The following is a 72,089-nucleotide window of genomic DNA, read 5'->3' as shown; positions in this document are numbered from 1 at the left end:
GAAAAAAAGGAGTCACTTTTTATTTTAGTTTTTCTTTATTTTATTCCAATACCAAATTTACACATAAGTTTTCCATAGTTACATGATTCATGTTGTCTCCCCCTCCCCTTATTCCCTCTCCCTTTTCAGAGCTGACAAGCAATCTCAGTGGGTTATACATATTTTATCACTCAAAACCCATTTCCATATTATTAATTTTTGTAATAGAGTAATCTTTTAAAAGTCAAAACTCCAAATCATATACCCAAATAAACAAATGATAAATCCTATGTTTTCTTCTGTATTTCTACTCCAAGGTATTGATGTTAGTAGCAAAGTCTATAATACATTTGATCATCCCACAATGTTTCAGTTACTGTGTATAATGTTCTCCTGGTTCAGCTTATTTTACTCTGCATCAGTTCCTGTAGGTCTTCCGAATTCTTTCTGAAATCACCTATTTCATCATTCCTTATAGCATAATAGTATTCCATCACCTTCATGTGCCACAATTTGTTTTATCCATTCCCTAACTGAGGGACATCCCTTCAGTTTCCAAATTTTTGCCACCACAAAAAGCACAGCTATACATATTTTTGTGTAAATAGATCTATCCCCATTTTTTTTTATCTCTTTGGGATACAAACCTAGTAGTGGTATTTCTGGATCAAAGGACATGCATTTTTTAAAAGTCCTTTGGGCATAATTCCAAATTGCCTTCCAGAATGGCTGGATCAATTCACAACTCAACCAGCAATACATTAGTGTTCCAATTTTGCCACATCCCCTCCAACGTTTATTATTTTCCTTTACTGCCATATTGGCCAATCTGCTAAGTGTAAGGTGGTACCTCAGAGTGCTGAATTTCATCTTTCCATGACCATTATATACCACAATTTGTTCAGCCATTTCCCAATTGAGGGACACCATTTCCAGTTTTTGCCACCACAAAGTGTGTGGCTATGAGTATTTTTGTACAAACATTTTTCATTATTATCTCTTTGGGATGCCAATCCAAAAGTGGTATTGCTGGATCAAAGGGCATGCAAACTAAACTTTTAAAGGCCTTTGGACGTAATTAATGCAATTTTTTTCTTAGTGATATATGAAGCATCTACCTAAAACCATCATCAAGTATTATCTAAAATGAAGAGAATCTAGAAACCTTCCCAATAAGATCAAGAATGAAACAAGGATATCCATTATCACCAATACTATTTAACATAAATATTGGAAACAATAGTATTAGCAATAAGAGAAGAAAAAATTGAAGGAATCAGGTTGGGCAAAGGGGTAATGAAACTATCTCTTTGTGGATGACATGATGGTGTATGTGGAAAATCCTAGAACTCTAATTAAAAAATTAATTATAACTATCAACAATTTTAGTAAAGTAGCAAGATATAAGATAAATCTACACAAATCATCATTTTTTCTATATTATTGGAAAAGTCCTAGAAGATGAGATAGAAAGACATACCCCATTTAAAATAATCACAGATAGAATAAAATACCTGGGAGCATATCTGCTAAAACAAACCCAGGAACTACATGAACATAATTATAAATACTTTTACCACAGATAAAGTCAGATCTAAATAAATAGATAAATAGTCATTGTTCATGAATGGGCAGAGTCAATATAATTAAAACTTCAAGTCTACTTAAACAAATCTACTTATTCAATGCCATCCCAATCAAATTATGAAAAAATTATTCTACTGAGTAAAAAAAAAATAAAATTCATTTGGAAGCACAAAAGATCAAGACTATCAAAGGAATTAATAAAAAATAAAAGAAGGATGTCTAGCAGTCAAATTTTAAATTGTATTACAAAGTGGTAATTATTAAAACTAACTGTCACTGGCTAAGAAATAGAAAGGTAGGTCAGTGGAACAGAACAGACATAAAAGAAATAGTAGTAAAAGATTATAATAATCTTGTATTTCACAAAATCATAGATCCAGGTTTTTGGGATAAAAAATCAATGTTTGGTAAAAATTGCCAGAATAGGTATAGACCAATATCTTCCATCATTCTTCAAAACAAGGTAAAAATAAATACATGATCTAGACATAAAGGGGATACCATTAAATTAGAAGGACAGGGAACATACTACCTATTGTATTTATGGATAGGAGAGGAATTATGATTCAGTAAGAGAGAGCATTGTGAAATGTAAAATGCATAATTTTGAGTACATTAAACTGAAAAGGTTTTGCACAAATAAAATGAATGCTGCCAACATTAGAAGGAAAGCAGAAAATCTGGAAAAAATTTTTATAGATAGCCTCTCAGACAGAGATCTTATATTTAAAATATATAGTAAACATTGTCAAATTTACAAGAATAAGAGCTATCCCCCAGTTGACAAGCAGGCAAAAGATAAGAACAGTCAGTTTTTAGGTGAAGGAAGCAAAGCCATATATAGGTATATGAAAAAATGCTCTACATTACTATTGATTGGAAAAATGCAAACCAAAACAACTTCCACTCAGCAGAGTTGTAGAGTACTATGGGACTTGACATGACATGACACTGTCAGAAAATGACCTAGCGTCATTGATTTTACTTAACTGGTTTTGTTTGTTAAAATTATTGATTCTAACAGTGAAAAGAGAGTACAATCAAGAGGGGAGTTGGGGCCATGTTGAGAAATAACTCTAAAAAAACTCATTGAACCAATAAAACTTGAAAAAACAAATCTAAGGGCTCCTATTGCTTTAAAATACACTGCTATAGATCAAGGGATAGTGATCTCTCTTTATTTTATTGGCAGGCCAAAGTCCATTGAAGGCATATCCTGGATTTAGGAGTTATTAGCTAATTGAACTTGTTTGCAGTCATACTAAGTATTGAATGCTAAGACTTCTACTGCATTAGAAATAAGGAAGAACTTCAATGGATCCATCTGTGGTCAATGCTTTTGGCCTATTGTTCTGTATCTCATGTCTGCTTCTCATTTTAGCATGGAAAAAGGATTTCAGAAGAGGAAAGCTTCCACCTGGTCCTGTTCCATTTCCCATTATTGGCAATATACTGCAGCTGGACTTGAAGAATATCCCTGAATCTCTTTGCAAGGTAAGTCAGCATCTCTCTCTTCTATTAATTTCATTTCCCACTCTAGTGGCAGTCTGTGTTTTGGGGGACATTCTTCAAGCAGATCTTTCTAATGAGTATGGCATGTGTTTGAGAAGGTAGGTAGACATCTTTCTGGTTTCCTAGACCCTATTTAATTTATTATAGTGGTCATCAGGGACCACTGCTTTAATAGTGGTTGGATGCTATCAAGTTCCTGCAAATGTGGATGAAATCCATTTTATAAAAAAGGCCATCCCCTGTTATTACTGTTCAACTTGGCACTGCAAAGTAGTAGGAGAAAATACCATTCATCCCACTTAAATATTTGCCCATGGTCCATTAAAGGAAGAAAGGGGTTATTTAATTGTCTGATCATTTTTGTTCCCTGAGAAATGAGTAAGTCATGCAAGCAGTCAGGGACCTCCAGCCATCATTAGATCATGGAGGAGAAGATTTTCCTGAACATTCCTCCATGGGAGCACAAAGAAAGGTTCTACACGTTGCCCTGGGCTTTCAAGCAATCTGAAGTGTGCCTAGCTGAAAGGAAGTCTGGTCTCAGGAAGAACTAGCCCAGAAAGGTAGCTTGGGCATGGGGTTAGGAAGTCCTGGGTTCCTGTAAAGGGTCCAGCATTTATTAGCTTTGTGTCCTTAGGCAAATCATGGCCTCTCTGGACCTTGCATTCCTGTGTCTCTATGAGAACATTATTAATAAGTGTCCTGTCTGCCTCACTGGGTTGTTAGCAAAGATTAAATGAGGTTTACTTGTGAAATTGAAAGTGTGTTCTCATTTTGACCGGGTGGATCTCCAAACTGATATCTTTATCATATCGTTCCTGGATAGATTATGATCTTTGGGGTCTCAGTTTTCTCATCTGTAAAGTGATATAATTGGTTTAAAATAGGGGTTTTTAATCTTGGGACCATGAACTCCCTGTGGTTTTCTAGATATATATCATGAAGTGTGTGAACTTGGATGGGAAAGATGACTTCTTTATTCTGATATAGTTTCCTTTGTCATCTTATGTGCTTTATTTTATATGTAAATAAATATGTAAATAAAATAAAAATCTTATTGGGACAAGTACATCATCTTCACCAGACTACTAAATGTGTCCATGACACAAAAAATGTTAAGAATCTCTTGTTTAAATAATCTCTACAGTCCCTTCTTATCCAGTAATGGTGGTATGTAAGGTTTCAAGTGGAATGAGGAGCCAGGCTAGCGTCACCTTCTCTACTCCAGAATTTTAATGACAGCATTGTCCCTATTCTCCATTTCTGATATTCTCAGAATTTTAGATGAGGAAACTGAGGCATGCAGAGGTTAAGTGACTTTCCTGGAGTTGCTTAGTTATTGTCTGAGACTGGATTTTTGCCCCAGGTCTTCTTGATTCCAGGTGCAGTACTATTCCCCACTGTGGCACCTAGCTATGAACCATAAGCTCAGCCTCTCAGAAAGGATGGAGATACTACACTGAAGTCATAAAATGTGCTTCCTTAGCCATGCTTTGGGCTGCTAGCTCAAGGCACACAGAACAAAATTTTAGCTTTTTAGCTATGGATGGCTTGGTTTGGGTGCATAGGTTGCCTCCTTTCTGGTGCATATCTCAGAGAAGTTTTGAAGGGATTGATAATGGTTTGAGAACCTTTCCAATCAGATCAGCAATGGTAAACCAAACTATTTATCATCTGGTTCAGTGATGACTACCTCACTACTGCCCATATCTCTCTTCACAGTTAGCAAAAGAATATGGTCCAGTGTTCACTCTGCAATTGGGTTTTACTCGTACAGTTGTGTTACATGGATACAAGGCAGTGAAAGAAGCTCTGATTGATCATGGAGACCAGTTTGCTGCCAGAGGACATATGCCAGTTTTTGAATTCATTAGCCAAGGACTAGGTATGTTTCTACTTGACATTGAACAAGATGAAAAAGAAGAGAATGGGGAAAGGAATAGTATTCTAAAAAATTGGTGGTGATAGAGTCTCTTCTAACCAAATCCCACTAAATAGTGGTATGTATTGAGTGGTACAAAAGGCATTTATCCTTTCTCTAGGGCTGCAATCCTGGATCTTAATGTAACAATAGATCCTATGAGAATCCACAGAGTTAGTTTTCCTTTTCCAAAGAATTATTTAATGAAACCAAGGTGAATTAAAGTCTATTCTAAGGAATATCCATCACTTTCTCCCTTGTGAAATACCTTGAAGCAGAGAATGAAGAATTTGAGTCTCATAAAAATCTTGTGGAAATAAGATTATAGGAAAAAATGGTTTCCAACATAGGAGCAGTTAGCTGAGGTCCTCATCCTCTATCTGAAACCAGAGGGTGATATCCAAAGGTAGGAAAATATTCAGGGAAAGAAGGTTATGACATGCCTTGGATATGTGTATATCATGTGAATACCAAACAATTTTGTGTATACCTTTGCCATTGTTCAAATTAATCACATTTTTTAATAATTGATATATTTAGTTTTTACTTAACAATCATTTCCCCATAAAATAAATAAGACTCTGTCCTAGTGTATTTCCCCTGTTCAAAATAAAGAAATGTCTGAGGGCTCATAAATGTGGGCTGAAGATCCAAACTTTAATTGTGGTAAATTAAAGCTGGAGCTCTTGCCACTCCCAGCCAAGGACCCCACATAGTCACATAACAGTGTGTTTTATTGTTTTTTTGACAGCTAATTAGCATAAGTCATTAACATGGCAGAAGGTACACAGGATGTTAAGAAACATGCAATGGTGTTTGGTAACAGGATTTGGAACATTTGATATGAGGTCCCAAGTTCAATACAAGATTAAGATAAACAATTTAATTAATCTCCAGAATTATCATACTACTCAGGTCAAAGTAGCTTTTCTTGGCCATAATACTTTGGGGATCCTATAGTTGGCATAAATCTTCAAAGGGTCAAACAACACCGGAATATGCCAAGGTTGTTTTCATGTGATCTCATCAGGCCAGTTGTACACTCTCCATTCCCAATGAACCCAGTTCCTTCTGCAGGGATTTCAGCTTCCCTAGATAACTACCCACATGTGAAGTTTTTATTCCTCCAACAGAAGCTCTTTGCAATTTAGTTGATCTACTATTCTAATATGCCACACTATATAGTTGCTAATAAGGTTAATGCTCCATTATGATAATTGATATTTTATATGCAGTTTAACATCTGGGTGTAACTATTTCTTAAAATTATAATTAGTTACTTATCTAAAGAGTTATATGTGATAGCTTGGTTCATGATCAATAACATAAAGGCAATAAAACAATTCTCCTTTCACCATGAGGGAAAAAAAAGCCCAGAAAAGTAATCTAATCTAGGGATTGCTACTGACTCAGCATATGTAATTTTCCACTTAAGTATATCTCTTCTAGTATATATTACATATTTATATACGTATATTAAATATATACTTGTAGTAACCTACAAAAATAGAAGATAGACTCTCATTCTGGTCTTTGTGTGAAGTAGGGACAGTAGAACTTCAGTCTTGCCTCAAAAGGTATCAAAATCCTTTGGGTTTCTTGGTCAAAAAATGCAGAGATACAAATTATCTTATTCTACAACTAGTCAGGTTGTAGAATACACAGTGATTCTCCAGAATACGCAGTGATTCTAGCTTCCCTCTTCATGCCAACTCCATTTCCAGAAGGTGGATATAGATATAAGATTATTCAGTGTGTTTGTAACTGTAATGGATGAGGTCAAAACAACATGTGGGATGTGTGGGACAGGCAATGGTGTTGATAAAGGAGAAAGCAAACCGACACCTCCTCTTCTTAATTCCATTTTCTTAGAACAAGGGGTGTGAGTGAAGGGCTCTTGGGGGAGGACATGTGAGGGCTTGTGAGGGACTTTGGAGTCTGAGGCTGTTCTTCTTCTGCTCCCCTTAATAGGAATTGTTTCAAGCAATGGAGAGAGATGGAAACAACTCCGCAGATTCTCCCTCATGACCCTAAGGAATTTTGGGATGGGGAAGAAGAGCATTGAAGAGAATGTCCAAGAAGAGGCCAAATTACTTGTGGAGGCAATAAAACAGACAAAAGGTTGGTGTTTCTCTACTTTGTTACTATCATTAGAAAAAATTCATCATATCCCAGATAAGGTATGCAGATTAATGATGGTCCAAGGAATTTACCATAGTCTGAAACTATCTTGAATATGTTTGAACTTTCAGGGTCAACCTGGAGATATACCCATAACCCTGTGGTCATTCTTAGAAACCTGAAGGGTCAAGACATCTGAGAGCAGAGATGAGGAGGGAGTACAGCTCTACTAAAGGGTTCACATTGAATTTATGGGGGGGCAGCGTGGTGTGGGTGAAGGAGCTGTGAGCTCAGAGGGCTGTTCTCAGGTATCCTGGGTTTTGGTCCCAGGGCTTTGAAAAGTGTCCCCAATTTTTGCCATTGTGCCATTAGGGTCACAGGAGGGACCAGGGTTGTACTTGGCAACCTTTTTGTCTCTTCCTTTTTTTTATAGGTTGCTATGGATAAAGAACTTGTCACCTAATGACTAAAGTCCTGATGAATCTCTTTATGCTGAACTACGCTGGTCCTTGGGCAGGTTGTTACCACAACTGTACTTGTAGAATTAGCTCGATAACACTTGTCCAAGTCTAGGCTTTATGGCCATCGCCTTCTGAAATCCATAGACACTCTCATTCATGAAGAAAATTTGGGGAATGATGTTTATGAAGGAGTTGTTTTTATTACTTTTCAGATGGAGGAGAGCTCATAAGAAGATAGTAGTACCAGTTCTATTACTTTTGGCAAACAAATGCAGGGGGAAAAGGCATTCCAATTTTGTGGAGTCAAAGGATTTTGAGCCTTCTTAATGTTTTAATAAACAGCCAAAAAGAACGGAGACAGGGCTGAGAAGAGGTGAAGAGAGCCCTGAGCTGACTCAGCAGCATCTCTTGGAAATTCTTTGTCTTCATGCCTCTTCCTCCTCCCCAATCTAAACTAGCAGGGGGTTCCCTTCCTTCTGTGAAATCTGAAACTTAGGGGGGGTTCCACAGGGCACTGGAAGAAGGCATAGAGATTCAGATGCTATATATTTTTTGTGTGATAACTACTTTTAACTCTGTGTATGTGTATTGTGGGGATATGGCAGGAACTGAATAGTAGTAGAGTACTGTCCAACTTTGGTTATAATTATCTATGTATCTTCTCCAGAACATTTTCGGGAATATATTAGGGAAAAAAGGTAGAACAATATTACTCTACCAGTGTGGAATCTGGTACCTGTGTCATTATTGGGCAGTTTCCATGGTGTATAAAAGATGATTGTGTATTCCTAAGAACTCTACCATATATTTATACCAGGGAAAAATCAGCCCTGTTTAGGATACTTCAAAAAGATGAGTTCATTTTTAGGGAATTTATAAGTAAAACCTCTCCAGTTACATGTACATTCTTCTGTTCCACCTTCAGGAAGAAGGGGCTGACCATCTTCACCAAGCCACCAATTTCCAGCCAATTACTATCATAGACCAGATGGGTCAGTCTGGTAAAAGCAGAAGGACACCTTAATGGAGAGACAAGAGACAATATGCCAAGGCAACCCACCAATTCTACCTTGACATCACTTCTCTTTAGATAGCCCAGGATCCTAAACTTAAGAGTTTTTGGAATAGTTGGGCTTTCAGCTCAGTGTCTGTAGCCATCACCCTGGGATTACTGAATGAAAGAAGATAAAATATAATTAAAATAGAATTAAAAAAGACTGAAAGCAAAAGTGGGTTTGGGTAAACTGATGTGGAGGAATTTTTTTTTGCTTCCTTCAATAATGCTTTATTATTTTCCAATTAAATTTAAAACTATTTTTTACATTTATTTTCTAACATTTTGAGTTCCAAATTCTCTTTTTTCCTTCTTTTCTCCCTGCCTCCATGAGACAATAAGCAATTTTATATTGGTTTTATATGTGCTATCATACAAATCATAATTCCATTTTTCATCATGTTATGGAAGAAGATACATAAACATCTTGAAAGAAAATGAAGCAAAACATGGTAGCTTCAATCTACAGATGAATAAAGAAATGGAAAGTAGTGTTATATGGTGGGAAAAGAATTGGAATTGAGTGAGCAGGGAATTTGGGTTGAATTCTACTTCTTAATACTCATTGTGTGACCATAGGTAAATCAGCTCAATTTCCAAAATCTTATCAACAGCACCTATAAAATGGGAATTATACTGTATGCATTTAAAATCAGATACATTATATATTTTTAAATTTTTATTTTTATTTGGTCAATTTCAAATATTATTCCTTGGTTACAAAAATCATATTCTATCCCTCTCTTCCCTCCCCCTGCCCTTCCTATAGCCGCCGGGCAATTCCACAATCAGATACATTATAAAGGGTAGATTATTTTCAACTTGGCTGTGCCATGTAAATACTAGATTGATTTTAAGCTAAAGGAGAAAGCAGGACTGTTATATGCTCTACCTAAACTCAGATAAATATTCCCTTTTAGTAATGTTAATGGGTTTCTCTCTCTCTCTCTCTCTCTCTCTCTCTCTCTCTCTCTCTCTCTTTCTCCCTTAGGATTACCATGTGATCCCACATTCATCCTTGGGTGTGCTCCTTGCAATGTAATCTGCTCTCTCATTTTCCAGAAACACTTTGAATACAAAGACCCCAAATTTTTATATTTAATGAAACTTTTAGATGACGATCTGAAGCTCTTGAGTTCCCCATGGATTCAGGTGAGATCAGTATTCTATCCTTCTGGGTCTCAGGATATATATACAATTTCAAATTATATTTATAATTATATGTATAATATATAAATATATTATAATTTCAACGAAACTACTGCTAGAAGCTAGGCTAGAAGCTAGTTCCCCATGCTTCCCACTGGAGGGGGTACAATAGTGGGATCCAGGACTGTGTTCACATTTTCTTCTTCATTGACAGGGAATAAAGACAGAAATCACCCTTTGGTGGTCCAATTTGAAGGACATTATAAGGCCTCTCCCTGGAGCAGTCCAGCCACTAGTCACAGGCACTGAATGTTAGAATATAGATTACTAGAGAGAAGCTCACTTTTCCCTTAAGTACTTGAGTTAGAATCAGATTAGCAAATAAACTTCTGGAAGGCAGTAGGCAGAATTCTTCAAAGATCTCATGATGAGAAAAGTCGAGAAGTTTTTTGTAAGAAGTAGGTATTGAGAGCGAGGGCCAAAGTAGTCCAAGGCAACAAAGGTGCAGAATAGTAAAATACTTTGAGGGAGTGTGTGTAGGAAATGATAAGAAGAGTCATTATTTTGCATTGTGCATTCGTCCCACCTTTAAGCAACCCTCTTCTGAACATTATACAAATGATAGGGAATTATTTTCTTAATTCTATTAAAATTTGACATATTCTTTTTAGGTCTACAATTATTTTTCACCTCTAATACACTATCTCCCTGGATTGCATCACAAACTATTTAAAATTACCGATTTACAAAAAAAATTTATTTTGGAAGAAGTGAAGGAACACCAACAGACACTGGACCCTAATAATATCCGGGACTTCATTGATTGCTTTCTGATGAAAATGGAGCAGGTACAGTGTGAGTAGTGGGTCTCAATGTCAGTTTTTGTGGGTTAAGTGACTTGTGATTTAGAGGCTGTTTTTCCTACTGACATTTCCATTCACAAACATTGAGCAGTAAATAATCATATATTAAGCATTGTGGGTACAGAGCACTATATGGGGCAGAGAGAGGAATTAGAAGTGGAGTCCTAGCCTTAAAGGAGTTTCCAATCCAGCAGGTCGAAGGAAGCACATGTAAGGACAATAGAAAAATTATCAGGAAAGTGTAAAAAAGACAAAACATTGTAAAGTGAAGATTTAAATGATTGAGGAATTTGGAATGAACAAGAAATATAAAATCTGGGGAGAGTTAACAAATTTATAATAACTAATACTATTGGATTAGTTAAATTTTTATCTGGATCTTGAAGGAGGTTCTGGGCAGTGAAGACTGGGTAGGATATTTTAGGGCTCTGAAAAGACAGTGAGGCATAGGGAATCGTCATCTGAGCAGCCAAATTGGAATGGAGGAACTGTGGTGGTACATACATTTTTTCCTTCCTCATTTGTTAAATGAATAAAATACTTTATAATACTCAATTCTTATAGATTAGCAGGATTCATTACCTCAGTAAATTAGGAGGAAAACAATAGCTTACATTTAAATAGTGTTTGTGTATTTGTTGTTCAGACATTTCAGTTGTGTCCAACGCTTCATGACATCATTTAGGATTTTCTTGGCAAAGATACTTGAACAATTTGCCATTTCTTTCTCCAAGTCATTTCCATCTGAGGAAACTGAGGCAAACAGGGTTAGGTGGTATTTCCAAGGCCACAGAGTCAGAAAGTATTTGAGGCTGGATTTGAACTCAGGAGGATGAGTTTGCTTGATTCTACATCCAGCATTTTGTTTAGAGGCAACCAGCTGCTAATCTACATATTATTTTTCTATATTTTATATAGGTATCTTGAGAGATTGCTTGGTATAGTAGAGTTCTATCAAATGGAATAGAAATGGTTCCCTGTGGGCCTCATATTAATTTAGAAAAACAATGAACATCATCTTCTTGTATTTTATTTTTATTTTTAAAAACATTCCTTGAATCTATATTGTGTATTATTTCCAAGGTAGAAAGGAGGTAAGGGGTAGGCAATGACAATTAAGTGATTTGCCTGGGTTCACACAGCTAGGAAGTGTTTGTGATCAACCAGATCAGATCAGATTAGCCAGATCTGAACCCAGGAGCTCCCTTCTCTGGGGCTGGCTCTCCATTCACCAGGTCTCCTGGGTGTCCTTTTCCCAATTGCTTTTTAATCTGCTTTGGGCTCCATTCAGGAATGTTATTGACTGTTTATGTTCTGAGGGCTGAGAACTTGACATGTGTTAGTTAACCTTAATCTTAGTGCCCTAGGTAATTCTCTTGAGACTATAAATTTCAGAGAAAGTGCAAATTTATATTTGCAGAGAAAATTTCTTCACCTGGGAGTTCCTTAAATCAATGAAATTGCAGGTCCAATCTATCTCCCTCTGACTGTCTGTCTGTCTGTCTGTCTGTCTATGACTCTGTCTCTTATAGGTATTATCTTCAATGACACAGCTGCTTGTTCTCCTTTGGACTGTTTCTGAAGCCTAATTTATTTATAGGGTCACAGATTTAGAGCTGAAGCGGAGCTGGGAGATCATTGAATTCCAGTCCTCTCATTTTATAGATAATGGATAAGATATATAGATAAATAGATAATAAATAATCAATACATAGATAAATAAAAGGAGATGGATTCAAACCAAGATCCTCAGCTTCTGAATCCACCGTGCTTTCCACTGTATCCTGTTTTCTCCATTACATTTTAATTTATTCCTAGGAAAAACAAAAACCACTGTCTGAATTTACCATCGGAAACTTGGTCAATACTGCAATCGATCTATTTGCTGCAGGAACAGAGACAACAAGCACCACCCTGAAATATGGATTCTTAATGCTCTTGAAGCACCCTGAAATAACAGGTAGGATATGTCTATTATATGGAATAATACACATTTATAATTTAGTTATCTTGAGAAAGGTTCATGGTCTTTTTGAGACTTTTCTTGGAAACATTTCATATCGTATTTAAGTTGTTCAAGTTCATGTCTGCCTCTACCTCCTCTGCTACCAAACTACCCTATGTAAAATGGCACATCACTGTGGATTACTGTTATTAGGGATAGACAGAGACAGTGATAGTGAGAGGGACTATAGCCCAGTGACAGGACTGGAAAGAATTGAATGCTCGAGGAGTGCCAGTTCCTTATACCTTGTTGATCTTGCCTAACCACAGGAGGAGCTGGTGCATCTGGATTCCTTGTTACTCATACATCCAGGCAGGGAAGTACCTTCAGCCCATGGAAATGATTGGTCACATTGAGTTTTATAATAGTACAAGACTGAGATAAATCATCAGTGCCTTACCCAAGTGCTGCTTGGCATGTATTTTTACAAGGACAGCTAGATCCTATCTTGAGGACATGGGACATAGAACTGTAAAATAGAATACTCATCCATCTATCCATCTATTCATCCATCCATCCATCCATCCATCCATCCATCCATCCACCTTCTATCTATCTATCTATCTATCTATCTATCTATCTATCTATCTAATCTATGTAAATGTGGAGGTCAAGTGCATTTTTAACCAGTGTAATTCGTGATGAAAATCAGAGAAAATATGAGAGAAGGAACTTTTTGCCCCTACTTTTAAAATCAATTTTTCTTCATATTGTTACAGAAAAAATTCATGAAGAAATTGATCGTGTGATTGGCTACAATCGAAGTCCTTGCATGGAGGACAGAAACAAGATGCCTTACACCAATGCTGTGGTCCATGAGATACAGCGATACATTGATCACATCCCCACCAGCCTGCCCCATGCAGTGACTGAAGATGTTCAGTTCAGACAATATCTTATTCCCAAGGTCAGAAGTATTTCTCATCATAACACAAGCTTTTATCCTCTCTCTCTCTCTCTCTCTCTCTCTCTCTCTCTCTCTCTCTCTCTCTCTCTCTCTCTCTCTCTCTCTCTCTCTCTCTCTCTCTCTCTCTCTCTCCTCTCTCTCTCTCTCTCTCTCTCTCTCTCTCTCTCTCTCTCTCTCTCTCTCTCTCTCTCTCTCTCTCTCTCTCTTCCAATGAAATTATAGTATCTCAGAGTTAGAAGGAACCTTTATTCTAGCCCATATCTCTGAGAAGTGGTCACAGAATTTTGGTTTAAGGGATTTCATTAGTCATATTGTCCAACCCTAATTTAAAAAAGAATTTCATCTACAATTTGATCAACTGGTGGTGATACAAATATTTGCTTCAAGATTTTTAATGGGGAGAATCACTTTGTGCTGTGGCATCCTGTTCTAATCTTGGTCAACCCTCATTTCGGAGAATTATTTTTTTCTTGCAATAAGCCCAAAGTTGGCATTTCACAATGTTAATCTATTTCTCTTAGGTTTTGTGTTCAGGAACAAAACAGAACAAACTCAGTCTAGTAACATTCCATAAAATATTTGACATCAATTATTATGTTCCTGGTTCTGTTATTTTTCTGCTCTGTTATCTAACCATCCCCCCCCCCCCCCACTCCTTCAACCTATCCTCATATGGTAAAGACTTGATTGTCTACCAATTCTGGTTGTCTTTTCCTGAGTAGCCTCTAGCTCTTCAATATCCTTCTTAAAACATGTCTCTTGGAATGAAGTAATGCTCATTTGTGATCTGATGAGATCAGAGTATAGTGGTACTTCCTTCCAAATTGGCCATTTAACCTTAAGTAATTACCCATTGGATATGGCCAATCATTTTAAAATCCACCTAATTGAATGATAGGTGAGCCTGTCTATTTCCACCATTACCATCCATGGTATGCACAGGTGTGCCAAATGAAATAACCCACACTGCCACACAGCATCATCTCTTCAGAGGAAGAGTGTTGTCCCATAGGGGTTCTTCAGGGTATTCAGGGAAACCCCATATAATCTTTTCTCACATCTATGCTTTCCTAGTTGCTCTCAGATGGTGAGGTTGCATCAATAAAAAATTCCCTCATTGGTTCCTCTACCTTTGCAGGATGAAATTATTGTTAAGAAAAGTCAAAGAATTATGAGCTGCTCTTTTTTTTTTTGTCAGAAAGGGAACGCAGGGTATATATGGACAATTGAAGTCTTCTATCACTGCTATAGTATGTCTACTACCAGGATTTTTAGTGTGTTTTCAGTGTTCTTTGTCTATTTCTTTATGTATACTCTTGATGTTGCCTCCATCTCTCTTCACCTAGATTCTCCTCTCCTCTCCTCTCCTCTCCTCTCCTCTCCTCTCCTCTCCTCTCCTCTCCTCTCCTCTCCTCTCCTCTCCTCTCCTCTCCTCTCCTCTCCTCTCCTCTCCTCATTTAATTTAAGTTAAATCATTAAATTTTTTTCCCATATAATTGGGAAAATATTTCCCAATAATTATTTTGACTTCATCTTCATTAATAATAAATTCACCATTTCATTTTTGATGCTAATTATTTCATTTTCTTCACTTTTAAAATCATAAATCATATTAACCAATGGTTTATCTATTTTGTTGTTTCCCCCCATAAAACCAAGTCAGATTATTAATACAATGATCTTCTATTGTTAATATTACTTTAAATTTTTAGAATTTCCAATTTATTATCCTCTAACCTTCTTAATCTCTACCCCTGCATTCCATCCCATCTTTATTTTCCCTTCATCACATCCCATTTTTATTTTCCTCTCCTGACCTTCTAAGGTTCTAGCCCTTTTCTCCTTTCCTTACTCACCTAATTGTTATTCCCACAGTTCTTTCTCTGAATGTGGATAGCGGTCTTTCTCATAAGTCCCTTAGAATTGTCCTGGATCATTTCATTGCTGTTAGTAGAGAAGTCCATTACAGTTGAGTGTACCACAGTGTATCAGTCTCTGTGTACAATGTTTTCCTGGTTCTGCTCCTTTTACTCTGCATTAATTCCTGGAGGTCATTTCAATTCACATGGAATTCTTCCATTTCATCATTCCTTTCAGCACAATACTATTCCATCACCAACAGATACCACAATTTGTTCAGCCATTCCCCAATTGAAGTACATCCCCTCATTTTCCAATTTTTTTGCCACCACAAAGAGTGTGGCTATAAATATTTTTGTACACATCTTTTTACTTATTATCTCTTTGGGGTACAAACCCAGCAGTGATATGGCTGGATCAAAGGGAAGACAGTAATTTAAAACCCTTTGGGCATAGTTCCAAATTGCCTTTCCAAATGGTTGGATCAATTCACAACTCTACCAGCAATGCATTAATGTCCCAAGGTTGCCACATCCCCTTCAACATTTGTTACTTTCCTTTGCTGTCACATTAACCAGTCTGTTAGGTATGTGGTGGTACCTCAGAGTTGTTTTGATTTGCATTTCTCTGATTATAAGAGATTTAGAATACTTTTCATGTATTTATTGATAGTGTTGATTTCTTTATCTGAAAACTGCCTATTCATGTCCCTTGCCCATTTATCAATTGAGAAATGGCTTGATTTTTTTTTTTTACAATTGATTATCAAAGTTCCTTATAAATTTGAATAATTTGACCTTTGTCAGTGGTTTTTGTTATAAAGATTTTCCTCCCAATTTGTTGCTTCCCTTCTAATGTTGGTTGTATTGTTTTTTTTTTTTTGTACAAAATCTTTTAAATTTAACGTAATCAAACTTATTTATTTTACATTTTGTAATATTCTCTATCTCTTTCTTGGTCTTAAAATCTTTCCTTTCCCATATATATGACAGGTAAACTATTCTATGTTCACCAAATTTACTTATAGTTTCCTTCTTTATATTTAAGAGATTCACCTATTCTGAATTTATCTTGATGTAGGTGTGAGATGTTGATCTAAACCTAATCTCTCCCATACTGTTTTCCTATTTCCCTAGCAGTTTTTGTCAAAGTGGGTTTTTGTCTGGAAAGCTGGGATCTTTGGGTTTATCATATACTATCTTGATGAGGTCATCAATAATTTCTTTTTTTTTTTAAACCCTTACCTGTCTTGGAGTCAATACTGTGTATTGGCTACAAGGCAGAAGAGTGGTAAGGGTAGGCAATGGGGGTCAAGTGACTTGCCCAGGGTCCCACAGCTGGGAAGTGTCTGAGGACAGTAATAATTTCTTGAAAGATAGTATTTAACATTTTTTATTATAAAAATGTGCAAAAATTCTTATATTTTCTCTTCTCAAACTTTTTTCCAGGTCTGTTGCTTTTACAATAATATTTCTGATCTTTCTTTTTTCATTTAGTTTTATTATTTCTTGTTGTGTTAAGAAGTTATCAGCTTCCTTTTGCCTTTCCTTATCCTCCCCAACACTAAAGAAGGCATCATTTAGCAAAATTTATATATATATATATATATATATAAAATTTATGTCTTCCATGTTTTCATTTTTCAGTTCATTCTCTGGAGGTGAACATTCATATATTATTCTCCAAATATTAAAACTGTAGTTGTATATAATGTTCTCTTGGTTCTATTCATTCCGCTCCTCATTATTTCATGTAGTTCTTTCCAAGTTTGAAAAAAAATTACTCTTTCATTTCCTATGGCACAGTAATATTCCATTACAATCATGTACCACAATTTGTTTAGTTTCTTTTCCTTTTCCCTTGATCTCTTTGGGAAACAGACCCAGAAATACTAAGTTTAAAACCAATTTTACAATTCTTGGACATAATCCCAAATTGTTTTTCAAAATGGTTGGATCAGTACACAGTAAAACCAACATTGTATTAGTGTCCTTGGGTTCTTTGTTTTCTAATGGTTTGTTTGTATCTGCTTATTACAGGGCACCACTATAATACCATTACTGACTTCTGTTCTGTATGATGATGAAGAGTTCCCTAATCCTCACCAGTTTGACCCTGGTCACTTCCTGGATGCAAGTGGCAACTTTAAGAAGAGTGACTATTTCATGCCTTTTTCAACAGGTAAGACAAGTTCATCTGACTTTCTGTATCAAAAGTAGATCAATAGCTTAGAGGACCCGTGTTTCAATCCAGTTTTGCTACTCATTACTTGTGTGATGTTGGCCAATGTATTTCATTTCTAGAGGCTTCAGTTTCCTTGTATACCAAAAAATAGAGTTGTACTAGATGGCCATTCTGGTCCTTTTAAGTTCTAAATGTAGGGAGTAGGGTAGAGTCAGAGTAAGTTGTTCTTTTGGTTTTTCTTGGGCCATATATGGTTCATGACTGAAATCACCTGAGATTCAGGGTACCTATTTGAGCTTATTCAAAAAAAAAAAAAAAGGCCAAACTCAGAAAGGAGGACATTCTGTTGTGAATCCAATCTACAATTAAAGCTCTCCCACAGTATTAAAAACTATCCTTCCAATAAACCTCAAGCTACTTTCTCAATTAAATCTTCTATGCTTTTAAGCTTTTAAGCCATGGATGCCATCCAGATAAAATCCTATAGCTAATCAAGTCAAGGAAAGGGATGGGATTATCTTGAAGTCTAGTGCTCAAGCACTCTCATGGCCAGGACACCCAAGGATGAATCTTGGAGTTTACAAGTTTGCAGAAACATGACTCCTGAGTAAGGTACATAAGTGTGGACCCCAATCCCCTTCCTAATTATGTATATTTTAGTGGGGATCTATTGATACAGAGTTAGAGATTAATATCTGTTTTATCTTATCACCTCTAATTTGGGGGGATACCTTATTAGATAGTGATAAGGATAACCAAATCTGGGGCTGGCAGGTAGCTAATAGTCCCTCACATTGATTGTGTCTTTAATGCCATGACCTGTTCAAGAGTTCTGATACTTGGGTTAGACCTTGGAGTGAGTAGTTAAGAAAGGGGACAGAATGACCACTACATTTGGAATACTATAGACTCTAGAAGTATTTTCTTTCCAGGCTTGTGACAGGAGGTACCCAAAGGGAACTTTTAGCATTCTACTTTCATTTTTCACCATCACAGTTATTCCTGGTAACCATAAATTTAGCCCTTGGGGTTATTAATAAGTGACTGACTGTTTTCTCCCTAGACCAATGACTCCTTTCCTCTGAACATACTGGATTTAGCTCAGAGGAATTGATTTAGAGAGAGGATACTGGAGAGGTCTTCTCTTTCTGTTTAAGAGGGACTGCCTCTTCAAAGGATTCAAGGACCAGAGCAGAAAAGGAACACAGAGTCTTACTTAATGCCACTCAGTGTTAGTGGGCACCCTCTAATTCAGAAGTGATCTAGAGGATTTCAAAATCTAAGATGATCAAATCTTTATATTTGTCTCTTTCAGGAAAACGGATATGTCTTGGTGAGGGCTTGGCTCGGATGGAATTATTTCTGTTTTTTACTACCGTCCTACAGAATTTTACCTTGAAATCTCTTATTGACCCAAAAGATATCGATACCACTCCAGTTGACAGTGGATTTGGCAAAATACCCCCCTCCTATAAGCTCTGCTTCCTACCTTCCCAAAACATGTGAAGGTCCACCCCTAGTTCCAATTGCTGTAGAATCTCCTCATGTGCTCTGAATAAATTGTACTCACTCCCTTCCCTGGCAGTGAAAGCCTTCTATTATTTTAACCCAATATACCCTTCTAGCCTCATCTAATACTTCCATTGCCTTTTGCCAAAATAGATGACTTTTCCCCAACATTATCCAGAAAGTTCCTATTCCTGGAATATTTCTTCTCTTCAACTCCATTGATTGAAATCCTACCTATACTTCAAATCAGAATTCAGATTCACAACACTGTGACCCTCCTTTGTACCTACGATCTGTACCTCAGAATTAAATACTGAATTATAAATCCATTTTGTGTTGTATATTCTTTTATACATCTTGGTTAATTTTGCTTTGTGTTCCTCACTAGATTGTATGCTGCTGAAAGTTAGGGATTTTCTCCTGTACTTAAGTGCAATTATCTACCACCAAAGGATTAGAAGCCCTTTCCTTCTCCCTACATGTTTCAAGTAATATCACTTCAACACATACACTACTCTGATGGCAGCTTAATTGCTCACAATATGATGGCAGTGAGGTGGTGCCTTGGATAAAGTTCAGGACTTGGAGTCAGGAAGACCCGAGTTAAAATTGAGCCTTTGACACTTGTCAGGTATGTTTCCCTGGGCAAGTCACTTCATATTTATTTGCCTCTGTTTACTCATCTCTAAAATGGGGATAAGTATTGCATCTACTTCCCATGACTGTTGTGAGGATCAAAGGAATCAATAATGGTTAAGCATTTAGCACTGTGACTGGCACTTAGTAAATGCAATACAAATGTTAGTTGCTATTATTATTTAATAAAACTACAACACTTCCTCCTTTGTATTTTGCTTCCATACTCTAATTACAAAATATTAGCATGGAGGAATTTGAGAGATATAAAGAGAAATCCAGAGTGGCTGAAACGGAGTGTCTAGAAGATATGAATATGAGATAATCCTAGAAAGGTACGGATATCAGGAATGTCAGAAAAAAGAATTTAAACTTTACTCAATCAATAAAAAGCGAGCTGAATATTGACTTGGTTTCTTCAAAAGGCAAGTTAGTTGGGCAGAAATGAGAAAAGTATGTTTAAGGGGAGGGGTTGGCTTTTGCAACAATAGAAGGTTCAGGAGGCCACATTATTTCAGTTTTAGGGAAAGGAATTATTTGACATTCTTATTACAATAATTGATTTCATGAAGGTAGTAGATAAGCTACACAGATCTTCTAACCAGCTATTTATCTGCCTTAGGTTTTTCAACTGAAGTATAGAGTAGGCTCGTTCACCTGGAAAATTGGTGTAAAATTTTTTGACCCTCCCTTTGTACCAGAGAGAAGTTTAAATTTTTCTCTTTTTCTTTTATGTGGTATTTACAATACGTTATTGTAAAATTTCTATGAAGTATTTGGTGCGTGTAGGTCAAAGTTAAGTAAAAACAATATGTGAAAAGAAATTTAATTAATTTATTTTTTAATTTTTAATTTATATTATATTATTTTTATATTTATAAATATATATAATATATATAAATATAAATTATAATATAAAAATAATTTATAATTATAAAATAAATTAAATTTAAAAATATGAAATAAAAATGAAAAAATTTAAAAATGAAAGAAATTCAAGGAGAATGATGTTTAATACATTGTATGTATAACAAAACATTTTTTTAAAAAGGCCTCTGAAATTCTCTGCATAAATTCTTATGCTGACTCATGATATATCCAAATCATACTGGGGAAAGTTGTGAGGTGGAAGGAATATCTGTAGTTTTAATCCAAGAGCAATGATCTTCAGGTCCAAGCAGATCCTTTCACAAATATTTCAGCAAGCTTAAGAAAAGTGACTATTAAAACAAATAATCATGCTCAAAGCATCAGAATCTGTTTGACTACTACGACTGGCTAGTCTAACCAACATGGGAACTTATTTCAATCTTTCTATATTTAAACTAACCACTGATATTTGATTTGTCTCCCACCTACTTCCCCATTCCTGTACTCAATGAAATATAGTATAACTCAAAAGTGACTAAGAACAATCATGTCCTTATCTTGAGATTTCTGTCTTTAAAGTATCATTGAAAATAGACAATGAACAGTTTAAAAATAGTTAACTTACAGTTTAAAAATCAGTTCTTTTGAGTAGAAGGTGAGAGAGAAAGGACAAAAGGGATCACTAGATGGCCTGGAATCTCATCAAGGGTTATGTTGGTTACTTTAATCCTATATGCTTGGCAAAGATGTTAACTACTGTGATGGAGTCTAGATTCACTTGGCAACATTCTCTTCCAGCCCTGCCATTTACAGTTCTGTGCATATGCCCTTTCTGCTTGATATCCCTCATAGGGATAGGGACTAGAGTTAAAAACTCTATGTTAAAGGCAACTCCCGAGTTAGGAAACTTCAGGCTAGCAATTCAAAATTTCCTTTCTGTGGTAGAGAATGTAATCTAATTCTGTAGGTCTTTAGTCCTCTAGAACTGTGAAACCCAGGGCTCTTGTGAAGGGATGCAAAATTATTTCCTTCCTACTAGGGAATTAATCTTATGTATCCAGACATCCTGGTTTACATGAATATTTCTATGCAAAGTACATGCAAATATGCACCTCCTATATCAGTTCATGAAAATCTTCTTGGGTTTCTCCGAATCTTTTCTTTATGTAATTTATTATGGCCAAATAATATTTAGTAAATATAGTATGCCCAGAACTTCTGCAATAGATTCCTAGTTCTCTCCCATCCCATCTCCTATCTTTGGTTTCCAGTTTTTTCTACAATAAAAAGTACTATTATAATTATTTTCATTCATATGAGAACTTTCCTTTTGTCTTTGGACTCTTTGAGAGTAAATGCCTATAGTGGTGATATTTTTGGATCAATAGGTATATAATACTTGGTGACTTTTTGAGCACAATTCCAAACTTATTTTCAGAATGACTAGAGCAATTCATAATTCAAGTACTAGTACCTTCCTATCTGCACTATAGCCTCTTCAATAATTTTCATTTTCTATTAATCTTCTTGGACAATATACTAGTTATTTTTGAGCATTTTTTGTTAAGAGATTTCAACAGCTTACATTTTTCCTTGTAAGACCTGCCTGATCATATTCCATTTATTGTGAAATGACTTTGTTCTTATATATTTTAATCAGCTGCCTATAGATCCTGAGTAGCAGTTCTTTATTAGAGAAAGTTACATAAAGATTGTTTCTCCAACTATTTACTCTCTTTAAAAATGAGTTTTATTTTCTTTCTTGAAAGATCATAATCATTTCCTGCTCTTGCTCCCAGAGAGTCATTCCATATAAAATTACATGTAAAACCAATTTTTAACCTTCATTAAAATTTTTTTTGAATCAAATTCTCCCCTTTCTTTCTTCTCTCCCTTCCTGTCATCCTGAGAGGGCAACCAGTCTGCTAAAGATTCTGCATGTGCAAGCATATAGCACATTTACCCATATTAGTCATATTGTGAAAAAGAATTCCATCAAAAAATAAAGGAAGAGAGCTAAAACAATTTTTTTTGTCTGCATTCAGACATGATCAATTTTTTTCATTGAGAGAGGATGGCATTTTTCATGATGAGTTCTTGGGGATTATCTTGGATCACTATATGGTTAAAAATAGCAAAATCATTCACAATTCTTCATAATACATTATTGGTATTACTGTGTATAGTGTTTACCTGGTTCTTCTCACTTTCCTTTGCATCAGTTCATGTAGATCTTTCCATTTTTTTTGAAAGAATTCTTCTTATTTTTTCTTATAGCCCAATAGTATTTCATTACAATTATGTATCTCAATGGGTCAGAGCCAAGATGGCAGAGATCTCTATAAAATTACCTCCAAATAACTTTGATAAAATACTTCAAAATGAATTCTACAATGCCAGAACCCACAAAAGGACAGAGTGTAACAGTTTTTCAGTCCAGGAGAGTATTGAGCGCATCATGCTTTAGACCATACACTTTGAAAGAACAGAAAACTCATAGATCCTCTGAATCAACTCTGAAGGAAGTTGAACAAAGAACCTTAATCTTGGAAGAGGGCTCCCTTTACCACAGGAATGCAGTAACCTGTGACAGTTTTTTTTAAGTCAGAAGAGAAGAAAAATGCTGGAAAATGAGCAAACAACAAAAAAAAGAAACTCAATGTAAAAAGTTATTTTTGTGACAGGGAAGACCAAAACACAAACTCAGAAGAAGACAAAAAAGTCAATACTACTGTATCCAAGGCCTCCAAGAAAAATATGAATTAGTCTCAAGCCCCAGAGCAATTAGGGAAAGAGTGCAAAAAGGATTTAAAAATTAAATAAGAGAGGTAAGAAAAAAGTTAGGAACAGGAATGAGTGATGCAATAGAATCACAAAAAAAAAGAATCAACAGGCTTGGTAAAGAAAGCTAGAAAACTACTGAAGAAAATAATACCTGACAAAGATTAGGTCAATTTGTTAAAAAAAAAGGCATAACAATCCACTGAAGAGAATAACTTCTTAAAAAGAAGAACTGGCTAAGTGGAAAAAGATATATAAAATTCACCAAAGTGAACTCTTTAAAAGGCAGAATTGGCCACATGGAAAAAGAAGTATAAAAATTCACTGAAGGAAAGAACTTTTTAAAAAGTAGAATTGGTCAAATTGAAAAGGAGGTACAAAAGCTCACTGAAGAAAATAATATCTTAAAATTTACAATGGGGAAAGTAGAAGCTAATGACTTCATGAGACATCAAGAAACAATGAAAGTCAAAAGAATGAAAAAAAAAGAAGAAAATACGATGTATTTCACTGGAAAAGACAATTGACATGGAAAATAGATCCAGGAGAGATAATCCAAGAATTATTGTACTACCTGAATGCCATGATACAAAAAAATACCCTAGGCATTATCCTTCAAGAAATTATTAAGGAAAATTTACCTGATATTTTAGAAGCAGAAGGTAAATTAGGAATTGAAAGAATCCGTCAATCACCTCCTGAATGAGATCTCAAAAGGTAAATTTCCAGGAATATTATAGCTAAATTCAGGAACTACCAAACCAAGGAGAAAATATTATATGTATTCAGAAAAAAACAATTCAAATATCATGGAGCCATAGTAAAAATAACACAGATTCATCAGCTTCTACAATAAAGGATCAGAGGACAAAGAAACTAGGACTTCAACCAGGAATCATCTTCCCATGAGAAATGATCATAATCCTTCAATGGAAAAATTGGGAATTCCATGAAATAGAGGACTTTCACTCATTCCTGATGGAAGAAGAAATCAAAAGACATTAAATAAGGTTAAACTGTTTATATCCATACATAGGAAAATGATACTCATACCATCTAAGAACTTTGCCATTATTAGGACAGTTAGAAGGAATATCCATAAGTAGAGGGAGATGGTGTGAATTGAATATTATGGGATGATATCTAAAAAAATTAAATTATGGTGTGAGAAAGAGGAGTGCATTGAGAAAACAGGGAAGGGAGAAATAGAATGGGACAAATTATCTCACATAAAAGAGGCATGAATGAGCTTTTATAGTGGAGGGGAAGATGGGGGAGGTGGGAGAGAAATAGTTAAATGTTACTCTCATCAGAATTAGCTCAAAGAAGGAAAAAAATACACTATTAATTGGATATAGAAATCTACCTTACCTCATAGGAAGATAGGAGGAGAAAGTGATTATATAAGGTGAGGGAGGAAGGGTCTGATAGAAAAAGAGGCCAATTGGAGGATGTAATAGTCATAAGCTAAACATTTTCAAAGATAGACAGAATGAAAGGAGAGAAAAAATATAAACTGGGCAGGGAATAGGAGGGAGAGTAATATACAGTAATAATAACAGCAAAAAAAATTTTTTTTACAAGTCTCTAATAAAGGCCTCATTTTTCAAATATATATAGAAAAACCCAGAATTTTAAAGAATGCAAGTCTTTCCACAATTGATAAATGGTCAAAGGATATAAACACACAGTTCTTAGACAAAGTAATTAAATATATTTATAATCTTGAAAAAATGCTTCAAATCACTATTAATTAGAGCAAAGCAAATTAAAACAACTTTGCCAATTGATCTCAAGCCCCTCACCTATCAGATTGACTCTTATGACATAAAAGGAAAATAACAAATATTGGAGGGGATATGGGAAAATTGAGACATTTATGCATTTTGGGGGGAGTTGTTAATTGATTCAACCACTCTGGAAAGTAATTTGGATCTAGGCTTAAAGGGCTATCAAATAGTACATACCCTTTAACCCAGCAATTTCATTTTAGATTTGTATCCATAAAAGAAAAGATCAAAAAGGAAAAGGACCTATATGTTCAAAAATATTTAAAGCAGTTTTTTTTTGTGGTAGCAAAGAAATGGAAAGTGAGGGGATGCCCATCAATTGAGGAAAGACTGAATAATGAGTGAAGTAAGCAGGGCAAATAAACATTGTGTGCAGTGACAACAATATTATATGATGAACAACTGTGAATAAATTAGCTATTCTCAGTAATACAATGATCCAGAACACTCTCAAAGGACTGATGATAAGAAGATTGCCTTTTGCTTCCAGAGAAAGAACTTAAAGAATCTGAATCCAGACTCAAGTAAACTTTTTTTCACTTTCTTAATTATTTTTTGGTCAAGTTTACTTCCACAGAAGGATTATTATGGATTAGTGGAGGTGGTAGATATACAACAAACAATAGTAAAGCATTATAATAGCATTGTATTGTACAAAAGCATAGATCTAGGTTTTTGGGATAAGAAATCACTATTCGATAAAAATTGTTGGGACAACTGGAAAGGAGGTTGATAGAAACTGGGTACGGACCAGTTTATTACACCATTTACCAAGAAACAGTCAAAATGGATATATGATCTATAAATAGAAGGAGATATCATAAGTAAATTATAATAGGGAGCATATTACCTGTCAGATTTATGATTAGGAGAAGAATTTATGAGTAAACAGGTGATGGAGAGCATTGTGCAATGTAAAATGAATCATTCTGAATACATTAAATTAACATGTTTTTGTACAAATAGATCAAATCTTACCCAGATTAGAAGAAAACAGGAAATTAAGGAATAAATTTCATAGGCAGCATTTCAGATAGAGGCCTCATAACTAAAACAGAGAGAATTTTGTCAAATTTCTGTGAATAAGAGCCATCTCCCAATTGATAAAAAAAGGATTAATATGGGAAAATGTTATAAATGATTGCACTCTAAAATCTATATCAGATTGCTGACTATCTTAGTGTGGGGTGTCATAGAAGAGGAACAAAGAGATGAGAGGAAGGGATTTGAGAATCAAAAATTTTTGTAATATTGGAAATGGGTTTTTTACATTTAATTGCAGAAAAATAAAATATAAAATAATTAACTCCCCCAAAATGATATACTACAATTTGTTCAGTCATTTTTCAGATGATGGACATGTCCTCAATTTCCAATATTTTGCTACCATAAAAAGAGCTGCTATAAATATTTTTGTACAGATAAGACCTCCCCTGCAACTTCACCCACCACCTTTTAAAAAGATCTGTTTGGGTTATAGACCTAGTAGTGGTTTTGCTGGTCAAAGGGCATGCACATTTGGGCATAGCTCCAATAATGGTTGAATCTATTTACAACTGTGCTGTAGTGTCACAATTTTCTCACATCCTCTCTAACATTTGTTATTTTCCTTTTCTGTCAAATTACTCAACCTAATAGGTATGAGTAGGGGTACTTTGGGGTTGTTTTAATTTGCATTTCTGAAATCAGTAGTAATTTGGAGCATTTCTTCATATGACTATTGATAGCCTTAATTTCTTCATCTTAAAAATACTTTTCATGTCCTTTGACCATTTATCAACTGGGGACAAATAGTAGTTTGTTTTTTTTTAAACCCTTACCTTCCATCTTGGAGTCAATACTGTATATTGGCTCCAAGGCAGAAGAGTGGTAAGGGCTAGGCAATGGGGGTTAAGTGACTTGCTCAGGGTCACACAGCTGGGAAGTGTCTGAGGCCAGATTTGAACCTAGGACCTCCTGTCTCTAGGCCTGGCTCTCAATCCACTGAGCTACCCAGCTGCCCCCTAAATAGTATTTTTTAAGGACAAAAAATGAAAAAAAGAAGAGAAAAAACCAGCATTACTAATCAATTCATAAAAAAAAATCTGAAAATATGTACAATATATAATACTTATAGACCTTAAACGTCTACAAAGTCTCTGGTGGGAATATTTTCTCTTATTTCTTCATTTGAGCCTTGTTCGTTCTTTATAATTTTGCAAAATTCTCTTGTTCAAGTATATGCAAATGTTCTTTCTATTTACATGATTATAGTAATTTTGCATGTTATTTTATTGTCTTTGCTTACTTCATGCTTTGTCAGTTAATGTGGATCTTTCCATTACTTCTCTGTATTGATTTTATTTGTCAATATCGTATAACACAAAAATATTCCACTATATGTCAATATCAACAATTTGTTTATCTATTCAATAAAAAGTGGGTATAGACTTTGTTTCTAATTTTTTGTTACAGAAAAATTTCTGCTTATGCCTGGTCCAATACAGTAGTCTTCTGGTTGGTCTTCCTGCTTGAAGAGGGAGGTGGAAATAAATATTTTTTATAATGCTTATCATGTGTCAGGTGCTTTATAAATATCTCATTTAATCCACACAACAGACCTACTAGATGAGTGCTTTTTATTCCTATTTTATAGTTGAAATGGAAGCAAATAGAAGTTAAGTGATTTACCCAGGGTAATAGCTAATGTGTATGAGGCCATATTGATTTAAAAATTTCCCTAACTCCAGACCCATTTCTTAATTCATCATTGTTCCTTAGCTGCCTCAAGGCTTTTCCAACTATAGTTAATCCTTCCTTCCCTCAACTGTCAATGTGATCTTTCCAAAGCATAGGTCTGACCATGTCAGTCCTCTCCAAAATACTCGAGGTCCCTATCATCTCCAACAGGGTGTATGGGATGTTTTGGGAAGCCTGGAACCTCTTGTGTGAGGGTTCTTTTCAGGGCTGCTCATCTGCCTTTGGAGTCTACTTTTCATCCAACTCTCACCTCTGATTCCAAGAAGCTGTAGCATGTATAGCAGCCATACTCCAGTAAAACCATTTTGGCAGATCAATTCAAACAGATTGAGGGTAAATGACATGCCTCAAACTCTTGGTGAGTTAGGGGAATATCTATCTCAAGCATGTGAAGACAATTTGTCCCAATGGTAATGAAGGCACCTGAAGTAGGCAAGGTAGAGTGCTTAGAACTTGGTCAGACATGGAAGATGCCAAGGCCATCCACTGCCTCAGAGCCCACAGCAATTCATCTTGACTTCCATCTTGCCATCAAACTTTGATGATTCTGGGAGAGTGAGGCTAAGGATTTTGGGCAACTCTGTTTCACCTAAGTCCAAGTCATGAGCAAATCAAGACATTATCCCTGGATGTCCTTTATCCTCTTCAAAATGAAGGACAAACATGATTTATTCTGCATAGCGCTTGTTTGAACATATTTGTTTGTTGTCTTCCCCTTTTGATGGAAAGTCCCTTGAGTGTAGGGATTGTCTTTTGTTATCTCTAGCACTTAGTACAGTGCTTCTCATATAGGAGATGCTTAATAAATGTTAATTGACATTCTTCATAGTAATTTCTCCAAAGAGAAAGGAAAAACAAACATGAGATAGAAATTGCCATAGCATGAATATCCCCGAGGTTGTATTGCTAGAATTCTGACCCAGTTTAAGATGTGGACTACAAACTTGATAGTACCCTTGGAATTCAATGCTTTATAAGGCATATTCTCCCAGTAGATAGCCAGCCAGTAAATTAGGTGGTAGAGGGGAGAGAATGCTGGGCTGGGAGCCAGGAAGATCTGATTTCAAATCTGGTCTCAAACATTAACTATCTATTTGTCTCTGGGCAAGTCATTTTAACTCCATTTCCTCAACAGTAAAATGGTAAGAACATCACCCACCTCACAATGTTGTTGTGGGAATCAAATTAGATGTTATTTTTAAAGTACTTGGTACTGTACCTGATATCTAATAAGTTCTATATGAATGCCTATTCTCTCCCCCCCAATAACTTTTCTTCCCTCAGGCTTATAAAGTAATCAATTTTGGGTTCATTGAAGTTCAATGGATTACAACAACAAACTATGAACTCTGTGATTTGCAATTATTCTTTGTTAATATTTACTGAATAAAGATAGAGATAATCACAAAAATGTTCTGATTTGAGTTCACTATAGTCAATCCCTTTATGTCTCCATAATCAAATCACCATCTCACTACAATCTTTTTGTCTCCAGCTCAATGACAGCTAGGTGGGGCAGTGGTTAGAGCCCTGTGCTTGGAATCAGGAAGGCTGATCTTTATAAGTTCAAATCAAATGTTAAACATTAGCCCTGTGACCCTGGGCAAGTCACATAACCTCATCTGTCTCAATGTCCTCCTCTGTAAAATGAGCTAGAGAAGGAAATAGCAAAATACTCTAGTATCTTTGCCAAAAAAACCCCCAAAGGGGTAAAATAGAATTGGATACAATTGAAACAACTGAAAAATATCACATTACTCCCCATCCTCATAGTCTCTGAGATACCAGCATTGTCTCATATTTCACATAATTTCAGTTTCCTCAATTTTAAAGTGGGAATGACATCACTCACTTCATAAGGTTGTTGTAAGAATTAAATAAGATATTTGTAAAGTGCTTGGTACAATGCCTGGTAGCAGTATCAGGTAGGTAGCACACCTCGTAGGCTCTCTCTATACAGTTATTCCTTTCTCTTTCTCTTTTTTTATTGGGCTTGCAAGGTAATCAAGACTTGAATTCATTGAAGTGCAAGGGAACAAACTTTAATGATCTCTGTGTTTTGCAATTATTGTTTGTTAATGTTTAATTCCACATTTTCTTGTCCTATTGAGTCTTATCTTACCAAGACTTAGCCTTGGTATGATTGTTCCAACTATCCACTGCCTTTACTTCTATTCCTATGATGAAGTAAGAAAAAAAAATCACAAGAATGCTCTAATTGGGGTCCATGACAAGCTTTTCATATAATTTTAATTGGGTTCCCACTGTGGCAAATCAATCTTATTATGTCTCCCTAATCAATTCACTGAAGGGTTCCAGGTATGAATAAATCATGAAAGTATTAAAGATGTATTCAAAGGCTGACTCTAATGAGCAAAGTGGTCATAGACCAGACTTATGGATATATTTCTAATATTTCACATGATTGATTTTTGGATCTTCGAATTGAATTGGGGCTCAAATTTTGTGGAACTCAAACCTCTCCCCATCTCTGCAGTCTGGAAGACTGGCATGCAATTTCTATAGCTTCTTTGTAATGGCAGTATTTGTATGAGATGGTATCAGGGTTATAGAGGAAGTAGGACTTCCAATTGGAAACTTCTGGTCTGGGAACTGGCTAGGCCAGTATGTTGGCTTCCTTTGTTTTGTCTTGTTGTTGATTGCTGATATGATGCTAATGTCTCTATTATACCACCTGTTTTATTTACAATTCCACATCCCCTATTCCCTGAAATGTCAATAAAATTCAGTTCACTTGTCTGACTCCAGTCTCTCTCTCACCATCAGAGTAGGAACTGACAGGTTGGATGTGATGCTGAAGAATTCTGTGTCTCTTTGTCTATTTTCTCTATGTCTTTTCTACCTTAATCTTTAACCCTTCCACCTGTAACATCCCTCAGTCCCCAGCTTCCCTTTCAGGTGCTCAACCCACACAAGAATATCTCGTGGCTGTAGAATGACTACACTCACTATTTCATTAAAATGGTTTTATTAAACCTTTTGTCTTCCCTCAAGCCTCTCGAGGCAACCCCCATCTCACCCTCTCAGGGGACAGTCATTCTCATATTTAACTCATTTACCAATAGTTCCCCTTTCCTCCTTCCCTTTTTCCCTTTCTTCCTCCCTCCCTCCCTCCCTCCCTCCCTCTGTTCCCTCAAGCTCTAGAAGAACTCAAAAAGGAATTAAAAAGTCAAATAATACAGGTTGAAGAAAAATGGGAAAAAGAAATGAAAGTAATGCAAAAAGAAAATAACAATTTAAAAAGCAAAATTGGTCAACTGGAAAAACAGGCACAAAGATCCAATGAAGAAATAAGCTATTTAAAAATCAGAATTGACCTCCTAGAAAAAGAGGCAAAAAAAAAAGAAGAAGAAAAGAGTGCCATGAAAACTAGAATGGACCAAATGGAAAAGGAGGATCAAAAGGTCATGAAAGAAATCCAGTCTTTAAAAAAAATTACAACAGGGCATGTAGAAGCTAATGATTTCATGAAACATTGAGAAACAATACAACAAAATCAAAAGAATGAAAAAATGAAATATCTCATTTAAAAACTACTGATCTTGAATAAAGATCCAGGAGAGAAAATTTGAGAATTATAGGACTACCTGAAATTCATGACCAAAAAAAAAAAAGCCTAGACATCATATTACAATAAATTACCCAAGAAAACTGCCCCAATATTCTTGAATAAAAGGGCAAAATAGAAATGGAAAGAATCCATAGATCACTTCCTACAATAAATCCTCAAATGATAACTTTCAGGAATGCTATACTTAAGTTCAAGAGCTCCCAGGTTAGGAGAAAATACTGTAAGCAACCAGAAAGAAACACTCCAAATATCATGGAGCCCCAGTCTGGATTATACAGGATCTCTTTGTCTGTATTTGGTGTAACCTTGTAAAGATTGGATTTAGCTCTCCCCTGTTTGTAACAATGAAAGTACTTAGCTCTTCCTTTATTGTGAAGATTAAATTGTAATTCCCTGTCTATTTTTAGATTTTAATCCCCAAAGTGTAAACCCAGTATTTAAAGTAGATCTACCAATTTAAACCACAAAATGTATGAACCAACAAAAAGAAGGTATGAACTAACTACAAAAAGGTGTGAACTAACCACAAAAGGTGTGAACACCCATTTCATACATTGAGTGGGAGGTCTGTGACCCATGTGTGAAAGAATGGGCAGTCCTAGAGAAAAGTGTCTGCTGTGATTGGTAGACATAAAATTTAGGGGAGGTGACACAAGAGAAAAAGGTCTTTAAATAGTGGAAACAGAATGGATCAGGCACTCAGAGTTGGACTGGAATCATTCAGTAACTCAGAGTTGGACTGGAATCATTCAGTTACTCAGAGTTAGACTGGAAGAGACTCAGTTGGGCTTGGAGTGAAGAGAATCACTCGGAGCTAGAGGGAAGACAGACACTTGAGGAGAGACTGGAAGACAGACACTCAGACTTGGAGTGAAGACACTTGACTGTGGAACTGGACCCCCGGAGGAGCTTGTGCAGGAGACCTTAGACTGCTTTTCTTTTAGATGGTCACCATGGTGAGTGTAAAGGCTGACTTAGTTTCTTGCCCTTTATGGAGGTATGAACCTCTGAGAAAGGCCCATCGTCTTGAGACTCCTTTCCCCTGACTGGTGCCTTAGAATTTCTAACTGGTTCAGAGGAAGCCAGAGCTTTCTTTTTCTCTCTCTCCCCTTTTCTCTCTTGCTTAATATCTTTCCTCTATCATAAAAATAAACTATCATTAATTCCATTTACTTGAGTAATTCATTTTGGGATTTAGAAATTAAATCCCTGGCGACCACCAATGAAATAATTCAGTCTAAACCATATATATTTAACAGCCTCCACTTCTTGTTCACCATTTTGTACCTACCTGGTGCTCTTATAAAGTATCAGAATATATTCATAGAGAGAGTCACATAAGGTTATATCTGGAAAAGATATAACCTCTCCCCATCTCTGCAGTGTGGAAGCTGGCATGCAATTTCTATAGCTTCTTTGTAATGGCAAAGGCACTCACTCAGTATTTGTATGAGATGGTACCAGGGTTACAGAGGAAGTAGGACTTCCAATTGAGTTTCTGGTATGGGAACTGGCTATAGAATAGATTTAATGGGTTATAGAATAGATAAACTAAGAATACAGGGGGTCCAGCCTTATACCAGCTCATGAGATCTGATTCTTCAATTTCAGTGTGGACATTTAAATCCCAGAAAGGCAAAAGGTATGATCTATTGTTTTGTTTTTGATTGTCTGGACTTAAGAAAGTGAAGGGGGAAATATTAATAATACACATTAAATTTAAGTTCATTTATACTTACATTCTGTCACCATTTAAAGATTCAGCATTATAATTTATAAGGAGAATTTTGAGAGTAGAGTTCTTTTTTCTTCTCCTGCCTGCTAACTCCAGGTTGTACTTTTTAAAGGCAGCAATTATAAAAAAAGGTGATGCTTTCACCATTTAAAAAAAAGCATCCCTTGATGCTTTGAACTATCCCTTGAACTAAGGGATCATTTTTCTCAGTGAAGGATTGTTGTTATTATTATAAGCTACAATCTCCACTGAAAACTTACTATAGGCCATTGTTTCCCAACCTGTTAAGTCATGGAATTATTGTAAATCAGTCATGGATCAAAATAAACCACAAGCATTGCAATTTAAAAAAAAAAAACTTTTATGTGTCAAAATAAGCACTGTGGACTGAAACAATATTGTTTTATTTACATATGTGTTATTGTTCAAAACTATAATCTTGTTATGATTTATAAAATGGAAATTATTTTAAAAGCACTGCTGAATTCATAAAAGCTTTTTGGAATCATCTTTTTTTTTGTTTTGTCTTTTTCTATGTAAAGATATTTTATTTTACCAATTACATGTAATAACAATTATCCACATAACTTTTCTGAAGTTTTATGATCCAAATTGTGTCTCTCCCTTCTTTCCTTCCCCATTCCTCCCAGCAGAGTGCTAAGGTACTATGGGATATGACATAAACTGTCAGACAGAGTCCTGGTGTCATCAGTTTTGTTGATCATTTTGTTTATTAAAAGTATTGATTCTACAGAGAATAGAGACCATATTGGGAAATAACTGTGGTATATAAAAAGAAAATTGCATCAGTAAAACTTGAAATAAGTTTAAGGGCTCTCAATACTTTAAAATACTTGCTATAGAGCAAAGGGCAGTGCTCTCTCTTTAATTAGAAAGCCAAAGTCCATTGGAAGTTTATTCTGGGTATAGGAGTTATTAGTGGATTGAATTGGTTTGCAATCCTGCTCCACGCTGGATTGTAAGCCTTCTTTGCACTAGTAGTCAGGAAAAATTTTAATGGGTCCCTCTGTGGTCACTGCACTTGGTTTACTGTTCTGTATATCTTGTCTGCTTCTCATTTTGTCATGGAGAAAAGGCTTTGGAAAAGGAAAGCTTCCACCTGGTCCTGTTCCTCTTCCCATTATTGGTAATATGCTGCAGTTGAACCTGAAGAATATCCCTGAATCTCTTTGCATGGTAAGTGAGCATCTCTCTCTTTTGTTGATTTCCTTCCCTAATCTAGTAGCAGTCTATGTGTTTGGGGAGATAGTTTTCCAGCAGATCATTCTACTGAGTAGGGCATGTTAGAGTAGCTAGGTAGGTACCTTGCTGGTTTTCTGGATCCCATTTTGATTCATTGTAGTGGGCATCAGGACCCACTGCCTTAGTAGTGGTGCTATCAAGTTTCTCTGAGATCCATTCTATAAAAAGTGCCATCTCCTATTAGCCTATTCCTGTTAACCTAGGCACTACAAAGTAGTTGGAGCAAATTCCATCAGACTCACTTGAAATGCCATGGCCACTAAAGGAAGAAAGGGGTTATTTAATGTGCTTGATTATTTCTGTTTCACTAGGAATGAGTAGGTCCTACAAATAGGTAGGGTCTCTGATAGAGAGGAGGTTTTCCCTACACATTCTTCCATGGGAGCACTAACACAGCCTCTATGTGCAGCCCTACTCCTTTCGTACAATCTGAAGCGTATCTGGCTGAAAGCAAGTCCCACCTCAGGAAGAACCAGTAGGTTCTGGACTCAGATCTGTAGGTCTTGAAGTCATTGAAAGGTAGCCTGGGATAGTAGAAAAGGTATAGATGTGGGGTTAGGAAGGGCTGAATTCAAGTTCAGATTCCAAAATTTATTAGCTTTGTGTCCTTGGGCAAGCCATGGCCTCTCTGGACCTCAGTTTGTTGTATCTGTAAGAGGACATTACTAATAATTGTTATATGCACCTCACAGGATTGTGAACAAAGATTAAATGAGGTTCATATGTAAAAACCTGACCTGGTAGATTGCCCAAATGATGCTTTATCATATTCTTCCTGGATATGATCTTTGGGGCCTCAGTTTCCTCAGTCATAAAATGATATGGTTGTATTAGAATAGGAGTTCTTAAACTTGGGATCATGAATTCCCAGGTGGGTCTATAGATATATTTCAGTGACTCTGTGAATATACATGTGAAAAATGATACTTTTATTTTATTCTAATACAAGGGATTTCCTTTGTAATTCTGTGTTTAATTTAAAAAAAATATTTTTCAGAGAAATGCTTAGGACTTACCAGACTACTAATTAGATCCTTTGCACATATTAAGAATTTCTGGTTCAGATGATCTCTAAGGTCTATTCCAGATCTAAACATGTGATCCAGTGAAGTGGTCTGTAGGATTTCTGGTATAATGAGATACAAGACTAGCATCACCTTTTTGGCTTCAGAATTTCACTTACAGCATTGTCCCTATTCCCTAATTCTGTTTTTCTCAAGGCTTTAGATGAATAATAACAATAATAGAATTTTAATAGTGATTTAAGGTTTACAAAGTACTTTACAAATCTAACCTTATTTTATTTGCATATGAATCCTGGGATATAGGTGCTATTCTTATCCTAATTTTACAGATAAGGAAACTGAGGAACCTAGAGGTTAAGTGACCTGATTGGGGTTGCATGACTATTCTGTTAAGTATCTGAAACTGGGTTTTGCCTTGTCTTCTTGATTCTACATCCAGTGCTGTACTCAATGTAGGACCTAGTTAAGAAACATAATCTCAACCTCTCAGCAAGGATGGGGATACTACAGTGAAGTCATAAAGTACAATTCCTTAGCCATGCTTTGGATTGCCAGTCCAAGGTGCAGAAGAACATTTTTAGCCCTTTTTAGTGATGGATGGCTTTTGTTGGGTTATATTTCATTCTTTCTGTTGTAAATGTCTTGAAGGGGGGTGATGATGACTTGAGAACCTTTCTGTTAAGTTCAACAATAGTAATCCAAGCTGTTCATCACCAGATTTCGTGACAACCCTCTCATGACTATCTACATCTCCTTTCACAGCTAGCAAAGGAGTATGGACCAGTTTTCACTCTGCAATTGGGTGTTCAGCGAATTGTTGTGTTACATGGATACAAGGCAGTGAAAGAAGCTCTGATTGAGCATGGAGAACAGTTTGCTGCCCGAGGACCTATGCCAATTTTTGAATTGGTTTCCAATGGATTTGGTATGTTACTTTTTGGTGAAGAGAAAGAAGAGAATAGGGAAATGAATAGTATTCTAAGAAATTGCTAGAAATACACCCACTTCCAAATCCAATCCCCTAAGAGGTGGAATGTGGAGGAGGATTATAGTAAGTGGTTAGGTATATGGGGTATTCATGGGAAGGCTAGTTCCTCTGGTGTGAGAATTTTCTGAGTCCTTTTCAGGGCTGCTTATCTCCTTTGGTGTTCATTTGGCAATCAATTCTTGTCAGTGACTTCAAGAAGCTATTGTATGCACAACTGTGGCACCTTGGTAAAACCTCTACAGGTGGGCCAAACCAGGCTGAAGGTAACTAACAGGCCTTAAATCCATCAATGAGTTTGGGAAGTGTTTACTCCAGGCATGTGAAGACTTTCCCTGACAGAAGGGGTGGATGAGAACAATTTGTTCCATTGGCCATGAAGGTGGCTGAAATAGGCACTGTGGAGTGCTTAAGCTTGGTTAGACAACAAAAAAGGCCAGGTCATAGGCTTTACACAAAGCCATCACCAGTCATCTTGACATTTGCCTTGCTAATGGATTCTGATGACTCTAGAAGAAAGATTTTGTGCAACTCTGTCTCACTTACATTCAGTTTATATGAGAGTTGAGACATTACCAATAATGGCATTTTGGTTCCCTTTGATTATGAAGAACTACAACCAATCAATGAATAATATAGAATATATTTGTCCTTTCTCTAGGGATGCAACTACATAGTCATGTTATTTATTATAACCAAATAAAGTAGGAAGAAAGAAACTAAAGGGAATGAGAAAGAGAAAGAAAAGAAGAAAGGGAAAGAAGGAAGGAAAGAAGGGTAAAAGAGAAAATGAATGATTGTGAGTGTAAAAGAGTCCTAAAGCAAAAAGATTTATATTTTTTATCTTCCTAGACTTTATAGTTGTTACAAGGGAATCACTTTAAAAGACTGATATATATTAATTTAAGGTCGCCAAGGAATTCAGCTATGTAATTCCTAAATGAAAAACTCAAGTCAGCCGTCAGCCTTTTTTGGAGTTTAATTACAATAGGAGGAAAAAGGAATTAGAGATAGAGAGAGAGAAAAAGGGAGAGAAGGGAATAGGGCTTAAATACCCCTTCTGTTTAGGCTGGGCCAAAAGGCCCAAGCCCTTAGATAGCTGGGGCAAAGAAAAGAGATCAGTCCCTATTACTCACGTGACCAAAATGGAGAAACAGTCTCAGAGGCCCCCACCTTCAGCTTCCTTCAGAGCAAGCTTCTCAGAGTACACTGCCACCACTCCGACCAACTCCTCAACAACCACCCCCAGTCTTCAGACCCCCCTGATCTTTAAGGAAACCATCCAAGTTGCCTCCCCTCAGTTCTCACATCTACCAATCACTGTCCATCAATTTCCCTGTGCCAATGGAGGCTCTAGCTTAACCCAGGACCGCCCAGAGGCTTTGCACATGTCTGTTGAAGGTCATATTTTCAAATGATTAAATCTTTGCTCCTTTGCTACAGTCCTTTCTAAATCCTGTTAACCTGAGTAGGGTAGAGATTGGAATAATTAAATTTTGATCTAGGCTGCAGCCCTTACTCAATCCTGTTAGGACTGAATAGGGTGGAGATTGATTCCAAGTATCTCCATTGTATCAATTCTAAAATCAATCATGACTCAAAGAAATTCCTGTTCTATGCTTAAGCATAGGTCAAAGTCCTTTCCATTGTTCAGCAAAAGGTTTCTGTCCTAAAGTAATCTTAAGAAGGGAAGAGAAGGAACCTCCCATGCCAATGGGGTTCCCATTCCAATAGACTATCAGTAAGAAATTTTCCAAGTATGAAATATCCCAATGGTGAAATTTCCAACATTTATAAGTCTAAGGAATTTTGAGGTTTACATAGTTTACTGAAATCATTCACTTTTCAGGTGAGATTTTCAAAGATCTATTCAAAGATCTGTTGCTCCAGTTCATTTTCTAGCTGGTTGGAAATTACTCCTTGCTGTTCAGAGTACAGTGCTCAGAGCTTTCTTAGGAACATATCTTCTGATAAGAGGACCAATGTCTTCTCCATCTTCTCTTTGTGAATATATTATAAAAAATGTCAGATACTTTGCTGAAATCTCTGTCTAGTATGGCATGGCTCTATCTAAACCTATTAGCTTGGTAAAACTGTTAAAAAAAGAAATTAGATTAGGCTAAGAAGACCTACTTTTGATGAACCCATGGTAACTTTCACTGATCATCCTCTATTAAGAGTAACAAGACAGTGAATAATAGAGAAGACCTCACAATGTGTACTGTAGGACTAGGACATTGAGACCTGTGTGTTACCATATATCTTTTTTATTGAGCTTGTGCACAATTATGTCTGTTGATACTAATAGCAGAAAAGGGTAAGTGGCCACCAATAGATACCCAAGATTAGAAAATGTGCCATAATATAGATGAATTGTGTAAGATTTGCTCCATCTACCATTGTTGTTTTTTGTTGTTGTTCTGTTGTGCACAACTCTATATGGCCCCATAAACCATAGCTATCCCTGGAGTTTTCTTGGTAAGGATACTGAGGTAGTTTGCCATTTCCTTCTCCAGTGAGGACACGGGGTGGTGAGAGTCCAGGATTTTAGTCATGATTCCTGGATAATAGTTAAGAAATTAATCTTAGACTTGCCATTCCTAAACTATGGAACTTTGCATGAGTCATTTCATCTTTATCAGATCTTCACGTGGAAAGTCAGAGGTGAGGACTAGAAAATTTCTAAGATCCCTTGGCTATCATAGTCTATAAATCAATGAAATCATATCTAGAATAATGGCAGAAGTTTAAGTTTTTCCAAGGAAATTTTTGCAAAGCCCTTTCTTCAGATTGCCATTTGCTAAATTGCTCTCCACATGCACTTAAGGGTTTTTTTCCCCCTGAGGAGATCATGAGGTAGAGCAGGGGCTACTTAAACAACAGAGATAACAGTGTCATAAGAGTAAATGACATTTGTGAGATTAGTATTGATGAAAGAGAACAGAAGCACTTTACTGGGGAATCCAGATATTTTAAAGTAAAAGTGACTTTTTCTTCCAGAGTTAGGTTAGAAGAGTGGTGGGATGGAATAGTTGTTAAGGATAAGGCTTGTCCTTTCACTCTCCATCCCCTCAACTCCATAAAGATATGGACGACTAAGCAGAATATGGCTGTTACCACATTAGTTTTTTCCCATTGCCAAATCTGAGCTTGTGTTTGAAGAACTAGAAAACCACACCAGGTTTCAGAGATCTTAATCTTACCCTTTTAGTAGATCCAAAGAGGCCTCCCAATATTAGGTTCTATTTTCCAAAGAACTATCTAATGAAAAAAAAAAGCTGAATTAAAGTCAATTCCAAGGAATATTTTGTCACTTTTCTTGTTGTAGACCTCTCTTATTAAGGATCTTGAAGCAGATGGTAGAGAATTTCATTGTTACAAAGGTCCTATGGAAATGATCAGAGGCAAAAGAATGGTTCCCAATGTAGGGACAGTTAGATGAGGGCAGTTAGGTAGCACAGTGGATAGAGTGCTTCAGGAAGACTCATCTTCATGAGTTCAAATCTGGTCTGAGACATGTACTAGCTGTATGACCTTGGACAAGTCACTTAACCATATTTACCTCAGTTTTTTCAACTGCAAAATGATCTGTAGATTGAAACAGCAAGCTTCCCTAGTATCTTTGCCAAGAAAAAGCCAATAAATGGGGTCAAGAAATGTCAAATACAATGGAAAATAATTCAACAATAGCAACAGGTGAAGTCCTGTTCTATATCTGAAAGCAGAGGCTTATATCTAAAGTTGGAAAGGTGTGATGTATTCAGGGAAAGGATATGACATGTTATGCTACAGTGTGTGGGATTTCATGCATATACCATAGAAGTATGGGTATATCTTTGCCATTGCTCAAATCAACTACATTTTTGTATAATTGATATATTTTGCTTTGACTCCATAATCATTTCCCCACATAGTAGCTTTTCTTAAGGAAAAAAATGGAAACCTGAGAAAAGTACCCAATATAGGAATTGCTACTGATGCAACAATGCAACTTTGTAGTATTATTGAGTATATATCTTGTAACCCATACAAATATAAGATACAGAGACTCTTTCTCTGGTCCCTATGTACAGTAGCAACAGTAGGACTTTGGTCTAGCCTCAGAAAACAGTATGATCCTTCAGGTTCTGCATCAATAGATGTGAAGATACAAATTAACTTGTTCTAGGACCATTCAGGGTCTCAAACATCTATACTGATGCTGGCTTCACTGGGTACTTCGCATCCAGGAGGAGGATGTGGATGTAGGGTCAATCGATGTGTTTGTGACTGATGGATAAAGAAAGAATGACTTGTGGGATGTGTGGCACAGGATAGGAAACAGTGTTGGTAGAGGAGAAAGCTAACAAATGCCACCCTGTCTCTATTCTATTTTCTTAGAATAAGGTGTTTAGTTCAGGGGCCCTTAAGGCACTGACTTGATCAAAGGGGCTATTAGGAACTGTTCTTCTTCCTGCCTCCCTTAACAGGAATTGGTGTAAGCAATGGAGAGAGATGGAAGCAACTTCGCCGATTCTCCCTGATGACCTTGAGGAATTTTGGGATGGGGAAGAGGAGCATTGAGGAACGAGTCCAAGGAGAGGCAAAGTTCCTTGTGGAGGAGTTAAAAAAAACCAAAGGTTGGTATTTCTCTCCTTTATTACCACTGACCTTAGAATAATCTATCACATCCCTTGTAACCTGTGCAGATGGAGGCTGGCCCAAGGAATTTAGTATAATGTGAAATTACCTTATATATATTTAAGCATTCAGACCCATCTTGTACATATGCCCATAACTCTGGGGTCATTCCTAACGGCCTGAAGGGTCAGCATAGCTGAGAGCAGAGAATAGGAAGGAGTGCAGCTCTACAAAGGGGTTCATACTGAACTTGTGGGGGGGCAGTGTAGTGTGGTTGATGGATCTGTGAACTCAGAGGGCTGCTCTTCACAGGTATCCTGGGTTTTGGTGCCACCTCTGTTAAAAGTGCTCTTAACTTTTGTCACTGTGCCAGTAGGGTTACAGGAGGTACCGACATTGGACTTAGGGACCTTTTGTCTCTTTCTTTTGTAGGTTGCTATGACCAAAGAATTTATTACTCATTAGCTAACGTACTGCAGAATCTCTCTGTGCTTAGGCTGGTCCTTGGACAGTGGACTCATGATGACACCACAATTGTACTTGTAGAAGCAGATTGGTAGAACCTGTCCAAGTCTTAGCTTTACTGTCAGCCTTCCAGAACCCACAGTTCCCTCCATTTTAGGAGGAACATTTAGAGGAATGACTTTCAGAGGAGAGTTGTTTTTATTACTTTTCCAATGGAGAAAATCGCCCAAGAAGCCAGAAGCACTAGTTCTGTTACCTTTGGTGAACAGTTACAGGGGAAAAGCCCTTCTTTTATGGTTATTTTTGGGGCATCAAGAGATTTAGTTGCCTTCTTAATGTTTTGCTAACTAGTCAAAGGAAGGCAAGCAGGGCTGAGAAGAGGTTAGGAAGTCCATGAGCTGCCTCAGATGCATCTCTTGGAAGTTTTTTGTTTGTTACATCTTCTTCCTCCCAAATCTAAGCTCTCTACCTGGGGGCTGTGTTGCTTTTCTTCTATTTAATTTGAAGTTTATCAGGGCCACAGAGCACTGGAAGAAGGCTTATGCCTTCCTAATGCCATATATTCTATGTAAGAACTACTATTTAAAATGTTAAAGGCTAAACCTATGGGTACTATTTGTAAATACATGTTTGCGTGTGTGTATGTGTGTGTGTTTGCATGACTGGGAGCATGTTGGGTGAGAGGAATTGGGCAATATTGGGGAACTTTCAGACTTTGGTCATAATTAGCTATACTGTGCTTTCCAACTTCTGAATATATCACCAGGAATAATAGAGGAATACAATTAGAACAGTATTACCATTACACTGTGAAACCTGGAACCTTTGCCATTCCTAGATAGAGCTGTATTTCCATGACCTGTAAAGGATGACTATTTTGTAGGCAACTGAAACCAGGGGAGAAGCACTGTTGCTTTGGATATTTCAAAAGGGTGATTTCATTCTCAGGGAACCTTATAGTAAAACTTACAGGTCCTCCCCTGCCCCCTTTCTCTTTTGTTTCAGTGTCAGCAGACCCTTCTTTTTACTGAGATATTTAAAAACAAACAAACAAAAAAAACCATTCCCTCTATCTTTCACCAGTACCTTTCCTATTGCTTACAAAGATATTTAAGTCTCCTTAACATTTTCATTTTTCCCAACCATTCTCTTGAACTTTCATCTAAGAACTTAGTTTTTTTTCTTGTTACCCTCCTAGTGAATTCCATGTCTACTCTACTCATATATATTCATCCTTTCATCCCCTCTTTCTCCCTTTACAACCACTTGCTATCTGACTTTTGACTTTAGCACTTTAGAGATGTCCCTGATGGCCTTTTCTCAGTTCTCATTTTCCTTGACATTTCTTTACAAAACATTTCCCCTCACCCCCCAGGCTTTCCCTCTCAGGATAAAGTCTATCATATTTTACTCCAACATGATTCTCTTGTATCCTGAAGGGCTGGAAAATCTCTATGTCGCTGGCTCAAATTCCCACTTACTGTCCCCCCCCCCCCCATTTTTAGAGCCAAGTTATCCTAGTTTAGCATAACCAATTAATTTTGGATTGGCAAAAAGTATATTTACATCAAGTGCTAAGAAAAGTAAGAATTAATGCAAAAAAAAAACTAAACTAAACTTCTTTGTTACCCTGAGAGTAAAATTGCCCTTGTAAACTCACTTTTACAAATGTATATTTACTTCAAGTACTAAGAAAAATAAGAATAAACATGCAAACAGACCCTTCCCTGATTCCCTGGGAGCATAATTCCCCTTGTACTACCTTGCTTTCTGGGGAAGGGGATAGACTCACTTTCTGCATAGCATCACCCCTACCAAATTTACGTCCAATAAAGCATTTCTGACTTCTGCTAGAACAGGGTCCTGACCTGTGCTCTGCTCCACAACTTGTTGTTGCTTGCTAGGCTGACTACAACATCCAGTCTGAATTCTTAGACTCCCAGATTCCCATAGTTTGTGATCCCAGATCAGATCAGATGAGAATGAATCAAAAGGCTGAAGACCCAGGCCCATTTCTTTAGGGCACCTGGTATAAGGAGGGGTAGTCCTCAGGCCCTCCTCACCCTTTCTACATAGTGGCAGTGAAAAAGTCCTTTACTCTCATACAAGAATAAAGTAAAAGCTCTGATAATGCTCAGTGGAACACTTAAAAGATGTAAATATTTCTAGCTAGAAGTCTAAAACTGCTCTTAATAACGTGGTAGATCAATACAGAAAATTCATGATTGTACCAGTTCTTCTGTGTCTTGGAAGTATGTCCCCCAACATCTTCTGTATGTATGATGCCATTTTGGGTGGTCTAAACATGCACCAAACCCCTGTGGCATTTATATTTGGAAATTGCTAGTAATCCCTATTTCCTGTTTATCAATTCTTCAGTCATGTCATTCCCATTAACAAGTTCCTTTCTTGGCTCACTTTTTAAAAATCTATACTCTCTCCTACGTACTTCATGAACTCATTTATTTATCATTTTTATGCAAAACTAGCCCTATTCTCTCTCCTAGGCTTTCTGATTATTGCATAATCAACTATTGGAATATTGCATATTGAGTATTTCAGAGGCATCTTAAACTCAACATATCCAAAATAGATATTGTCATATTTCCCTCCAAACCCACTCATCTTCCAAACTTCTTTATTCATGTTGAGGAGCACCATTTTTCTAGTCTTGTAGGTTCACAATATTGGTGCTATCCTCAACTTCTCACTCTAATTTGTCCCACATATCCAATTAGTGCCCAAATCTTGGCATTTCTCTCTCTACAACATCTCATATGCATCTCTTCACGTTTAATCACACCAACCTACTGCATATCCTTCTCACCTTTAGTCTGGCCTATTGCAAGAATTTCCAATTTGGTGTTTGAGCCTCTCCTCCCTTTAATTGATTTTTCATAAGACTGTGATTTTCCTAAAGCCTTACCCTACCTAATAAAGCCACATAGCCCCCTAGCAATAAATATAAACTCCTTTGATATTTAAAGCCCCCTACAACCTGTACCCTATACACTTTTCAAACCTTATTACATTCTCCCTCCCCTTTGGCCTCCATTTATATTCAGTCAAACTTGTCTTCTTTTTGTTCTTTAGATATAATATCCATTTCCTGTTTTTATGCCTTGGCACTGGCTGTCCTCCATTCCTGGAATTCACTTTTTCTTTATCTCTGTCTCTTGGAGTCATGATTTTTTTCACCCAGTGTTCAACTTAAACATTATCTTTCTTGTAACGATTTAGCCCAGTTTCCTCAGCTTTAAGTGCACTTGCTCCCCAAATAATTTTGCATTAATTTTGTGTAAATAAATATATTTTGTATTTATATATATATACATATAAATAGAATTCCTTTGTGTAGATATCATCTCCCCTATTTTATAATATGTTCTGTGGGCAGGGACTGTTTCATTTTTGTCTTTGTAACCATAGTGCTTAGAATAGAGTTTTGCACATAATAAGAGTTAGGTAAATATTTGTTGATTGATTAATTGATAATCTCTGCTCCCTTGCTTCTATGTTATGGTTCACTACAGGTTCTTTTACCTGCCTAATTTTTGCTTTGTATTCTTTGTTTTTACTTTTAAATGTTTAAATTTTTTGTTATCTATAGACATATATGTATATATATTTACCTATTTCATGTAATAATACATTTCCACACAAGTTATCTTGTTATATGATTGAACTTATCTCCCTCTCTCCCATCCCATTCCCCTCCCAGTGCTGAAAGGCAATTTGATTTGGGTTATACATGTATTATCATGCAAAAGATATTTTAATATTATTCATTTTTGTGAGTAAGCTTATAAAATCCAAACTCCAAAACATAAACCCAAATAAACAAGTGAAAAATCATAGGTTTTCATCTGCATTCTAACTCCAACAATTCTTTCTCTGGAGGTAGATAGCATTTTTTGTCATCAGTCCTTCAGAATTGTCCTGGATCATTGTATTGCTGATAATAACTAAGTCTATCACAGTTGATCATTCTGCAATATTGCTGTTACTGTATACATTTCCCTGGTTCTGTTTATTTGTCTTCATCAGTTCATGTAGGTCTTTCCAGTTCTTTCTGAAATCATCCTGTTTATCATTCCTTATAGCACAATAGTATTCCATCACCAGCATATACCGCACTTTGTCCAGCCACTCCCCAATTGATGGACATCTCTTCAATTTCCAACTTTTTGCCATTGCAGAAAGAACTGCTCTAAGTATTTTTGTAGAAGTAGATCTTTTACTTTTAAAAAATCTCTCTGGAATACATATCTGGTGGTAGCTTTATTGGATCAAAGAGTATGTATTGCTATATAGCTCCAAATTGCCCTCCATAATGGTTGGATCAGTTCATAGCTCCACCAGTAATGCATTAATGCCCCAATTTTGCCACACCCCCTCCAAAATTTATCATTTTCCTTTACTGTCATATTGCCTAATCTGATAAGTTTAAGGTGGTACCTCAGTTTAATTTGCATTTCTATAACCAAGAGGGATTTAGAACATTTTTCATATGATTATTATTGACAGCTTTGATTTCTTCATCTGAAAACTGCTTATCCATATCCTTTGACCATTTGTCAATTGGGGAATGACTAGAATTCTAATAAATTTGATTTAGTTCTTTAAGCCTCAGTATTCTTTGGATGAATCACAATCTACCTTCAATCCCTCAAGTGTGACTATCCCCAAGATTCTGTCATTGGTCCTCTTTAATTTGGTCACTATTCCCCTTCAGACATTAATGGAGCCAGCCCAGGATGCTGAGAGTAGTAGTGTCTCCTGAATCACTGCTCAGCAGTACTCACAGTTGTCATTGAGGGGATCAATAATTGTTGAGGAGGGGCCCACTTTTCTTATCACCACTATCTTCAACTGATGACCAATTATCATCAATAGGAAGATAAGTACAATGCCAGAGAAGTCCTAGTCCAACCCTTGCAGCCATCATTTAGAGAAGCAGCTCCTATGGAGAAGGGGCTGGCCATCTCCACTGAGTTGTTATCAACCAATTGCTATTCATAGGGTAGATGAGCCAGCCTGGCTAAAAGTAGGGGAGCACTGTGAGTGAGAGACAAGAGGCAGCATATTCCAGTCATGGAAACTTATCATCACTGCTTTGGCCTCAGCTTTCCTTAGACATCCCAGGATCCTGAACCTACAAGCCTTTGGAAAGTTAGGAATTCGAGCCCAGTGCCTGTAGCCAATATCCTGGGAGCACTGATTGAAATTAAAATATATGTAATTTTAAAAGTAGTAAGGAAGAAGTTTGAAAACAAAAGTGGGTTTGGGTGAGGTGATGAATAGAAGATTTAGAAATGGGAACTAGTGTGGTATATGGAGAAGAGCTTGGATGTGAACCAGGAAAGTATTTGGATCAAATGCCACTTCTTGATGCTAGTTGTATGACCAGGGGTAAATCAGCAAACTTTCTTGAGTGTTAGCAGCCGTGTCTATAAAATAGACATTATGCTATTTGCACATAGGATTCTAAGGTGGATCAGCCAAATCAGATGCTTCATAAGGGTTGTTTGTTTTTAACCTGGCTATGCCATATAAATGTCAGCAGGACATATACATGCCATATAAATGCAAGCTGGAGAGAAAAATTCAAGTTAGGTCATACTAAAGTAGGCAAACTTTCCCTTTGAATCACAATAGCAATGTTAAAGTCTCTCTCTCTCTCTCTCTCTCTCTCTCTCTCTCCCTCTGTCTCTCTCTCTCTCTCTCTCTCTCTCTCTCTCTCTCTCTCTCTCTCTCTCTCTCTCTCTCTCTCTCAATTCTTTAGGATTACCATGCGACCCCACATTCATCCTTGGGTGTGCTCCTTGCAATGTAATCTGCTCTCTCATTTTCCAGAAACACTTTGAATATAATGACCAGAAATTTCTATATTTAATGAAGCTTTTACATGAACAGGTCAGGATTGGGAGTTCTGCATGGATTCAGGTAAGACCAAGGTTCTATCGTTCTGGGGATCAGTATATTTTTCCTTCATAGAAACTAGGAGTTTGGTTAGAATTCCTCATGCATTCCATTGGCAGGTACAACAGTGAAATCCTGTAATGGTTCACATTTTCCTCTTCATTAATCAAGAATAAATCCAAATGTCACCCCTATGTGGTGTGATTTGAGGGACATTACAAGACTCTTACCTGATGTAGTCCCAGCAGTGAGTCACAAATCACAGGAATTAAATGTTTATAATGCATATTATTGCAGAGAAGCTGATTTTTCCCTTGAATGCCTGATTTTGGATCAGGATAGCAGATGAGCCAGCTGTCCATTTGGGAGGCAGTAGGCAGAATTGTTACAAGATCTTGTAATGAGAGAGGACAAGAAATTTTCAGTAGGAAGTAAGAATTGAGAGTGAAGGCCACGTAGTCCCAGGCAAGCAAGGAGTAGTATGCTAAAATACTTTTCGAGGGCTCGTGCTGGGAATGATGAGAAGAGTAATTATTTTGCTTTGGGAATTTGTCTCACCCACATTCCACCATCTTCTGAACATTATACAAATTCTAAAAAAGATGATAATTTTGTCTTTCTAACAAAATATGATATAAATTTCTTTTTTTTTTCAGTTCTATAATTGTTTTCCATCTTTGGTACAACACCTCCCTGGACCTCATCGCAAGCTATTAAAACTTTTTCATTTTTTACATACATTTATTTTGGAAGAAATCAAGGAACACCAAGGGACACTGGACCCCAGTAATCCCAGGGATTTAATTGACTGTTTTCTGATGAAAATGGAGCAGGTACAATATGAGCTTTAGCTCTGAATCTCAGTTCTTATGGTTTAAATGGCCTGTGTATTAGAAGCTTTTTTCCCCCCAGTGATACTCCCATTCACAAAAATAGAGCAGTAAATAATTATATATTAAAGATAGTATGTGCAGTGCACTATATGGGACAGACAGAAGAATTAGAAGATGGGATCCTCTTCCTAAAGGAATTTCTAACCTAACAGAAATAAGGAAGCATATGCAAGAACAAGAGAAAAATTATCAGGCATGTGTAAAGAAAGACAAAATAGATTATAAATTGAAAATTTAAGTCAAGAAGGAATTTGCAATTAGCAAGAAATGCAAAATTTGGGGAGTGTTAACAAAGGCTTAATTTAACCTGGAAGTGTTAAATTTTGGTCTGGGTCTTGAAGGAGGTCCTAGGCAGTGAAGACTGGACAGGACATTTCAGGATTCTGCAAAGACAGTGGGGCATAGGGAACCTTAATCTAAGTACCCATATGGGTTATCACGTCAAGATGGTGGAGTTTGAGGTTCCTCACTTTCCATCTCCTCCACAAATGACAAAGAGTAAAAACAAAGGGATGAAAAATCACTGAAAAGACATATAAAGAGAAAAAAATCAACCAAATGAAAACAAACCTAGAACACAGCCTTATGCTAATGAAATTTATATGGAGTAACTGAAGTCCCCAAAGTCTGAGAAGCATAGCAAAAATTAAAAGATTTCCTGGTGGACAACCTGTACTGGATCAATGACCCTCATAAAGGAATTAAGTGTACTCTTAGAGTTTTCTCATCAGACTAACCAGAAGACGCATTCATTAAAAGAAATCACATCTACTTTAGCAAAATAGCAAGATAACTGCAAGGAAAATCCTCCCTTCCACAGCCTATTTGCACAAGGTTCTATTATCCCACAGATTCCTGCTTTGTTGGTGGATAAGGACACATGGGAGAGGGCAAATACTTAGGCTAGAGCAAGAAAAAATTACTTAGTCTCTTATAATGCTCTCTAGTTGTTTCATGTATGGGAGTCTTAAGAATGCCAAATTATTTTTTCCTCTTCATCACCAATGGTGGGAATAGACCCTGCTTGACTTGATCTTGAATTATGTCTTTAGAAGTTGCTTGAGATTCCTATCTTTCTCATTGTTAGTGCATTGGGTTTTTATTATGTCTTCAGTTTCTGACCTCAATACCAACACCATAGGGTCAAAGCCAAATCACTAATAATGTGCTATGTATATCACAGTATTTTGATGAGGGTAAAGTAGGGAAATGTACATGGAACCCTTTTATATAAATTGCTCTCTATTAATGTAAGTTGATCATTTTTTCTTCCTTATTTGTTAAACAAAAAATCCTATTGATCTCACTAAACTCTTATATGGTTACAGAATTTATTAGCTTATTAAATCAGGTGGAAAACATAATCTTACTTTCATATAGTGCTTGTGTATTTCTTGTTCAATATTTTTGATTGTGTCTGACTCTTTGTGACCCCATTTGGGGTTTTCTTGGCAAAGATATTAGAGCAGTTTGCCATTTCCTTCTCCAGTTCATTTTCAAGTTGAGGAAACTGGTAAACAGATTGAGTGCTGTTTCTAGGATCACATAGCTAGTAAGTGTTGGATCTGAACTCAGGAAAATGAGACTTCTTGACTCTTGGTGTGGCACTCTATCCATTGAGGTACCTAGCTACTCGTGAATAGCTACAGATATTACTGATATATACTATTTATACTGTATCTGTAAAGATATCTTGAAAGATAGCACGATGCAGTTCAGTTATGTCAAATTTAAATAGAAAGGGATCCCTTTATGCAGCATATTTACTTAGCAAATCAACAAATTAACATTAGCAATCATATTGTTTATTTTGCTAAATATTTCCCAATTATGTTTCAGTCTGACTACTTCTGTTCTTAGGGCTGAGTTTGACACTTTTGTTAAAGTAGACAGAGAGCTGACCTCAGAGCAGGATAAAACTGAGTTCAAGTCTCATCTATGACACAAAATGGTCCTGTGATCTTTGGCACATCATTTATCTTCATTGTGCTCTAGACAACTCTCTCTCTTTTTTTTTAATTTTATAGTATTTTATTTGATCATTTCCATGCATTATTCATTAAAGACAAAGATCATTTTCTTTTCCTCCCCCCCACCCCCCATAGTCGACGCGTGACTCCACTGTGTATCACATGTGTTCTTGATTCGAACCCATTGCCATGTTGTTAATATTTACATTAGAGTGTTCATTTAGAGTCTCTCCTCTGTCATGTCCCCTCAACCACTGTAGTCAGGCAGTTGCTTTTCCTCGGTGTTTCTACTCCCACAGTTTGCCCTCTGCTTATGGATAGTGTTTTTTCTCCTAGATCCCTGCAGATTGTTCAGGGACATTACACTGCCACTAATGGAGAAGTCCATTACATTCGATTGTACCACAGTGTGTTTGTCTCTGTGTACAATGTTCTCCTGGTTCTGCTCCTCTTGCTCTGCATCACTTCCTGGAGGTCGTTCCAGTCTCCATGGAATTCCTCCACTTTATTATTCCTTTTAGCACAATAATATTCCATCACCAATATATACCACAATTTGTTCAGCCATTCCCCAACTGAAGGGCATCCCCTCGTTTTCCAATTTTTGGCCACCACAAAGAGCGCAGCTATGAATATTTTTGTACAAGTCTTTTTGTCCATTATCTCTTTGGGGTACAGACCCAGCAGTGCTATGGCTGGATCAAAGGGTAGATATTCTTTTGTCGCCCTTTGGGCATAGTTCCAAATTGCCCTCCAGAATGGCTGGATCAGTTCACAACTCCACCAGCAATGAATTAGTGTCCCCACTTTGCCACATCCCCTCCAGCATTCATTACTTTCCTTTGCTATCATGTTGAACAATCTGCTAGGTGTGAGGTGATACCTCAGAATTGTTTTGATTTGCATCTCTCTGATTATAAGAGATTTAGAACACGTCTTCATGTGCTTATTAATAGTTTTGATTTCTTTATCTGAAAACTGCCTATCCATGTCCCTTGCCCATTTATCAATTAGGGAATGGCTTGACTTTTTGTACAATTGATTTAGCTGTTTATAAATTTGAGTAATTAAACCTTTGTCAGAGGTTTTTATGAAGATTTTTTCCCAATTTGTTGTTTTCCTTCTGATTTTAGTTACATTGGTTTTGTTTGTACAAAAGCTTTTTAATTTGATGTAGTCGAAATTATTTATTTTACATTTTGTGATTCTTTCTATGTCTTGCTTGGTTTTAAAGTCTAGACAACTCTCTTGAGACTACGTTTTAGATAAAGTGCCCATTTTACATTTGCAGAGAGAATTTTTTCGCCTGGAAGTTCCCTTGTTTTATAGATGAAGAAACTGAAACATAGAGAAATTAATGACTTTCCCAAGATCAAGATCAGAGATGGTTTCAAATCAAAATCCTTGGCCTCCAAATCTATTATGCTTTGTACTGCATCATGCTTTCTCCCTTAAATTTGAATTTATTGTGCTAAATTATTTCTAGGAAAAGCAACAACCACTGTCTGAATTTAACATTGACAACTTGGTCAATACTGTAGCTGATCTCTTTGGTGCAGGAACAGAAACAACAAGCACCACCCTGAGATATGGATTGTTGATGCTCTTGAAACACCCTGAGATAACAGGTAGGATATGGCTAATATATGCAATAATACACCTCCATGACTTAGCAATGGGAGGGGATCATGATATTTTTGAGACTTTTCTTGGAAACTTTTCTGTTGCTATTTTAACATATTAAAGCCATTATGTATTCAAATTTGCTTCTTTCTCCTCCTCCACTACTAATCCTTCCCCTCTCCCTTTGTAAAGTGGCATGTAGTTGTTAGGAATAGGAATAGAGATAGTGATAGGCAAAGAGGCCATAGCCCAGAGCCAGAACTGGAAAGAATTGAATGCTTGAGGAGATCTAGTTTCTTATCCTGCCTGACCATAGGCAGAGCTGGTGCATCTGGATTCCCCATCACATGCAGTGAAGTACCTTGAACCCACTGAACTGACTGGTTACATTGAATTCTATCACAGGTCCAGATTTAGCCTCCTCCTCATTTCCTTAACCAAGTACTGCTTGGCCTCTATTTTTATTTTTTCTTTTCTTTTTAGTTCTGAAATTTTTCAAAAAAAAAAATTAATGCAAGGTATTAGTTTAGTTCCATACACAAATGTTTCAGAAAATTACACTTTAAACTTCAATTTGAATATCTCACATAAATTTCCTAATTCAAGAAAAGAAAATCATGAATAAGTATGAATATAGCCAAAACATAAAACATTATCTTCTTTACTATGACTTCATAAAATGTACTTTTCTAAGGACAACTTGAGCTAATCTTGGGGACATGGGACATAGGTGCTTCAAGGGGTTCTTGAGTGGCTTAAGAGCCTGAAAATTGAATTTTCAACATCTATCTATCTATCTATCTATCTATCTATCTATCTATCTATCTATCTATCTATCTATCTATCTGTCTGTCTGTCTGTCTGTCTGTCTGTCTGTCTGTCTGTCTGTCTGTCTATCTATCTATCTATCTATCTGCCTGCCTGCCTGTCTGCCCGTCTGTCTGTCTGTCTGCCCGTCTGTCTGTCTGTCTGTCTGTCTGTCTGTCTATCTATCTATCTATCTATCTATCTATCTATCTATCTATCTATCTATCTATCTATCTATCTGCCTGCTTACCTGTCTGCCCGTCTGTCTGTCTATCTATCTATCTACTCATATATGTGAGGGTCAAGCGCATTATTTACCAATGTAATTTTGGGAGAAATCTGAGAAAATATGAGAGGAGGCAGGTTTTGCTCCAAATTTTAAAATTAATTTTTATTTATATTGTGACAGAAAAAATTCATGAAGAAATTGATCGTGTGATTGGTCACAATAGAAGTCCCTGCATGGAGGACAGAAACAAGATGCCTTACACTAATGCTGTGGTCCATGAAATACAGAGATACATTGATCTCATTCCAACCAGCCTGCCTCATCTTGTTACTGAAGATACACAGTTCCGACAATATATTATTCCCAAGGTCAGAAGTATTCTTCACTAAAATACAATATTTTATTCCTTCCCTCCTTCTGTCTCTGTGTCTTTCTCTTTCTGTCTCTCTCTTTGTCTCTCTCTCTGTCTCTCCCTCTCTCTCTCTCTGAATTATAGTCTTAAAGTTAGAAAGAAACTTCATCCACCCATATCCCTGAGAATTTCAGAGTTTGAAGGGATTTAAGTGGTTACATTGTCCAACTTAAACCTGAAAAAGAATTCCATATGCAGTTGCTGGTCATCTAAGCATTGCTTGAAAACTTTCAATAAGAGGCAATGACTTTCTGCTGTGGCATACCATTCTAGCCTTGGATAGCTTCATTTTGAAGGAATTATTTTTCTTCCACTAAGCCTAATTTTGCTATCTTGAAACTGTAATCTGTTGCTTCCTGTTTTGTCCTCTGTCTGATAAAACAGAACAAGTTTGCTCTCTGTTTTGAGTAACATTCCACAAAATACTTGGAATAAGTTCTTATGTCTCCTGTTCTGTTAGGTCTTCTGTTCTCTTATATAAATATCCCTTATTCCTTGAAACTATTCTTCTATGATAAGAACTTGATATTTTTTTTCCAACCTTCTTGTCCTCCCCTGAGTAGCCTCTAACTCTTCCAAAAAGAGCTTTGGCTCTTCCTAGTCCTTTCTAAAATATGACTACTAGAATGTTTATTTGTGATGTGAGGAGATCAGAGTATGGTGGTACTTACTTCCAATCTTCCAGTGAACCTTAAATAATTACCCTATGAATATGGTCAATCAGTTTTAAATCCACCTAAGTAAATGATAGTATAGCCTATTTCCATCTTTTTTTAGAAGATGAAAAATTTTATTGAATGCTTTGCTAAAATCTAGGCAAATGTCATCTATTTAATTCTTTTGATCTTCTAGTTTATGAAAACCTCTAAAAAAAGTAGTGATGATGTCCTTCCAAATCTTTGTGATCACTACATCCTTATCTAGCATCATTTCATTATTCTTTCCTTACCCAAATTAATTATCTCATTAGAAATATATTCTAGACCCCGAGTGCAAATTGAAGTGTAATTTTTCACTTCATTTTTTCTTGAACAGGTATCTAGGTGCTTTCTTATTTCCTTCTTTCTTATTTCAGATATAAGTCCCCAATAAGCATATTTATTCATATATCATGTCCTTCTCATTTGAAAGACCATTTCCTTGGTCAGAAAAAAGACATAAAAGAAAAATTCAGAAGTTCTGTAGTTTCTCTTGCTATCTGTCATTCTCATCCTATCTGTTATAAGTTGGGGGTCATTTTGACCTTCTTTCTAAGCATAGTTCTAAGTATAGTTTTTTAAAAAAAAATTCTCATTGCTAACAAGCCTCAACAGGCTTTGCTCATTCTAGGCTTTACCACTCCTGTCATTCTTTTTTTTTTACTTATATTTTTATTTTTTAAGACCTTTGCCTTCTGTCTTAATATCAGTTCTAAGACAGAAGAGAGGCAAGGGCTAAGAAATTAGGGGTAACACAGCTAGAAAGTATCTGAAGCCAAATTTGAACACATGTCCTCTCAATTCTAAGTCTAAAGCTCTATCCACTGTGCTATCCTGCTACTCCTCATTCTTGTCTTTTAAAAACATCTTAGTTAATGACTTCTCTGTAATAATAATAACTATCATTTATAAAGTACTTTGAGTTTTGTTTTATTTATCTTATCTAAATTAATCTTCACAATAATCTTGTGGGAGTAGATGCTATTATTAGCATCATTTTATAGGGAAGCAAACAAAGTCTTACAGAGACCACCTGACTTACCTAGAGCCACTTAGAAAGTGTCTGAGTCAGGATTTGTACTAAGGTCTTCCTTCAATCTCTCCAATTTACCATTTGGCTGCCCTTTTTATATCGCTACCTTTAGAGAATATTCCTTTTTTCTCCTATCCTTAGAACTGTTTTTCTCTCTGCCTTCAGAAATCTACTTTTGTCTTTTGTGATGATAATAATAATGGCTCGTATTAAAATTTATGCCTTTACAAATATTATCTTATTCTATTCTGGTAACAACCCTAGGAGGCAGATGCTTGTATTCTCAGTTTACTAGTGAAGAAACCAAGTGTGAGAGAAATTAAGTGATTTTTGCCAAGGTCATAGAGCTGGTGAGGATTTGAGGCTGGCTCAGTTCTTTCTGACTCCAGGTCTGGCACTTTCTCCCTTGGGCCACCTGGTTTCCTTTATTATAAACTCTTAGATGGACTGGTAACTTTCTTTAAAAGTTTCCATCATTGCCATCCATGATGTACACAAGTGTGCTAATTGGTCTAGCTATAAGATAGGAGAAAAGACATTCTATACTACCTCCCAAGACTTATAATCTGTTTTATTATTCCTTGTGTTTTTTTTCTTTCTCTCCGCTTTTGATTTTGCCTCCATATTTCACCTATATGATTCTTATCATTTCCCCCTCTGCTTCCTAAACAGCCTTATATAGATATATCTCCTGAATATACAGTTCCTTACTCCCTTTTTCTTGTTTTTTTTTTTTTAAAATTAGGTATCCTCGTCCAGAGCATCATTTTAGTTAAGAATTTCATACTACCAAGTCCTAGTTATTATTCTGAGGTCAAATTTGCTTCCTTATCTTAAAATTCCCAGGCCATCTTGTTTTATTTATTTGTTTATATGTTTATTTATTTATTTAAATAAAAACCTTTACATTCCATCTTAGAATCAATACTAGGTATTGGTTCTAAGGCAGACGAGTGGTAAGGGCTAGGTAATGGGGGTTAATTGACTTGCCCAGGGTCACACAGCTAGGAAGTGTCTGAGACAAGATTTAAACCCAGGATCTCCCATCTCTGGGTCTGACTCTCAATCCACTGAGCCACCCAGCTACCCTCAAGGCCATCTTATTTGTCACCTATACTTTAAGCATTTAAAACTCCTTTAGACTTTATTTGTAAGAAATTAAATGAATCCTGCCAAGGAGTCTTATCATTCCTATATTTTCATTAAGATATAGTCCAGAAATCCAAATCCCACTCTCAGACACATCTTATAAGATGTTCACTTCCAAAATATCCCGTTGCTGCCTGAATTTCTAGCTTCTTGTTATAACCATAATGAAAACACCACCTGTGCTCCTAAAGTGTTTAGTTTTTTTTGTCTTAAATGTAAAAACTTTTAGAATGTCTTCTTCTGTTCCTTGTGGAAGTATTATTTTTTTTTTAATTTTATTTTATTGATTAAGAAAAATTTTCCATGGTTACATGAGTCATGGTTTTTCTTTCCCCTCTTTCCACCCCCTTCCTGTAGTCAACGAGCAATTCCACTGGGTTTTACATGTGTCATCATTGATCAAGACCTATTTCCATATTATTAATATTTATACTAGGATGATCGTTTAGAGTCTATATCCCCAGTCATATCCCCATCAACCCATGTAGTCAAACAGTTGTTTTTCTTCTGTGTTTCTACTCTCACAGTTCTTCCTCTGAATGTGGATAGTGTTCTTTCTCATATGTTCCTCAAAATTGTCCTGAATCATTGCATTGCTGCTAGTAGAGAAGTCCATTACATTTGATTGTGCCATAATGCACCTGTCTTTGTGTACAGTGTTCTTCTAGTTCTGTTCCTTTCACACTGCATCAATCCCTGGAAGTCATTCCTATTCACATGGAATTCCTCCAGTTCATTATTCCTTTGAGCACAATAGTATTCCATCACCAACATATACCACAATTTGTTCAGCCATTCCCCAATTGGAGGGCATCCCCTCATTTTCCAATTTTTTGCCATCACAGAGAGGGCAGCGATGAATATTCTTGTACAAGTCTTTTTCCTTATGATCTTTTTGGAATATAAACCTAGCAGTGGTATGGCTGGATCAAAGAGCAGACAGGCTTTTAAAGCCCTTTGGGCATAGTTCCATATTGCCATCCATAATGGTTTAATCAATTCACAACATGGAAGTATTATTTTTGACCATGTGAATCACCAGACATGGGGATTAGTCATCCCTTTTGATAAGTGTTTGGAAGTTCTATGTTAGGTCTTTGATAAGGGCTGTGAGAATATAGTAGATCTATACATTTTTTGCAATTGCAAGAAATAATTATTTCAGCCAACTCATACAAGGGGTCATCAATTACTCCTCTCCTCTTTCTGAAAAATAATTTATTCAGTTGCATGTAGAAACAAATTTTGACAATTTTTTCCCTGGCATTTGAGGACTCAGACTTTCTACCTCCTTCCCTTCTACTCCCTTCTAGAAGAATAAATAGTCTTAAATTACTCTTCTCTTCTTCCTGGACAGTATCTTACTAGATAAGATCTATCAACTTTTGTATCATTCTTTATAATATAGGCAAGTGCTTCTTCCTCAGGGTATCCAGTTCCTTCTTCCTCAAGAAGAGCTGCAAATTTGTTTATTAGCTCTTTCCTTACTGCTTTGTATGGTATTACTTTATTGTTCAACATTTTGACATGTGACAGAATTCATTTCTGCCTCTTCAGATTATGTGACTTCTGCTTGAACTTATCCAGGATTGGTATACTTATTATCAAACCCAGCAGTGTATCCTTTTTTGATAGATGTAATTGGTCAAAAGTTTTTCCTTTTGTAATCTAAGATCAGCCTCCTTGTCTTAATTACCTATTGGCATTATTTATGACCCACTAGGTGTCAAAATTCAGTTTTATTTCTCATAATAATTTCCCATATTTTGACTTACTATTAGCACAGGCTTTTAAAAATAATGTTTGCTCTTTCCATACAGAAAAGGAGTTTGGACTAGATGGTAGTTCTATAAGTTCCCTTTCAGTTCTAACATTCCATAGTTTTTATTTTATAATTAATTGTTTTTATCTTCTCATTTCAGGGTACCACCATAATACCATTCCTGTCTTCTGTTCTGTATGATGAAAAAGAGTTCCCCAATCCAAACCAGTTTGACCCTGGTCACTTCCTGGATGAAAATGGCAATTTTAAGAAGAGTGACTATTTCATGCCCTTTTCAACAGGCAAGACAAGTTCATCTAAATGTGTGCATCAAAGATGGATTGATAACTCAACAAACCTGTGTTTCAATCCAGCTTTGTTATTTATTACCTGTGTGACCTTGGCCAAAGTATTTCACTTCCTGGGCTTCAGTTGCTTTATATGTCAAAAGATGGGGTTGGACTGAATGACCATTCTGATACTTTCAAGTTCTAAATCCAGGAGGAAGGGTGCTGACACAGTATATCATTCTTCTAATTCTTTTAGGGCTATGGCTCATCATTTGACTCAGCTGAGATTCAGAGAAGCTGTATGAACTTATTCCAAAAAAGAGACCGTATTGAGTTAGTTGGTCACTCTGCTTTGCATTCAGTCCCACAATGAAAGTCCTTCAATCTTAAAAACTATCCTCAACCAGGAGCTACTTCTCAGCTAAAGCGTCCCAGAATTTTATGCCATTCTGGTGCCATTTTGTACCTTATCGAGCCAAGAAAGAGATGGGGTTATCTTGAAGGTCAAGCTCAGTTAGTATCTTGGCCAGGTCACCCAAGGTCTAATCTTAGAGTTTACAATTTTACAGAAACGTGATTACTGACTAGTGCACACGAGTATGGAACCTTTCTTTTTAGTTGTGAACATTTTAATGGAGATCTATTAGTATAGAATTAGAGATGATGGTCTGTCTTTTTTTTTTTACCTCCAATTCTTGGGAAGATCTATTAGTTATCAGGTAATGGTAGTGATAACCAAGTCTGGGCCTGGCAGATGTGAAATTTGGCAGGCAGTTTATACAGTTTCTGACATTGTGGTCTCCAAGGCCATGTCCTTATCAATTGGTTTTAGTACTTGGATTAGGTCTTGGGGTGAGTAAATAAGACAGGTGACTGTATAGCCAATAAATTAGGAGTGCTATAGATGCCGTAGGTATTTTCTTTCCAGAATGGTGATAGGAGGTATCTGAAGCAAACATTTATCATTTTTTCTGTCACCTTTCCCATTGCAGTCATTCTTGGGAGCCAGAAACTAACATGGGATTATGAGTGACTTTTTTTTCTCCTGAGAGCAATGACTCCTGTCTTTGGTATATAAATCCCAGGGCTTCCTCTGGCTCAAGGGGGTTGATTAAGAGAGAGGATACTGAAGGGGTCTTTTCTCTTTGTACAAGAGGGACTGGCTCTTCAAAAGAGCCAAGGACAAGAGTGGAAAGGACTGCATGCAGTCCTTTACATAATGTCATTGAGTGTTAGTGGGCTTCCTCTAAATCAGCAATGTATATGATTTACCAGTCTATAAAATATCAAATCCTTGTATTTGTCTCTTTCAGGAAAACGGATATGTCTTGGTGAGGGCTTGGCTCGAATGGAATTATTTCTGTTTTTTACTACCATCCTACAGAATTTTACCTTGAAATCTCTCATTGACCCAAAAGATATTGATACCACTCCAATTGACAGTGGATTTGGCAAAATACCCCCCTCCTATAAGCTCTGCTTCCTACCTTCCCAAAACATGTGAAGGTCCACCCCTAGTTCCAATTGCTGTAGAATCTCCTCATGTGCTCTGAATAAACTGTACTTATTCCCTTCCCTGGCAATGAAAGTCTTCTATTATTTTAACCCAATATACCTTTCTAGTCTCATCTAATACTTCCATTGCCTTTTGCCAAAATAGATGACTTTTCCCACACATTCTCCAGAAATTTCCTGTTCCTGGAATATCTTTCTTCTCTCCATTGCCACTGGTTAAAACTCTACCCATTCTTCAAATCACATTTCAGATATCATATTCCTAAGACCTCCTCAGTACTTAAAAATCTGTACTACACAGTTTAAGAATGAATTATATACTTATCTTGGGTTATATATATTTTTTCACATCAGTTGACTTTATCTTGTGCTCCCCTTTAGACTGTAATTTTCTTGTTAGCAGGAACTTTATCCTATACTTGTGTGAATTATCCAACACTAGTGGGTTAGAAACCCTTTCCTTCTCCTTAAATGTTTCAGGTAATAAAACTTCAACACATACATATGCACTATTCTGATGGTGGGTTACCTGTTCACAATGTGATGACAGTGAGGTGGTACCTTGGATAGAGTTCAGAAACTATAGTTGGAAAGACCATTGTTAAAATCCAGTCTTACTATGTGACCCTTGGCCAAGTTACTTCATCTTCATTTCCCTCAGTTTCCTCATATGTAAAATGGATATAATAAAAGTACCTCCCTCCAGTGCTGTAATGAAGATCAAATGAGTTAATAATTACTCACCATTTAGCACAGTGTCTGGCACATAGTAAGCATTATATAAATGTTAGCTGCTATTATTGTTATCACTACTATTTTTAGTTCTACTCCTATTACAACCACCAGCACTATTACTACTACATATTTGTCCAACCTACTATAGTTACAAAGCATTAGTATATATGTTAAAAATAATATTGGACTCATTTGAAGGATAAAGTAGTCTAGTTTGGCTGAAACAGAGAATGCTTAAAAGATATTACTATGAGATAAGGCTGAAAAAATAGAGAGGGTTAGCAGTGGAGGCAAGATGGTGGAACAGAAGAGCAGTAAGCTAGAACCACTCTGGGAATCCTCTCTAACCTTAAAATAATGCCTCACAATGAATACTGGAGTGACAGATCCAACAAAGGGATGGAATAAAGCAACTCTCCTACAGAAAATAATTTGGAAGGTAGACAGAGAGGGTCTATTTCACTGGGACGAGAGGGGAGCACAGCTGGTGACAAAGTTATACTAAGGAGTACAACAGCCCCCTCCACTGCTTCAGGTACTGAATCTGGTACCATGGCAACTTCATGTCCCCAAGACTTTGCCTAAACCAAAAGCAAAGTATCCTACATCTACCCCTTGAAGTCCTGAGGCCCCAAGCTCTATCACAGGGCAGTTCATAGTGCACCAGACTGGTGTAAGCCCACAGTGAGGTCTAGTGAATTCACCAATGAAGAGGAAAATATAATATTTATTAGGAGCTAGTTTGCCCAATTAAGTGACAATAAATATGACTACCTGGGTGAAATGGATGAATATTTAAAAATATAAATTGTACATATTAATAAAAGAGGAAATATAATACTTAAAATAATCCAATCTCAGAAAAAGAAATTGAACAAGCCATCAAAGAACTCCTCAAGAAAAAAAGTCTCCAGAGCTAGATAGATTGATAAGTGAATTCTATGAAATATTTAAAGAATAATTAATCCCAATGCTATATAAACTATTTGGCAAAATAGGCAAAGAAAGAGTCCTACCAAATTCTTTTCATGACACAAATATGGTGCTGGTATCTAAGCAGAAAGAAAAAAAACAGAAAGAAAATTACAGGCCAATTTCCTTAATGAATATTGATGCAAAAAAGTTAAAAAAATTAGTCAACTTAAATAATTGAATAAAATACTACAAGAGACTACTGCAATAATATAACAAGGATCATTCACTACAACCAGGTAGGATTTATACCAGGAATTCAAAGGTCATTTAATATTAAGAAAACTATCAGCTTAATTGACCATGTCAATAACCAAATTTGCAGAAATCACATGATTATCTCATTAGATACAGAAAAAAACCTTTGTCAAAATACAAAACTTATTTCTAATAAAACACCTGGAAGTATAGGAATAAATGGGCCATTCCTTTAAATGATACAGGAATTATAAAACACTTTCAAACAAATAAAGTCAGATTAAATAATTGGAAAAATATTAATTGCTCATGGGTAGGCCAAAGTAATATAACAAAAATGATAATTATATCTAAATTAATTTACTTATTTAGTGCCATACCAATCAAGTTACATTATTTCCTATAACTAGAAAATAACAAAATTCATCTGGAAGTACAAAAGATCAGGAATATCAAAAAATTAATGAAAAATGTGTGAAGGATGGTGGCTTAGTGGTGCCAGATCTTACTGTACTATAAATCTGTATGATAAAGCAGAAATCATCAAAACAATCTAGTTCTAGCTAAGATATAGAATAATGGATCAATGGAATATATATTATGGTGTAAATGACCTTACCAATCTAGTGTTCGATAAACCAAAAACCCAAGTTTTGGGTATAAGAACTCATCATTTGACAAAAACTGCTGGGAAAATTAGAAAACAGGCATAGAGAAATATCTCACCTTCTATGCCAAATTAAGGTCAAAATGGGTATATGATTTAGATATAAAGAGTGAAACCATAAATAAATTAGAAGACATAGCCTAGTTTACTTGTTAGATCTATCGGGAAGACAAAAATTTATGAACAAATAAGAGATTGATAGATTATCAGATATAAAATGAATAATTTTTACTATGTTAAATTTAAAAGTTTTTGTTTAAACAAAACTGATGTAACCAATATTAGAAGGAAAACAACAAACTGGGAAAATATTCACAACAAATTTATTTTATAAAGGTCTCTCAAATCTATAGAGAATAAGCCAAATTTATAAGAATTCAAACAATTCTCTGAGAAATGGACAGGGGACATGAAAAAGTAGTTTCAGATGAAGCAATCAAAGAAATCACTAATTACATTAAAATGTTCTGCATCCCTTTTGATTATACATATGCACATTAAAAAAACAAAACAAAACTATGAGGTACCACCTCATACCTATCCAATTGGCCAATATGATAGGAAAGGAAAGTGATAAATGTTGTAAAGGATGTGGCAAAATTGGTACTTTAATGCATTGTTGGTTGAATTGTGAACTGATCCATTTATTCTGATGGACAATTTGGACCTAAGCCCAAAGGGCCTTAAAACAGTGCATACTAAGTTCTAGGGGTGGAGCCAAGATGGCAGAGTAATCCTCAGCATCTCTGTGCCACCATGAGAATCCTCTCTAACCAAGAATAAAATATTGCCACAAAATGAATACAGGAGTGACAGAACCAAAAGGGAGAGAGTGAAACAATTTTCAAGAAAAGAAAAACTCAAAATGTAGACAAAGAACATCTGGAGCACTGGGATGAGAGGAGAGCAGACCCCGCAAGAAGATATAGCAAGGAGGGAAGAGCAAGTCCAGAGCAAGCTTCCCCCACCTCCATCTGCTGTTCGAGGTTTGGGAACCTCTACCCAAGCCAACATTGAGATCCTGAGACTCTGCCTGAGCAAATAGAATTACAAGCCAACCCATACCCCTTGAAATTTCAAACCTGTGGAGCCCCAGCTTAGGGAATTCTAGTCTGGGCTTGGGACAAGGACTTAATTCACACTTTGGAGTGGATGATAGTACTAAGTACTGATCTTTTTGCCTAAAACTATGGGTGAAGCTATAAGACAGGATAATCAAAGGTATACCTGATTGGATCAAGTACACAGTGAGACCCAAAACTTGAGACTAATCCTGAGGCTAGAATTTGATCAGTCCCTGACCTGATCAAGATCAGAGTGAGATCAAAAGCTTACACCTAAACCTGAAGCAAGTCTTTAAGCTGTCAGCATCACAAGGGGCAATTGGATCAGCAGGGGAACTCTCAGAGCTCTCAGCCCTCATACCATCACAACATCCCCCCCAAGCCTATCTATCATTAGATAGGAAAAACAAACAAACAAAACCAAAAAAACAACAACATCTAACTCTAAAGAATTTTTATGGAGACAAATAGCAAGGTACAGACATAGGAGGGGACAGTAAAGCAAAGGAAACACACCCAAAGTCCAAAAATATTAATTGGACACAGATTCTGGAAAAACTCCAAAAGAACTTCAAAATCAACTAAGAGAGGCAGAAGAAAAGTGGGAAAGAGAAAACAGTGCATATCCTTTCATCTAGTGATACTACTACTACGTCTGTATTCCAAAGCGGTAAAAAAAAATGGGAAGAAAGGACATGTTTGTACAAAAATAGTAGCCTTTTTTTTGTGGCAAAGATTTGGAAATCGAGGGGATGTCCATCAATAGGTGAATGTCTGAACAAATTGTGGATTATAATGGTGATGGAAAACTATTGTGCTATTAGAAATGATGAACAGGATGATTTCGGACTTCAGAAAGTTCTTGAAAGACCTACATGAACTGATGAAGAGTGAAATATGCAGAACCAGAAGAATATTGTACACAGTAACAGCAATGGGATGATCAACTGTGAAAGGTTTAGCTAGTCTCAGCAATACAATGATCCAGGACAATTCTGAAGGACTTATGACAAAAAATGCTAACCACTTCCAGAGGAATAATTGTTAGATTCAGAATGCAGATCAAAACATGTTATTTTTCACTTTAGTTTATTTGGGCTTACATTTTGGGGTTTTGGCTTCTATGAATATTCTTTTACAACAATGAACAATATAGAGATAGGTTTTGCATGATAATACATATATAACCCAGATCAAATTACTTACCATTTCCAGGAAGGAGGAGAGAAATAACTTGGATTATATATAACTGCAGAAAACTTATGTGGAAAATTGTTATTATATATAGTTGGTGAAATAAAATATCTTTTCCAAAAAAAGATGAAAAAATAGATGAAAATTGGAAATATTTCAATAGGAAAACAACTGAACCAGAAAATTGATCTAGGAGTTGTCATCTTAAAAATAATTGGAATATCTAAAAGCTATGATCAAAAAAAGAACCTGGGCACCATATTATTAAAAAGTATCAGGGAAACCTGCCCTGATATTCTCAAATAAGAGCAGGAATAGAAATGAAAAGAATCCCATAATCACCTGAAAAAAACTTTAAAAAAATTCCCAGGACCATTATAGCCAAATTATAAAACTCCTTGGCCAAGGAATAAACACTACAAGCAGCTAAAAGGAAAAAATTCAAATATTAAAGAGTTATAGTCAGGATTACATAGAACCTAGCAGCTTCTATATTAAAGAACAAGAAGACATGAAAAGAAGATTCTGAAAGGCATAGGAGATAGGATTACAAATAAGAATCATCTACTCAGTGAAACTGAGCATAATCTTCCTGGGGGGAAAACAGATATTTAACAAAATAGAGGGCTTCCAGGTATTCCTGACAGAAAACAGAGCTGAAAGGAAAATTCTGTGATCAAAATTGACACTTAAGAGAAGCATAAAAAGGTAAATAGAAAAGAGAAAAGCATTTAAATATGGTTAAATTAACTATATTCCCACAAGGCAAGATGAAAATTAAGATACTAACTATATCTATGATACTTAAGGTACTTAAGTACTCAAGAAAATTAATGTAATTAGGATATTTAAGAACTTCATTACTATTAGGGCAATGAAAAGAAGTATACATCAACAGAATAAAGTGAGTAAATTGAGTAGGATGGTATGATTAAAAAAACACTAAGGGTTGAGTAAGAGGATCAAACTGGGAGAAAAAGAATTCAATACAGTAGAGGAGGAGGTGGGGGATGTGGCAGGTAATGCTTGAACGTTACTGTTATTGGAATTACCTCAAAGTGGGAATAACATCCACATTCAATCAGCTATGGAAACCAACTTTAACTTAGGGAAGTAGGAGGGAAGGGGGAATAATAAGGTATGTGGGACACAAAAAAAGGAAAGGGAGGGCAATTTGTGGGAGACAGTAGTCAGAAAGAAAATATTTATGAAAAGGTAGAGGCTGAAAGGATATTCTCTCTCTCTCTCTCTCTCTCTCTATATATATATATATATATATGTATATATGGATAAAACAGAGAAAATAAGAAGGAAATACACAATTAGTAATCATAACTCTGAATATGAATGGGATGAAGTCAGCCATAAAACAGAGGAGGATAAAAGAATGGATTAAAAACTAGAATCCCATAGTATATGGCCTATAAGAAATTCATTTATGTATAACCAAATTGAATTGCTTGTAAACTCTGGGAGGGGGTAGGGAAGAGGGGAGGGAGACAATATGAATTATATAACTTTGGAAAACTTATATGTAAATGTTTTATTATAATAAAATATATATAAAACTAAAAAAGAAATTAATGGGAAGACATAAAAAATACATTTAAAACAGACATGCACACAAAAGGCAAAAGTAAGGAATTGGAACAAAATCTATTATGCTTCAGCTAAATTTAAAAAAGGAGCAGTAGCAATAAGGATCTCAAACAAAGCAAAAATAAAAATTGATCTCTTCAAAAAAGATAATGAAGGAAATTACATCTTGATAAACATCACCAGAGACAATGAAACAATATCAATATTAGACATATATGCGCCAAATGACATAGCATCCACATTCCTAAAAGAGAAATTACAGGAGTTCCAGGAGGAAATAGACAGTAAAACCTTACTAGTTGGTAACCTCAACTTTCCCTTCTCTGAAGTGGATAAATCCAATAAAAAAGTATATAAGAAAGAAATTGAGAAGGTAAATAGAACTTTAGAAAAGTTTGATATGATAGCTCACTGGAGAAAACTCAATATGAATGGAAAGGTATATATCTTTTTCTCAGCAATATATGACACCCTCACAAAAGTTGACCATAATATAAAAGAGCATAAAAACCTCACAATCAAAAAAGTAGAAATATTAAATACATTCTTTTCAGACCACAATGCAAGAAAAATTACATTCAACAAATGGCAGCAGAATGAAAAATAAAAATTAATTGAAAATGAAATAAACTTATCTTAAAAGAATATTAAATCAAAGAACAAATTATGGGAGACAGTCAAAGTTTTATTTAGAAGGAAATTTATATCTCTAAATATTTATATCAATAAACTAGAGAAAGAGCAGGTCAAAGAATTGGGCATGCAACTTAAAAAAAGTTTTAAATCCCCAATAAAATACCAAATTAGAAATCCTGAAAATCAGAGGAGAGATGAATAAAGTCAAAAGTAAAAAAATCAAACTAACAAAAGAGACAAGGAGTTGGTTTCACTAAAAAAAACAAACAAACCATAAACCATTTGTTAATTTAATTAAGAAAAAGGCAAAAAGAAAACCAAATTACCAATAATAAAAATGAAAAAAGTGAAATCAAAACTAATGGGGAAGGAATTAAGGTTATTCTTGGGAGGCATTTTGCCCAACTATATGTCAATAATATGACAATTTAAGTGAAATATATGACTATTTACAAAAATATAAACTGCTCTGATTAACAAAAGAGGAAATGGAATGCTAACTCAGCCCCATCTCAGATAAAGAAATTGAATAAACCATTAATGAGCTCCCTAAGAAAAAAGGCTTGGGGTCAATTAAATTCACAAGTTAATTCTCCCAAACATTAAAAAAACAATGAACTCCAATACTATAAAAACTATATGAAAAACAGGGGAAGAATTCCTTCTACAACACAAATATGATGCTGACCAGACAGCTCTAAAATGGACAAAGAAGGCTATAAACCAATTTCCCTAATGAATATTGATGCAAAAATTTTATATAAAATACTAGCAAGGAGATCACAGCATCATATCATAAGGACCATACATCCCAAAGGACTCATGTTGAAAAATTCAATTCACCTCCAGAGAAAAAACTGATGGAGCCTGGATATAGTTCAAAGCATACCATTTTTTCCCTTTATTTCCTTCATTTTAAAAAAGTGACTTCTTTCACAATATGACAAATTTGGAAATACATTTTACATAACACAAAATGTATAATCCATTTAAAGATACTTCCCATCTGAGTAAGAAGTAACCCGTTCAGGTTCCCAGACATCAGACCAGGATATCTTGCTGAATCAAAATTCAGTACTGGGAGCCAGGTGAGTTGATTCATGTATATTGGATTATCTTTCAACTTGCTTTCCATGGTAGTTAACAACCCTATTTTAGATGCTATGGTCAAAAGTCATGAAATGTGAAGTCAGGGGACTTGGGTTCAAATTGTGGCTCTGCCACTAATTAACTGTGTGACGGGCAAATTATTTAACTTCTCTGGAGCTCAGTTAAAATTAGGTGTAATTGTTGACCATGATGTATGATTCCTGTCAGATCTAAATCTAAAAGACTTTCTAAGATCTAATAATAACGCATGTTTATAGCAACAGTGTACTTTCCTCATGACAGACCTGTAAAGCAGGTGGCACCAATATTGTTTTGTCTATTTTACAAACTAAGAATGTGTGGTCCAGACAGGAGCAATGACTATCAGCACCAGAGCGTAAACCCATGTTTTATGATTCCAAGTTCAAAACTCTCCACTAGGCTATCCTGATCAAAGGAGTTTAGAACTCTTCAGGGAGCCCCACCTCATTATCTTATCATATTCACATGTGCTCCTTTTCCTGCTCTTTTCTTCCTGATTCATATGAAACCCTCAATCATTTATGAGGCAAAAGAATTGCTTTTTCCAAAAAAAAAAAAAAAACCAACCAAACAAACAAAAAAAAACAACTGAAAAATGATTGCCCCTATATGTTGAAAAAATACAGGAATCTTTATCTAAAATCATTTTGTAGCATTTATTCCCAGTCATGCTCTTATGTTCCCCCAGTTCACAATCAGCCCCTTGATGACATCAAGAAAGGGACTTTAGAAATCATTTAATTATCCCATTCCCCTCATTTTAGAGATGGTGTTTGAGTAAATAAAGTTCTAGTGAGGTGACAACTTTGGCAAAAATCTCAGATCTCATTAGTGGCAGAGCTCCAACTAGTTCTGTTCTTTCTAGTTTATCTTTTGCAGCCTTCCATTGCCTCAAAGTCAGTTTTGTTTTGCAGGTCATAGACCACTTGCCCACTTCCTCTACTGAGTTAAATAGCATGCTGTCACTGGATCTTCTTTAATTCCACAGATTTGATCTGGATTTAAAGAAAAAAATCTTAGTTTTAGTGGCAGTACTAATTAAAGACTGAGGCCACCTTGTTTAGCTTAGGTATTAACATTTTGTTTTTATAATGAGTTGTCCTATAAATGATTTTCTAGCTCTATTCTTCTCTTGGTATTTCAGTTCTTACAAGACTGTTACAGGAAAATTGTCCCTTTCATCATTTCTTAAGACACAATAGTATTCTTTTACATTCATATACCACAATTTATTCAGTCATTGCCCAGTTGACAGGTATCCACTTAATTTCACATTGTTGGCCAATACAGAAGAGGTGCTTTAAATACTTTTGTATATATGCTTCCTTTCCCTTTTTCTTTGCTGCTTTTGGGATAAGTGCCTAATAGCGGTATGGTTGGGTTAAAGACTTTGCACAATTTACTTTCCTGACCGCTGGAACCAATTCATAACCCCAATAAAATTGCATCAGTGTGTGTTTTCCTGAAGCTCTTACAAAACTTATTTTCATTTCTTGTCACCTTTGCCAATCTGCTGCATGTGAGGTGAATCTTCAGTTACTTTAATGCATATTTCTCTATTAATGATGTGAGCATTGTTTTCAAATAGTTATAGTTAATTTGGATTTTTTTCTTTGAAAATTGCTTGTCCATATCTTTTGACCATTTATCAATTGGGGAATGAGCCTATCGGTTTCTTCTTTGTATAGCAAACCAGAATTCATTAGAAGTAAAAGCGTGTATTCCCAGAAAAAAGATGAAGTTATTGGCTGAATAGTTTTGTGTTTACAATTCCTATAGGCATTGGATAGATAGCCTTCCATATCAGTCCTAGCAAGGAAGAATTTCAATGGATCCATCTACAATGACTGCTAGTGGTCTAGTGTTCTGTACCTTGTGTCTGCTTCTTACTGCAGCATTGAGGAAGCATTTGGTAGAGGAAGCTCTCACCTGGTCCTGCTCCTCTTCCAATTATTGGAAATCTGTTGCAGTTGAATTTGAAGAGTTTCCCCAACACTTTCTGCATGGTGAATAAGCATTACCCAGTCCTAATGGATTCATTGCTGGCTTTTGATGGCATTGCATTTTGGGAGACCATCTTCAAGGTAATTATCCTAATGAGCATAGTATCTGTAAGAAAAAGAGATACTGTATAATTATGTAGCCCATATTTTGATTCACTTGTGGCCACCATGGCCCATTGCCTCAGCAGATATGGGGCACTATCAGGTTCTTTAGAATTCTATGGAAATCAAGTATTTGAGACCAGATAAGAATCTGCTTTTTTTTTAAAAGAATTTTCATTATTTTGGTCATTATTAACACAAGGAATATCAATGCATGTTTAATAGCCATTGCTGTTGTGCTGAAATGTTGAAAATCTGAGTATTTACTTCTTTTGTTTTTCCTCTTCAGAGAAACAAAGGAGTGAAGCTAGTTCTTACTAGACTATGCCTGTGTTCTGCAACTGGGTCAATTCAGCCTTTAATTTTCTTTCTCACTACTACTTCCATATCCTTTCCACAGCTAGGAAAAAAATATGGCCCAGTTTTCACTCCACAGATGGGTTTTAAACAAATTGTTGTGTTACATGGATACAAAGCATAAAAGAAGCTCTGATTGATCACAGAGACAAATTTGTTGCCAGAGGACCTTTCCCAGTTTTAGAAATTGCTACCAAGGGATTAGGTATGTTTCTGCTTGGTGTAGAGCCAGAAGAGAAAGAATAGAATAGGGTAAAAAATAGTATTCCAAAAAATTTATTGGAAGTAGAGTCACTTCTATACCAACTCTCCCAAAGTAATGGCAGATTGAGGATGATGAATGAGTACAATAGATGATATTCTTCCTTTCTTTAGTGCTGCAACTGCATTGTATCATGTTTTATATTATATCCAGTTAAGGTCAGAAGGTCCAGAGGCTAAAAAAAAAAGAGGCTGATACCACCCTTCTGCCTTGTGGAACCAATATCCAACATTGATTCTAAGACAGAAGGTAAGGGTTAAAAAAGAGGCTGAGTCAGAGAGACAGAGAGAGAGGAAAGATTGAAGAAAGAAAGAAACAAGGAAAGAAAGAGAGAGAAAGAAGAAGGAAAGGAAAAAAAGAAAGAGAAAATTAATGATTGTGTGATAGAAGAGTTCTAAAGGAAGAAGAGAGTTCTACCTCTCCCATCGATCTAGCCTTACAGTTTAGTGATCATTCACTCCTCAGATGTGTCTTTTATCTTCAAATCTATTACTACAGTTCATTTTTCAGTGGGTTGGAAATTCCTCCTTGCTGACCAGAGATCCAGTGCTCAGAGCTCTAGCACTTAGACTAGTGTCTTTCTACTGGACAATGGCCACAACTTTATGATTCCTGGCATTCCAAGGAGCATGTTTTTTGATAATTTTACCAGTGCTCTCTCCATCTTCTCTATGAATATATCATAAAAGACATTGTAAGATGCGTCGCCAAAATCTCTGTCTAATATGTAGAGGCATTGCTTGGATTTACTAGTCTGGTGACACTGCCAAAAATAGAAATTAGGTCAGGCTAGCAAGACTTACTTTTGATGAACCCAGGCTGACTCTTAGAGATCACCCTTTCTGAGTGCTCACAAATCAATCTCCATTAAGAGTAGAAAGGACAATTCTCTGAGTTCAAAACTAGCTGGGCAAGTCACTTAGACCCCATTGCTTATTCCTTACCACTCTTCTGCCTTGGAACTGATATACACAGTATTGATTCTAAGACAGAAAGTAAGGCTTAAAAAAAGCAGCAAGAAAGGAAATAACTGAGAGAAGACCCCACATAGAACAGGACATTGAGATGTTTGCTGTAGCATGTGATATCTCTTATTAGGCTAATGCACAATTATGTCTCTTGATGCTAATAGCAGAAAAGGATGAGTGGCCACCAATAGATGCACACGATTAGGAAATTTATCACAAAATATGATATTAAACTGGTGTTAAGGGATTTGTTACCAACCACCACTGTTGGTTTTTTTTTTTTTGTGA

The 72,089-nt window shown here is 36.1% G+C and overlaps 2 protein-coding genes across 3 annotated transcripts; both read left to right on the top strand.

The window, feature by feature from the left end:
• The first annotated feature begins 2,731 nt into the window (after positions 1-2,731).
• On the top strand, positions 2,732-19,438 carry LOC100023262 (cytochrome P450 2C19-like). 2 transcript variants are annotated; one of them, XR_460250.2, is made up of 10 exons: positions 2,732-3,060; positions 4,798-4,960; positions 6,968-7,117; positions 9,624-9,784; positions 10,453-10,629; positions 12,463-12,604; positions 13,369-13,556; positions 17,456-17,597; positions 18,049-18,212; positions 18,916-19,050. XR_460250.2 is itself a non-coding variant. In XM_001374818.4 (9 exons), the coding sequence occupies exons 1-9, from the start codon at positions 2,881-2,883 to the stop codon at positions 19,104-19,106; spliced, it is 1,494 nt and encodes a 497-aa protein (XP_001374855.2). In that variant the 5' UTR covers positions 2,736-2,880; the 3' UTR covers positions 19,107-19,438. The 2 variants fall into 2 exon arrangements, 1 of the variants encoding a protein (XP_001374855.2); XM_001374818.4 differs by lacking the exon at positions 18,049-18,212 and having other exon boundaries at positions 2,736-3,060; positions 18,916-19,438.
• A 14,623-nt stretch (positions 19,439-34,061) lies between these two features.
• LOC100023235 (cytochrome P450 2C19-like) lies at positions 34,062-59,973 on the top strand. Its single transcript, XM_001374803.4, has 9 exons — positions 34,062-34,449; positions 36,303-36,465; positions 40,995-41,144; positions 47,396-47,556; positions 48,189-48,365; positions 51,882-52,023; positions 53,235-53,422; positions 58,269-58,410; positions 59,712-59,973. The coding sequence occupies exons 1-9, from the start codon at positions 34,270-34,272 to the stop codon at positions 59,900-59,902; spliced, it is 1,494 nt and encodes a 497-aa protein (XP_001374840.1). The 5' UTR covers positions 34,062-34,269; the 3' UTR covers positions 59,903-59,973.
• The last annotated feature ends 12,116 nt before the right edge of the window (positions 59,974-72,089 follow it).

The sequence above is a fragment of the Monodelphis domestica genome, chromosome 1, assembly GCF_027887165.1.
Source record: "Monodelphis domestica isolate mMonDom1 chromosome 1, mMonDom1.pri, whole genome shotgun sequence".
Lineage (NCBI taxonomy): Eukaryota > Metazoa > Chordata > Mammalia > Didelphimorphia > Didelphidae > Monodelphis > Monodelphis domestica.
The sequence above is the reverse complement of the archived record's forward strand: the minus strand, read 5'-3'. Positions and strand labels throughout refer to the sequence as shown.

Bases quoted from the DNA above. Each gene is read 5' to 3' on its own strand.
- LOC100023262 (XM_001374818.4), top strand. From the start codon at position 2,881: ATGGATCCATCTGTGGTCAATGCTTTTGGCCTATTGTTCTGTATCTCA. The intron at 3,061-4,797 runs GTAAGTCAGCAT...CTCTCTTCACAG, and splicing joins TCCCTGAATCTCTTTGCAAG to TTAGCAAAAGAATATGGTCC. The intron at 17,598-18,915 runs GTAAGACAAGTT...TGTCTCTTTCAG, and splicing joins TTTCATGCCTTTTTCAACAG to GAAAACGGATATGTCTTGGT.
- LOC100023235 (XM_001374803.4), top strand. From the start codon at position 34,270: ATGGGTCCCTCTGTGGTCACTGCACTTGGTTTACTGTTCTGTATATCT. The intron at 36,466-40,994 runs GTATGTTACTTT...CTCCCTTAACAG, and splicing joins ATTGGTTTCCAATGGATTTG to GAATTGGTGTAAGCAATGGA. The intron at 47,557-48,188 runs GTAAGACCAAGG...TTTTTTTTTCAG, and splicing joins GGAGTTCTGCATGGATTCAG to TTCTATAATTGTTTTCCATC.